This window comes from Lactuca saligna, chromosome 4 (assembly GCF_052625555.1).
Source record: "Lactuca saligna cultivar CGN05327 chromosome 4, ASM5262555v1, whole genome shotgun sequence".
NCBI classification, from domain to species: Eukaryota; Viridiplantae; Streptophyta; class Magnoliopsida; order Asterales; family Asteraceae; genus Lactuca; species Lactuca saligna.
In genome coordinates this window covers 29,907,019-29,979,107 of record NC_136420.1, presented here as the reverse complement: position 1 = coordinate 29,979,107, position 72,089 = coordinate 29,907,019, and the positions used below count along the sequence as shown (strand labels likewise).

General features: G+C 37.5%; 1 protein-coding gene and 1 long non-coding RNA gene across 8 annotated transcripts; both read right to left on the bottom strand.

Moving 5' to 3' along the window:
• Nucleotides 1–39,486: 39,486 nt before the first annotated feature.
• LOC145041467 (importin beta-like SAD2 homolog) lies at nucleotides 39,487–45,633 on the bottom strand. 6 transcript variants are annotated; one of them, XM_078989554.1, is made up of 8 exons: nucleotides 44,738–45,633; nucleotides 44,384–44,655; nucleotides 44,043–44,143; nucleotides 43,753–43,926; nucleotides 43,548–43,639; nucleotides 40,780–42,758; nucleotides 40,352–40,683; nucleotides 39,487–39,730 (listed from the first exon to the last, which is right to left on the bottom strand). In XM_078989554.1, exons 3-6 carry the CDS (start codon nucleotides 44,072–44,074, stop codon nucleotides 42,748–42,750), a joined length of 309 nt encoding a protein of 102 aa, XP_078845680.1. In that variant the 5' UTR covers nucleotides 44,075–44,143; nucleotides 44,384–44,655; nucleotides 44,738–45,633; the 3' UTR covers nucleotides 39,487–39,730; nucleotides 40,352–40,683; nucleotides 40,780–42,747. The 6 variants fall into 6 exon arrangements, with proteins under 6 accessions (XP_078845680.1, XP_078845681.1, XP_078845682.1 ...); XM_078989555.1 differs by having other exon boundaries at nucleotides 40,780–42,755; nucleotides 44,738–45,632; XM_078989556.1 differs by having other exon boundaries at nucleotides 40,780–42,190; nucleotides 44,738–45,632.
• A 966-nt stretch (nucleotides 45,634–46,599) lies between these two features.
• LOC145038391 (uncharacterized) lies at nucleotides 46,600–54,621 on the bottom strand. Of its 2 annotated transcripts, XR_013679343.1 has the most exons (4): nucleotides 54,390–54,621; nucleotides 53,820–53,884; nucleotides 53,561–53,678; nucleotides 46,600–46,733 (listed from the first exon to the last, which is right to left on the bottom strand). It is a non-coding gene; the product is annotated as an uncharacterized LOC145038391 (long non-coding RNA). The 2 variants fall into 2 exon arrangements; XR_013679344.1 differs by lacking the exon at nucleotides 46,600–46,733 and having other exon boundaries at nucleotides 53,301–53,678.
• Nucleotides 54,622–72,089: the final 17,468 nt, after the last annotated feature.

The following is a 72,089-nucleotide window of genomic DNA, read 5'->3' as shown; positions in this document are numbered from 1 at the left end:
TCACGTCGTAGCTCATCATATAGTACTCTCTTACGAACTTACTATATGAGTTGGGGAGTGACTGAAGAACCCAATCAACAGCCATTTCCTCACAGACAACGGATCCCAACATTCTTAACCTATCAATGTGTGACTTCATCTCTAAGACGTGTGCACACACCGACTTGCCCTCTTTATGTTTACTTGCCAAAATGGCTTGAGTGATATTGAACCTTTCAATTTTACAATCTTGTGGGTTAGGTAGAATAATTGGAGGAGGAGGAGGGTGTGAAGCATGATTTCTTGTTCCTCGATCGAATCGTGGAATATCATCTTCATGTGGAATGCTTGTTCCACGGGATTTGAGAAGACCATAGTTGTCGAACTTTGACATCGGGAGAAAAACGAATTCAAGTTAGTTGATTGATTGAGTCCTTGGTAAATCACCCAAATGAAATTCCAAGGCTAGGACCCAACACAATATCCTACAACTCGGGAGAGGGATGCCGTAACCCAAATTGCAGAACATTTGAAGGTAAGTGAATGACGATTCACTAATTTCCACCATGAAAAAAACGAAAAAGAATTTAAGTTTTAAATCTATGAAAACTCCTAGATCCTTTGAGATTCATTGAACATTTCAATGGCATGTTTAAATCTCGATATGCCCCTCTTGTTTGTGACTGGGATGCCAAGGATCACAAAGCGGGTGTGAATAACCATGCAAAGTTACATGGTGCCCTCACATGTTACAATCACCTATTCGATGTGCCGGTAAACCACACACGCTCCACCGAACTATGACAAACATTGAGTCACCCTTTGCAACCTTTTCTTAGAACCATTTAGTGTGCCGGTAAACCACACACGCTCCACTAACGTCTTCGCAAGGGCACAAAGTGTAATTTCATGGAATTGCATCAATTCACTTTTGCCAAAGTAACTAAGATTGGGAATTTGAAAAACATTTAGTTACTTGGTATTTCATTATACTTATAATGGAAGGTTTCGTCCTATCCTACCCGTTCGGCTAACGACCCTCCACTAGTCAAGAGTGCGGTGGGTAAGAGTGGATACCCATTCAATCACCATTTTATAGGCAATTTCCTTAAACACCCCTTATAGACCAGCTTCGTGAATGAGGCCTACTAATGGTAAGACTGACTTTTACTCATACATATATATAATGTTAGACTTTTAATGTTATATATAGTATAGGGTGTATTTTATACTTTTAAAATACTATATGGTTAACTTTAACAATTACACTTTTAATCCAATTAAAAGGTTAACCTAAACTTTTATGGATTTATTAAACCTCTTTTAACTATACTCCTTAATTAATTAATAAAACCATAAGGGTGTGATTTGAACTTTTCAAAACATTACTAGGGTTTTAGAATTTAACATTTCTAATTAAACCTTTAATAAACTTTTAAATTCCAAAACTTGAGGGAAGGTTTTGAAACCTTTTTTCAAAACATTAGGGTTTTAACTATTTAAATTTTCAAAACTTCAAAACTTTTGGGTTCAAATTTAAACTATAAAACCTAAAGGGGAAAATATGAAACTTTTCATAACAACAAGGATCAAATAACAAATAATTTTAAATTAACATTTAATCACACAATTATCCATATTTGATTTATTTAATGATTTCTTGCAAAACAATTTATCAATTTACTCAAAATAATTAATCAATTATCTTATAAGGAAACAATTATCTTGTTAATTGATAATTATCTTTAATTAGATCAAGAATATAGTCATATATATCATAAAATCGGATTTATATTGATCTAACATGATAAGGTAACTATCCAAATGCAAAAACAGCAAGAAATCCCGAGATAAGCATTATCTGATGCTCGAACTCGCCGAGTACTACACTGTACTCGCCGAGTTGAGGGGTACTCGCCGAGTTCCTCAGCCATAAAGCCCAAAAAACGATTTTCCAGTTATACAATGCATCAATACAATTGAAACCATCCTAGGCTCTGATACCACTGATGGGTTTTAGTCATAAGACATCCTATGTGCTCATACAAACCCTAATGCTTGGATCTAGGTTTCTCTATTGTACATTCTTTGAATCCAAGACTATAAACCCTAATTCTAGCATACAAGTAATCATATTAATATGTAATTAGGTTTAAGATGTTACCTTGATTGTTATGTAGCAATAACAATCCCAATTCCTTCTTGAATTGACTTTGGAAGGCTTAGAGTCACAAGTGTCACTCCTCTAATGGTTCACAAACACCATAAGCAAGAGGATGAAGAGGAGAGAGGATGGAGGCTGCCAAAAACGTGTGTAAACCCTTACAAGAAGCTTAGCCATGTTTTTGAGCCTTAAGGGGTCTTTATATAGTTGGGCTATTAGGGTTATCTAACAAGGAAACCCTAATTTGGATGCTTAAGCCCTAAGCAACCCATAGACTCCTTTTATTAAGCCCATGGACGATTTCCTTATGGGTTTCCCATTAGAATTCGTCCATCCCTTAATACAAGGCAATCCATGGCCCAAATTGCAATTATCTTATAATTATAATTGCAGTCCCTTAAGTTTAATTAATCTCTTTTAGTCACAAAACTAATTACCAATTAATTATTGACTAATATTAATTAAACAATATGATTTCTCCTTTAATATATTATTCCCATAATATATTAATAAATCATATTTAATCCTTTCTCTCCATAATTCATCCTATCAAGTTGCTTTGGTGAAGGCAACCCAAAAGGACCATGCACCATCGGGTCAAGTACATACCAAAATAGTTATGGACTTAGACACTAATCCAACAACATGCCCCTCCCACACCCCACTAACTTTGAGATACGAGCCCCACGCACACTCGACTACCATGAGATACGGGCCTCGCCCACACTCAACTACTAAACATACATACAAGTATCACACAGACCACAAGTATCACTAATATATAAATATGTACCATATCAGCTATTTATGAGATATGGGCCTCGCCGACACTCACATTCCAAACAACACATACAAGTATCACACAGACAACAAGTATAGCAATCCAATAATCTGATTGATGTCTATATTCAGATAATAATAAGATACGGGCCCCGTCCACACTCAGCTACTAAGGTATGACAGATAAGGATCGGCCTTCGTGCCTTAGACCCATTCCTACTGGAAGAGGACTCACCTCACACTATTGAAGTCCAGTTGAAAAAACCGTAGCTTTTGGATGACAGATTTCCGAATCTGTCAACATCAAAATGATACCCAATTAATAATTAGGTTCCAACACATAACCATATGTACAAACTTGTGGAAAATACTACGTTACCCCAAGCTTAGCTATATTCAAGCCTGAGGCCTAATCCAAAGGCCCAAAAGTCAACTATGGGTCAAAACCTAACACATAGCCTAATTTTCCAAATTGGGCCCAAAACTTTATAAGATCTTACCATAAGGCCCGACCATTTAGTCCAGTCCAACATTCAACATTCTAATGGCCCAATATCACATAATTATAAAGGCCCAAACTATGGCCCAATTTTCCAAATTGGGCCCAACTCCTCATATGGGACTTACCTCAAAGCCAATTAATTATTCTAGTCCATTTGCTTGATCTTGGATGGCCCATTAATAACCCAATCATCAAGGACCAAAAGAAAGGTCCAACAATAAACCCAAGTGAAATTAGGGTTATTACATATAATGATGATTAGGGTTATGTTTTCCTACTTAACCCATTAAGGACATAATTCATTAAGTCCCATATGGCCTTAGGTTGATTTGCAATGATTATTAATTAATATTTTAAGTTTATTAAATAATTCTAATGCGGTCCCGGTAAGTCCCAAATTAAGGTTTCATGGTATTAAGGTTTTCCAAACCATAATTAGGGTTTTCCAAACCCTAATTAGGGTTTCCTACCCATCTTAGCCCAATAAGACCAATAGCTAGGTCATTTGACCAATTAGGGTTCATTAGGCCCATTAGGGTTTTAATCCCTTTGTCCAAATATTCCAAACGAGTCACAATCCAAACAAGACACACAGCCACCTGACATAGTAGCCGGTGGCAGCAGCCACCACCTCACGGTGGTGGTTTTGAGTTTCTTTCATTATTCTTTTAACTTTTACAATTTTTACAATGAATTCCCAAAATAAACGCACACACACACACATTACACTAAAATAAACACACACACGCAACCACCCTTGTGGTGGCCGGCAGTGGCACGTGGTGGTAGTGGTTTTTTCCTAGTTTTTCGGCCAAATGAAATCACCCACCACACACACACAAATTTCTGCTTGCAAAACGAATCCAACACCCATCTGTGGTGGGCTACGACGGCAGCAGCACACTAGCGGCAATCAACGGCGGATTGTGGTATCAGCCACCACCTCATGGTGGTGGCGACAACTTCTCTTGGTCTTATCCCATCAACAAGTCAACCCACATGAGACCCGATGCAAAACAACAACCCCGAGCCACCGACTTGGCGGTTGGCAGCGTGAAATCAGTGGAAGCGGTGGTCGGTCGCCGGCGGCAGCAATCGCTTTGAGGATAGTAGCGGCGGAACAACAGCGCTACATCGATGCTTACGGCGACTAACGGAGATGCGAAGGAGGATGGTTGCGGAACAGAAGAAGACACGAGAGGTTGGCGACCTCCATCGGGAATGATAATAGCAACGCCACAGATGAGTTCCTTCCGATCCCTCGCTGCTATGACGTCTAAGGGAGGTTTCCGCCTTTAATGGGATGGCACAACGGCGACTCAGTGGTCGAAGAAGCAAAAAGGGTGGTGGTCGGTCATAGAGGAAGGAAGAGTGGCGATTGTTCATTCATTAGGGTTAGGGTTCCAAAAAAGGGGATAGGTTTATATACCCGGTCACCTTAAGCTAGTTTCCATAATGGCGATTTTAGTCCCTCCTTCCCTTTTCTTTAAAGTTCAGTCCATATTTTTCCCTTTAACCCCATCCATCTAAAAACCCTTCAACTTAAGTCCTAATAATTACCATGCAGCCCCTCCCTCAACAAAACCTTTTCAACTTAAGTCCAAAATTTAATCTTAACCCCCTAAGCCTTCATTTTTTTTTTTTTTTTGCAATTGAAGTCCATTATTTACCAAACGCACACTGACTTCTGAAATCCTTTTCAAATTAAATCCCAAACTTACACTTTTAACCCCGAATTTCTAGAATTGTGACAATTAAGTCCTCGAGACCAATACCTTCCTCTTTAATTATTGATTTTAGGGCTATTATAAAATCATTAATTAATTTATTTATTTATTAAATAAACACGGTGTTACAACTCTCCCCCACTTAAATTAGATTTTTTCCTCAAAATCATTCCTTACCATCCTTACGCACCTAACCACTCTAGAAACATGGTCACCATCCTGGGCACACCCTAGCCTTCCCAGGGTAGCCATGACCAATCTTCGTAAAGCCCTAAAATATGCAGGTGAACAAATTCCTCGCAACAAGTTCACATCTACTCTGTCTGAATTCTACTATCTTGAGACAGTCTAATTCCCTAATAGACCACTCATACTGAATCATTATCGATGAAACCAACCTGCTCATCCTTTAATCGACTACTCAACTTCTGATAGCTCTAGGTTCCCACTATGTAACAGGGTGACCGACCCAATTATCCATGCAGATCACTTATACTTGGCCAAGAATCAGATACTCCTACTGTGAGTGACTTGTTACTTTCCGGTCAACCACCTATTCCGTTCGTGTGTGTATATATATATATATATATATATATATATATATATATATATATATATATATATATATATATCCTAAAACACAATTACTAACACTACCGAATCGTTGAAACTACCTGAAACAACATGCTGCTACATAACTGTTTTTCCAAAATCTACCGAGACCTTCCTGGTCCCAATTCATTCGTCAGTCATCTGAAATACCGGGTTCCGGCCCGGCTGTGGAGCCAGAGGACTCCCACTTAGTCGTCTAACACGACTTCCGAATGAAATCCTTCTATGGAACTAGTTTCCACTAGTTTTCATGTCACTGAGGTTCTAATAACTTTTTGATCTAACTGATCGGATCTATGCGTCAAATCCTGACATCACCAAATACGAGGCTAAAACTGATTGCTACGTGACCAATGGTAGCCTTATATCACAAACGACCTTCAGAACTCCCTTGCTTCCTTGATCTCATAGTTGTGGTGGTGTTCCTACAATCTTATCACTGGCTCAACTGGATCTTATCCCTCCGGGGAATTTCGTAAACCAATTCGTGGATTTTCCACGCTCTCACTGCTACACACGACTGGTGGGCACTGTTGTTCCTTCCGCGTCCTAACAATGCAATCGTGCTATTTATCAACCTAGTGAATGCTACAGCTACCCCCACAGACTTACAACACTCTATCACTATCTGTTAACCTTGTGAATGCTACGGCGCCACTCGCAGACTTACAACACCTCTCACACTATGTGCTGCTAGTGAATGCTACGACTACCCCCACAATCTTACAACACTTTCCATACTACCTGATCGCTAGTGAATGCTACGAATACGCCCATAGTCTTACAACACTTTCCATTCTGGTCGAACACGCACTCAACCTAACATACAACTGAACTCGAGTCCCAACTGGAGCTCTAACCTAGTTGCCAAAACCTGCTGTCTGAGAGTCTCGAAGGTTGTCTACTGCTCAGGCTAGTGAAAGGCCATTGACTTCTTGGTCAGTCGGGTCAAAGGAGTCGCAATCTTAGAGAAGTCCCATATAAGTCTCAGGTAATAACCTGCTAGACCCAGGAAACTCCAAATCTTAGTTAGAGACCTCAGAATCTCCCACTATATCACAGCCTCTATCTTGGGCGGATCGACCAGAATACCCTTTGGTTGACAAGGTGCCCAAGAGATTGCACGTCGTGCAACCAGAACTCAGATTTGGAGAACTTGTCAAAAAGTCTCTCCCCCACTTAGATTCGACTAAGTCTTCACGGAACGCAAGAATTGAAGGATTCCCAATCTTTCTCGCTTTCTAATATCCAACTGATGACAACTTGTGCCTACCAATGCTAGCATTTAATCACCGCTTAAACCTTGATATCACCCATCCTCGGAAATCTTGATGAGTACTCTTGAAATGTGGTCCAGTATGACACCTCAATCCACCTCCCATGTTGACAACTAGAGGCCTTAATCTTCACTTTGGTTGATGATTCCTCGTTCCCACTTCCATTCTCGCAGCACCACTGGACTCTAACCGAACACAGCCCATGCAGAAATACAGTTCTCTTGAACATCCAACGACTAACCACTTATGCATCTAACACCCGCAACTGAAACTACCATCTTCATACTACCAGCCCTGTCTTAGCAATGGTAATGCATTGAACTCCAAGGTTCATCCATAGATAATTGTTAACCATACCTGAACCATGATAGAACCACTGAAAGCTGGCTTCACTGGAGAACTATGACTTTCACTCTGACTGGGTATCCTCTAATAAGACTCCTGCTTAGATCCCGACAAAGATCCGGAATGATACTTGTCCACACGGGACCCACTCCACAAGATGCATCCCTATGTGTGTTCATCAAGGACTCTTCGGCATGCAGGATGGCATATATGATCCTTGATAACCCAAACAATAGTAGAAAACTGTTTCGAGATCTGACTTATCCAAACTCACTCACAAATTCAAAGTGATACGTATTCCCAATATCCCTCTAGTAGTAGTAGAAGATGACATACCCACAATATCTGGAGGAGTACTAATCACATTCAGCTGACATGATCTACCTTGCCACACTTGTAGCAGCCTAAACCCTTGGAGCGACAAACTCCCTTGTGCACTTTCCCATACGCGTTGCACTTACTCCGGCCCTACTAGGCTTTCACCTGATGATCAGAAGTCATGGGTCTCCACTTAGGACCCTCTACTATATGCACCTGGCATGAACCTCTCTTCCCAGGGATCTGAATCGATCTCGCATCTGCAACCTCCTGGAAATCATATCCTTCAGGGTCTAACACCCTGTCATGCTCACTTAGGTCACTTGCAAATGGCTAAGCTGCAACAACTAGAACATCCTCTGTCCCCAAACCGGGTCACAAACTCCTCCTTGAAGCTTCACGGATTCTCCAAGACTCTCACCAATTCGAGTATGGATCTTGTGATTTCAGTAGTACGGGCCCAATACTACATTCCACACTTATCCATACCTTCGTCAGCAATCCTCCTAAATCCTCCAAGTCACTTCCTCAAACCGGTACACCCAAGTCTCACTGAACCTTACTACTAACTCACTGGAACATATCCTAGGTTTTCCTTGGTTTCCGAACCCGCCTAGTCCTCGGCTGCTGAAGGACTTCTCACTAATGTCAACTAGCTACCTCATGAATATAGCCACATGTAGCAGAGATTAGACAATCCTTCGAGTAAAAGACCCATCCCTAAAACGGTTGGACTCAATAAAGAGATGCGTAATAAGGTCAAATATATAACTCTGAGATTATCCAGCCCATGCCACATGTGACTTAGCATATTCACTTAATAACTAGCTCCCATTACTAAGAGTCCCACAAAGCACAAAGCAAGTAGCATTCAGACAATGGGAATCTAACCAACATATTCCAAATAAATCATTCTATCCTCTTATCATGAATCTACACTAGCATGGAATTTTAAAGGCTCATACAATCAAGCATAACCTAAGCTAACTATCTTATCATTGACTGATCAGTACTAACATGCAAGTCTACAAGCACATACAATAGGCATATAAGGTATTCTCCTAGATCCTTAGTCCTAATCTAGCATGCAGTTCTCAAAATCATATCATCACATATCATATCATAACATGCATGGGTATCTTGGGGAAAACTTACTTGAGCTCGGCTGACTGCACGCATCACATACCTTGTTCTTTTCAAAGTTCTTTTCTCTTGTCAAATTCTTTTCAAACTCCTTTTAATAAAATGGTTTTACTTTTGAAAAATTTCATACGAAGTCCTTAGTTTGAGTTCAGACACACCTGAGAGTATGCCTGAATCCCTCAAACCAAGGATTTGATACCAACTTGTAACATTCCAAAATTCAAGACCAAAAATTTCATTTTTAATTAAGCTATCATAAAACCAATTATTATGGAAGCTTCCATAATAACATTCTATGTCAAAACGAAAGTGTCAATAATCAAAACATGTTAAGATAAAACAATATCAGAGTGTAATCCCAAAGATCCCATGTACGGAAAACATAGTGTGATGCGTTGCGACCAAGCCCGCTCTTTTCCTTTGAAACGAAGTACGTGAAACTAAAAATGTAAACCATAAGCACGAAGCATAGTGAGTCTCCCCAAACTACCACACACCATTAACATATAACATACAACTAAGAGATATGGGCCCCGTCCACACTCATGGAGATAAGGGCCCCGCCCACATTCTGCTAACTGTGAGATACAGGCCCCGCCCACACTCTACTTACTGGGGGATATGGGCCTTGCCCACACCCTGCTAACTCTGAGATGCGGGCCCCACCCACACTCGACTACTATGAGATACGGGCCTCGCCCACACTCAGCTACCAAACATACATACAAGTATAAGACATACCACAAGTATCACTAACATATAAATATGTACCATATCAGCTATTGATGAGATATGGGCCCTGCCCACACTTACATTCGTAACAACACATACAAGTATCACACAGACAACAAGTATATCAATCTAATAATATGGCTGATGTTTATACTTAGATAATAATGAGATACAGGCCCCACCCACACTGAGCTACTAAGGTATGACATATAAGGGCCAGCCTTGGTGCCTTAGACCCATTCCTACTGGAAGAGGACTCACCTCACACTGTTGAAGTCCCGCTGACAAAACCCTAGCTTTTAGATGATAGATTCCCGAATCTGTCAACATCAAAGTGACACCCAATTAATTATTAGGTTCCAACACATAACCATATGTACATACTTTGGGTAGGTACTACTTTAACCCAAGCTTAGCTTTATTCAAGTCCAAGGCCCAAAAGTTAACTATGGGTCAAAGCCCAACACATTGCCCAATTTTCCAAATTAGGCCCAAAAATTTATTAGTTCTTACCATAAGGCCCAACCATTTAGTCCTGTCCAACGTTCAACATTCTAATGGCCCAATATCACATAATCATAAAGGCCCAAACTATGGCCCAATTTTCCAAATTGTGCCCAACTCCTTATATGAGCGTTACCTCAAAGCCCATTAATTATTCTAGTCCATTTGCTTGATCTTGGATATCCCATTAATAACCCAATCATCAAGGCACAAAAGAATGGCCCAACAATAAACCCAAGTGAAATTAGGGTTTTCACATAAAATGATGATTAGGGTTAAGTTTTCCTACTTAACCCATTAAGGACTTAATCCATTAAGTCCCACATGGCCTTATGTTGATTTGAAATGATTATTAATTAATATTTTAAGTTCATTAAATAATTCTGATGCGGTCCTAATAAGTCCCAAATTAAGGTTTCATGGCATTAGGGTTTCCAACCCAATAGATAGGTCATTTGACCAATTAAGGTTGATTAGGCCCATTAGGGTTTTAGTCCCTTTGTCCAAACATTCTAAACGAGTCACAATCCAAACAAGACACACCGCCACCCGAGAGGGCAACCGGTGGCGGAAGCCACCACCTCACAGTGGTGGTTTTGAGTTTCATTCATTATTCTTTTAGCTTTTACAAAATTTACAATGAATTACCAAAATAAACACAAACACACATTACACTAAAATAAACACACACACAACCACCCTTGTGGTGGCCGGTGGTGGCACGTGGTGGCAGTGGCTTTTTCCCAGTTTTCCGGCCAAATGAAATCACCCACCACACACACACACATTTCTGCTTGCAAAACGAATCCAACACCCACTTGTGGTGGGCGGCGACGGCAGCAACACACAAGCGACAATCAACGGCGGATTACGGTGTCAGCCACCACCTCACAGTGGTGGCAACGGCTTCTCTTGGTCTTCTGCCCATCGACAAGTCAACCCACATGAGACCCGATGCAAAACAGAAACCCCCAGCAACCGAATTGGCGGCTGGTAGGGTTGAAATTAGCGGAAGCGATGGTCGGTCGCTGGCTGCAGTAATAGCTTGGAGGATAGCAGCAGCAAAACAACAACGCTACAACGGCGCTTACGGCGGCTAACGGAGAGGTGAAGGAGGATGGTGGCAGAACAGAAGAAGACGCGAGGGGGTGGCGGCCTCCACCGGGAATGATAATAGTGATGCCACAGATGAGTTCCCTTCCGATCCCTCGCTGCTACGACATCTAAGGGAGGTTTCTGCCTTCAATCGGATGACACAACGACAACTCAGTGGTCGGAGAAGAAAAAAGGGTGGCGGCCGGTCATGTTGGAAGGGAGAGTGGCGGATGTTCATTCATTAGGGTTAGGGTTCCAAAAAGGGTGACAGGTTTATATACCCGGTCACCTTAAGCTAGTTTCCATAATGATGATTTTAGTCCCTCCCCCCCCCCCCCTCCCTTTCTTTATAGTTCAGTCCATATTTTTCCTTTTTAACCCCAACCATCCAAAAACCTTCAAGTTAAGTCCCAATAATTACCATGCAGCCCCTCCCTCAACAAAACCATTTCAACTTAGCTCCAGAATTTAGACTTAGCCCCCTAAGCCTTCATTTTTTTTTTTTTGCAATTTAAGTCCATTATTTACCAAACACACCCTAACTTCTGAAATCCTTTTCAAATTAAATCCTGAACTTACACTTTTAACCTCGAACTTCTAGAATTGTGACAATTAAGTCATCGAGACCAATACCTTGCTCTATAATTATTGATTTTAGGGCTATTATAAAATCATATTTAATTATTTATTTATTAAATAAACAGGGTGTTACACAATGAGTGATAGCGCGTGGGGTCCTCATAAAGGGGACCATCACTAACAAGAGAGGCATTGGTGGCAAGGGGAGTCTTCATGGGCTTAGCATCAAGTTGACCTACACGAGAAACAGTGTGATGAGCATATTTGGCTTGGCTGAGGAAGAGACCGTGTGGAAGTGACGTCGCCTCGAGGCCAAGGAAATAGCTTAAGCGCCCAAGATCTTTAATATGAAACTCATCATGAAGCTTGGCAATAAAGCTAGACATAACTGAGGTGTTAGATCCAGTGAGGATAAGGTCATCCACATACGCCAACAAGTAAAGAATGCAGCGATCCCAACAAAAAACAAATAAAGATGGGTCACCCCGACTATAAGTGTATCCATTAGTAACCAGAACAGAGCTCAACCGATGAAACCACGCATATATATCTTTGTTGAGCTTGAAAACTTGATTATCTTTAAAAGCTTGGAATGTAGGTCTTGCTTCACCCCATATATATCTTTGTTGAGCTTGAAAACTTGATTAGGAAACCGACTATCAACGAATCCCGGGGATTGTTGCATATAAACTGTATCACCCAACTTGCCATGTAAAAAGGCATTCTTAACATCAAGTTGATGCAGCTGCCACCCATTAACACTGTCGAGAGAAAGAACAACACAGATCATGGCAACTTTGACAATAGGACTAAAAGTATGCAAAAAATCAAGACCCAAAACCTGACTAAAACCTTGGGCAATAAGACGAGCGTTGTGCTGCTCAATAGAACCATCCGCCCGATACTTAGTATGAAAAATCCACGTGCAACCAACAATATTACAGTGAGGTGAACGAGGAACCAATGTCCAAGTATTATTGTGGTGAAAACCATGCATTTTGGAGTGCATAACATTACACCATTTAGTGTCACGCAAGGAAGTAACATGAGAAACCCGATCCGGAGAAGAGAGCACAGCCGATAACAGACCACGGGACCGAAGGTGCGCAAGATCAACCCTATGACTATCACAACTAGCATTGTAGCTAGGAAATTCTGTACTCATGTAAATATCATTTATTGTGATATATATAATCCTTGTTTGATATCATGCACTATGCTCAATCAATGACAATTAAATTAATCAAGATTCACAAAAAAAAGTTCAAAACTCTACAAAACGGTTCAATAGTCAACTAAGGGTTGAAAACCCTAAGAATCCCGGTTCAAGTTTATGATGGTCAAGGATTTTTTATGGGGCCTAATGGACCAATAAGACTTCAATTCGACTATTTTGGGCTTAAACCCTTAAATGGGCTCTAAATGGACCTACATTTATAAAACTTAATATTTTAGGCCATGTGGGTCTAAAATGGTTTAGTTTATCCCTAATGGGCCTTATTGGGCCATAAAAACTCCAATCACCCTAAAGGGCCATAAAACTCCATTTCTTTTACTCAATTGGGCCGTGAACCATCCTAAGGGCCTAATGGGCTGACAAATTATTATTTGGCCTATAAGATTTAAATAAGCCAAGAATTTGGGCCCAAAACCATTTCATCCTCATTTTATTAAACTTCTTCTCGGCCCAATCAAACAAAAAAAAGGATTAATGAAGGATTATTTAGCAATGATACCTAAGTATTATTTAGAACTAATCTATGCATTACCCCCTTAGACTTCCATGTTAAACCCTACATGTAATAACCAAACATCTCATTCATCCCTCCCTTCTTATCTTCTCGGCCGAAGAAACACCTACACACATACTTCCACTTTCAAACTCTGTCAAATATACTCTTAAGAACTCTCACATCCTCTTCAAATTTTTGTGAGTTTATGTGGTGTTTCAAGAAGACTTCATCAAGAACTTATCCAATTTGGTAAGATATTACAAACCTAAGTGTATTACTTTATCTTTAACTCATTCACTCCTCTTACCACCATGTTCACATGAATCATGCCTTTTAGAACCTCACAAACTCGAGATCTACTCAAGGAAAGCTTGCTAAGACCGAAACCTCTCCCTTTTCTTCACCAAACCCGAATTCAAACCTAAAGGTGAGTTCATACCGCCTTTTTTTTCGGTTTTTATATGTTTTTGGGGGGAGAAAACAAGTATATATGTGAAGATCTATGTATCTATGCATGTTATGTGTGATTTTCTTTGTTTATGTTGTGAATATGTGATAAAACTTGATGAATCTTGAAAACACTAACAAAAATAGTTGAGATTCATAAACTAAATACTCTAGTTGTCATACTACAAGGAATAAAAGAGATATACATGCTTAAGATGTGAAAAACAAAACAAAAATCTTGTATAAGGATCATTCTTGACAAATAAACAAAAGTTGAGACAATTGTATCAATTTCGGTTTTATAAGGATTTAAAGGGTCACATTTGTATAAAAATGAGTTTCTTTAATAATCATACATTCCAAAGGGCGAAAAGTGTAAAATTTTGTCTTATGGGCCTTACGGCTTTTTGGGCCCAAATTGCAAAAATGACAATTTTTATGGATTAAAATGTTAAAAAAAATTGGGCTGAAAATGACATTTTATTTAAATACAGGCTGAAAATGTAATTTTCTGCAAAGATGGGTTAAAATGTCAATATATGTATTTTTGAGCCAAATCCGTCAATTATTAAACATTTGTGCTGAAAATATAAATTTTTATAAATTAATGGGTTTAAATGTTATTTAAAATTAAAATAGACCAAAAAAGATATTTTATGTAAAAATAAACCTTTAAATGTTCAAATTAGTTCTTAAGGGACCTAAAGTGAAATTTTTATTTAAAATGAGTTCAAGTTATAGAATTTTGAAGTAAAAATATCATTATAACAAAACATTGGACTTTTTATAACATTATGAATCAATGTTTAGACTAAAAGAACTATACTTTAACAAACAAACGAAATACAACAACGGTACGACTATTGGACCTAGTACTCTCTGTACATGCTTATTTGGGCATTCATGATCCACTTGCATGTTTATTGGGCCCAATATAATTGTTTCATGTCTATTGGGCCTTCGTGATCCAATTACATGCTTAATGGGCCTAAATTAGCCTTCACATGTTATTGGGCCTTAGTGGCCCATTTACATGTTAATTTAACCTGGAATAATTCACCATATGCTTAATGGGCTTTAACGTGTCCATTTGCATACTATCAAGCCTGGAAATAACTTACATGTCTAATGGGCCACAATTGTCCTTTTTCATGTTTGTTGGGCCGTATCTTTTCATATTCAAGTATCATCTGGTGTTTGTAATCTAAATACATATAACGTTATACATATTCATGTGACAATAATTGGGATCTCATGAGACTTGTCGGTTGACACCATTGAGTGTATAGCCGTAGCCTATAATTATAATCAGAGTCTGCTGGAGGGAGAACGAGATTTTGTGTATAAATCTATACGGGGGTGACTCCCCTACACCTGAGCTGTTCGCTACAGTTAGACTAGGCCAGTCTAGGGTGACAAAACCTTGATCAAAACCGGTGTTTGGAAAAATGCCAAGATAAACACATTAGTCACTATCATGCGTGGTTATAACGACTCATATAGAGATCCATTACTATCAATACATTATGGGAATCCAATTGCTTAAATCATAATTATGCGAAACAATTCATACGATAATGCAAGGACTACATCACTTTTATAAATCAGAAAATATCAGATTTTTTGGGGGAATGACTATTAATCATTACCTTCTACTTACAACAAATATAACACAAGGAAATTTTGGATCGTTTACTTATATGTGTTTTTACAAATGGAAATCACACATACGTTTATACTTGATCATTACATCATTTTCAGAGAATTTACAAAAAATATCAGATTTTCTGGCTTTCACAAACGATACAAATTCTTTCAATCAAACATGCTTATGAACTCACCAACATTATATATGTTGACCATTTTCAAAATAACTTGTATTCTCAGGTAATCGATAAGCTGAAGAATCATCAAGAGTGTTTTGGAATTTCTTTTATACAATGTCAACCATTGTACAATTTATGTTTTGGAATATGTAATGTAAAAAAAACGTACTTGATGTGAACAATACTAGTTGTACAATATAATGTTTGGTGATAACTGTGTTATGTTTCATGTATATTCATTGCGATGATATTTCAATTTATAGTCACATGAGCCCTCAGATGTTTCCGCTGTCTGGTTCGAGGGTGTGACAATAATGTGGCTTAAAAATCCCTGCCTTAGCGTGAGTGGTCATGGGGTGTGATGACCGGGGGGGGGGGGGGGGGGGGGAAGCATACTTGTTAGTGGGATCGGTGTCCGAGTTAGGATCAAAAGAGTTGTTGGAAGAAGAAGAACTTGACCCGGTGAGGGTCGGTTCAGCATCGGCATCAGGGGTGAGATTGATGGTTGCTGAGGGAGGCTCGGTGACCTCAGATGCGAGAGAAACGGGCTCCGGGCAAACTACACATGGATCGGTGGGCGGAGATGGAGCAGCCGGCCTTGGAGGAGTCATAAGTGGGGATGAGGGTATCAGGATACTTGAAAGATCTCCAAACAACTCATGTAAAGGAAAAGAGGCCATGGAAGCTGCGTCGAAAGACCTTGTAAAGGGAAAATAAGTCTCATCAAACCGGGCATGTCGAGTAATAAAGATACATGAGGAAACCGGGTCAAGACATTGATAGCCTTATATTGTGGATGATAACCAATGAAGACGCATGGTATACTCCAAGGAGAGAGTTTATGAGCTGCGTAATCACTCATATAAGGATACACGTGACATCCAAAAGGACAGAAAGTGTCATATGAGTGCACCCGATGAAACAACACCTCAAATGGCGACTTCATATCAAGAACCTTGGTGGGTAACCGATTAATAATAAACACGGCGGAGCTAAAATCATGCACCCAATAAGACGCAGGAATGTGCCCGTGAAGCATCGTAGTAAGCCCGGTTTCCACAATATGATAATGTTTCCGTTCAACCCGCCCATTTTGTTGTGGGGTATACGGGCATGATATTTGGTGAAAAATCCCATGTTTTTGCAAAATAATTTTAACATTTTTGTTCAAAAATTCGGTACCTCCATCACTGTGAAAGGTTTTAAATTTAGTGGAAAATTGCATTTCAACAAATGTAACAAACATCTCAAACACCATATAAGTTCGATTTGGACTTAAGCGGATAAAGCCATGTGAACCAGGAAAAATTATCAACAAATGTCACATAATAGCGATAAGAATTAACCGAAGTAACTAGAGATGGGCCCCAAAGGTCACAATGCACCAAATCTAAAACACAAGCGACACGTTTATCTTTATTATAAAAGGGTAAGCGATGTGATTTCACTAGTTGGCACGACGAACATACAACCGGTTTAGGTAAAAATGAAGACACCAAAACAAGTCCAAGTTTATTTAACAAAGAAATTGTGTCAAACGACACATGTCCCAAACGGGAATGCTATAACGCAAAAGAGGCCTTCGATCCATTCCGAGCAAAGAAAGCACACACCACCGGTTTATTAGGAAAAATGTAGATCCCATGATCACGTCGTCCGCGAGCTAGAGCCTGCTTCCTTTCCTGATGCTGAATTTCACAATAATATTTGGAGAAAAGAACATACACGTCATTATCATAAGTTAACCGGCTAATGGAGAGTAAAATTTTCAAGAGACAGGGAACCACTAACACATCCCGTAACCAAAGTCCATTAGCAAGAGAAGAATGCCAACAGATAAAATATGAAGAGTATTACCATTACCAAATTCAACCGAGCCATCACCATTGAACAATACGGGTTGAGAAACCGATCCTGAGGAAGACACCATATGATCCAAGGCACCAGAATCAACATATGAATCCGGGTCATTGAGTATTATTGACACTACATTTGGCTACAATGGCTTTCACCAACTCAGTGTCATTCACGTGGGGCGAAGAGGCAAACAAGCACAGTTGTGGGCACTAATTTGCATAATGGCCATTTGTACAACATAGCTGGAAATAAGGGGAACGATCACCACGACCACAACCACCGTGAGAGGCACCACCACAAGGATCCCCACGACCTCGCCCAACAACCGATGAGGTGCACCCGAGAGGAGTCTCAGCAGTGAAAGCAACGAGAGGCGGCGACGAACCATGAAGCGAGGTATGAAACATTTCATGCCCCTTAGATTGGGCAAGTTAATCACAAAAAAGGTGAGCATGACAGGATGCACAAATTTCCACAGAAGAAGCTTTAAAAGAGCCACAACCACATGGCCAATGGCTGCTAGTTGATCACAAATAGACTTAAAATGATGACCATAATCTGAAACAGAAGCGATACCTTTAGAAAGGAGATAGAGTTGATCACGAAGATTTTGAACCCGCTCCATAGAAGAGTTTATGTAGGCGGACTCGAGAGCCATCCAAACAGCACGAGCATCGGAGAGAACAACCACCTCAGAAAATGCCTATTCGGTGAGAGATGCGTGAAGAAAAATGAGGGCGCATTGGTCGGCGGATTGCCACTCCGCAAACTCCAGGTTCATGGTGGTCTTGTTATCAACCACAATAGATAATGATGGGAATTAGAAGAGCCGTCAACACGGAATAGAAGTTGTTGATAAGAGAGGAGTGGGGTCATTTGATTCACCCATAGATGGTAATTAGTGGAGGAGAGGCGGATTGTGGTGAGGTGAAGGATGGTGTTTATGGGAATGGTGGTATCATCGGGGTTGGATGTCGACATGATGAGGCGATGGTGTGATGGAATTCCGTTGAGAGGGGAAGAAGAAAATAGAAAAGAAGAGAAGGGGAGAGGAGGAATCAAAGGTTTAATGAGGGAGAGGAAGGGAGGGGTTGGCTCTTGATACCATGTGTAAATGAATCTCCATATCAAAAGACATGGGGTTATGCTTATTATATAGTGGTGATAATTACATATAACCCCCACAAAGAATACAAAGAGACATACAAATAAATGTAGTCTAATAATTACAACTACTACAAATTTTTAATGGGGTTTACATAAAACTAAAATGGTCTTTTTATATTCTCTTTTATTAGCAGGTGATTCGTCCCTCAAAGGGTAATAACGGTTATGTGTAGACCCAAACTTGCATCTTCAACCATTATGTACTAATAACTTTCATATCAATCCGCTTGTACTAATTCTTGTGACTGAGTTGTAACTCTAGGCACCATTTTATAAGATCTCAACTTGCACAAGTCACCAAAACTATATGGTCTAACATATAATAGTAATGAGTAGAGAGGGTATAGTCAAATGTATATGTGATATTCACAACATAGAATTGTGATATATCCCTTAGATAAGTGATCAAATGTTTCTTCGTTCCTCAAGATATGTATATGAACATGAGACATTGATATATTCAATCTAAAATGTTCAAGATTTTGTTTCCCGATACTAACTTGTATCAATCAAAAGAAAAATGCATAATTAATCCATCAATTTAGTTTGAGCATGCTCATGCATTTTAATGTCAACACCAAATAATCGAGAGGAACAATGATATCTATTTTTATTTTTTTGGAGGAGAAGTGAACAAACAAACTTCTACTACAAAGTTTCCATGTATTCCTCATATCATATCTAGTCAAACCCTTTATGATTGCCATTTGCAAACAATGTTTGGGGGAAACCAACGCAAAAAATATTGTAATACAAAATCTCATGCATCTCCATTTGAAGAATATATGATATTACCATCTTAGAATTACTTGTAATTGAATCCATGGAGTAATATCTAAGTGTGGGTTACTCCAATACCTTGAAAGCTCCATTTAGAGTACTCATGAGCATCGGTTCCAAATTTTTCTTTATGCATCACCATGGATAATCTACCAATGCTCCATGAAAATTTTAAATCACTACTTACTTCCAAAAGTATGACCATGAATTTTGAATAACTTAATATTGTAAAAGTGGTTCTAAAAATGCAAATTTGGAACACAATAATAACCGAAAGAAATTAATGATTTACATCAAATACTAAGTTCTCCACTTAATTCTAACTACCTAAAAACCATAATAAAATTTTTCATTGAAAAACTATAAATTTCGTTCATTAATTGATTTAAAACGACCACTAGATATAATATCCAAAATATCATAGTACAATTATTGAAAATGCGGAAAACATGAAGGGGGGATGCTTTGTTATCACAACGGACCCTTCCCTTTCGAACCAGAAGTACATGAAAACATAAACATAAATTGTTAGTACAGAGCTTAGTGAGTTCTCCAAAGTACCATCAATATGGGCCCCGCCCTAGGGTATATTTCAATCCATTAAACAATTATAGCCCCCGCCCTGGGCCTCATCCTGGGGGATATTTCAACCTGAACATGTCATAGTGGGCCCCGCCCTGGGGTATGTTTCAACATGGAAAAACATAATGGGCCTCGCCTTAGGATATATTTCAACCTGATCAATCAAGCAATACAAATCACATAGCAGCTAATATTTTATATAACTGAAATATGGGTCGGTATTGGTGCCTTCAACCCATGTATACATTGAAAAACTTACTTTAGAGATAGATGAGAAAACGAAAATAGAACGCTGCTCCGAAATTGACTATACCAGCCACCTTTACAAATACAGTGACCAATACTCAGCAAATAAGTGAAAATACCTAAAATACCCCTTGGTCAAACCCTGGTCAGAATACAAGTCAACGTCAACCGAGTCATACAATTTAACTCGGTAAGTACGTTGGGTGTTCCTAACTTGAATGTGGGGTGTAATGCTTGCTTGATCAAATGTCGAAGGGCTAACCCTGAACGCGCAACGTACCCTTTGGTACTCCCAATGTTTGTGGCTGCCACCCACTTAATCCATTAAGTGTTAAATCCTTAAGCACTTACATCCAAAATCTAGATCTAGACCCTAACAAGTGTTCTTAACCAAAAAGTTTCCAACTTTATGGTTTTTCATGGCTAATAAGACCTTATTACCAAAAACCCTAGTCTCTTGACCCATTAAGAAAATCTAGATCATGCATGAGAAGGAACTAATGGCAAGATCATATTTTTATGACTTAACACACTCTATATCATTTGAAAGGACAACTCAAACATCTTAGAGTACTCCATACTCACAAGGATCAAGATTTGGGACAAAAAGGTTCTAACTTTAAACAAAACTAGATCGTAATGAAATATTCATAAAGTTGGAGCTTTATACCCGTGAAGATGCACAAGACAGAGTAGCTGTAGGATCCAAAGCCTTGAGTAAAACACCACAACTTCTAGGTTCCTCTTTCACCCCTAAGAGCACTAGAATGGCGCCAAAAGGGTCTTCATGCTTCAAAACACACTCAGGTGCGGGTTTTTTTTTTTTTTTTTGAAGCAAAAGTCGATAAAGTCTACAAACCACCTCTGCAACCCTCTGTAATAGAAAATGTGGAGTAAATGGCTCCAAACTGTAATAAGAAGCGTGTTTGTTTTTTTAACATCTGCATGATGCTACAAATATAAAAAAAAAATTAAAATAAACTGATTTTATAATCCGAAAATAGTTTTTTAATACTGAAACCCTTTCGATGCTTCCACTAGACCTTGACCAGAGATACTCCTTTATTACGTAGAGCGTTCGTCTTTCGATCCAAGATTGCCACCGGTATCTCCATATAATTCAGACAATCATGAACCTGAATTTCATTCAAAGGAACAACTACGAGCTCATCGGCCACACACTTTCGAAGCTGAGACACCTGGAAGGTTTTGTGGATCCGGATGAGCTCATCTGACAAATCAAGATAGTATGCAACCTTGCCAACCGGTCGGAAATCCTGAAGGGACCAATGAATATGGGGCCAAATTTTCATCGCTTCCGAAATCGAATGACACCTTCAGAAACTCCAAATCTCCCTCATGAAATACGAGGTCCAAACGTCCTCGATTATATGTAAATCTTATGTTGGTTTTGCACGACTCTCAAGCTGTTGCGCACCTACTGAATCAACTCAGTGGTCTTATGTACCACCTTAGTACAATCATGACCCGATGCCCGACCTCCCCCGAACAAATTGGGTCCTGCACCTCCTTCCATATAACATCTTAAACGACGATCGGTCAATACTAGCATGATAACTATTGTTGTAGGGGAACTCCATTAGTGGAAGGTAAGTATTTCAACTCCCTCAAAAATCTAATACACAAGCGCGAAACATATCCTCGAGTGTCTGAATCGTCCGCTCACTCTTGCCGTTAGTCTCGGGTGGTAATCCAACACATATAACCCCTAATTGGAAACACAGGGTTCATAATTATGCTTTTCACCCAAACACACCAAATCTATCAAGTGGGTGATAGATCGGAGCTTGCAAACACATCAATTATATGGATATGGTTAAAAACAAAACCCTGACCCTCAAATGAAATCGAAATGGATTTTGATTTCCACTACAAGCTTCAAACCTAAGTTCAATATAAATGGAAATAACTCATAACTTAGAACATTGGATTCCTCTACTCTCCAGTTGAATTAAATTAGCTTAAAATCGAATCTAAGAAGTGTTAGTAGATGGAAATCGCCATCTCCTATCTTTACCTCCCTCTCAATCGATCTATCTAGCTGTAACATGGAGGATGGTGTCCTTATCATTTGAATTTCTCTTGGAATTTATTTTATTCATACGTACCCTGAACATGAACATGAGAAATTACTCAGGGATGATTATGTTTCAATGATCCTTCCCGATGTTGCTTCGAATTCACTATATTTTGGCGTACCCTAAACCAACCCTCATCATCCATCCATCTTGACTTAACGAGCTCGTCCTCACGGAAACCAATCGGAAATAGACACCCCCACCCACCTACCCCGACGATGACGTTAATCAAAATTGCTTACTGTGGGATGGGCTATGCAAGTTCGACACTGATTTAAAATTTTATTTTTTTAACGAATTTGGTTCGGATTTGTTATTTACAAATTTGCACCATGTTTTTGCAAATCTAGTTTTACCTTATATATAAAAAAAATTATTTTTATTATAATTTTGTTTAAGAAAGTGTTTTTTAATTCTTTTTCTAATTGTTCTATATAGTGGCTATTTTTTGTAATTTTTTTTTACATTTAAATCGGCTTATTGCCGGTTTATATTTTAAACCTAAAATAAATCGTTAACTAGTTTATATTTATTCAACTTACGTAAACAAAAACCGTTCCTTCAACACAATCGGAAAACCTCTCCATGATCAAAAGGTTGCTGCTTCCTTTCCCGTATCATTCAAAGTCTACTCCATCGTCAATGCTCTTCATTATCACCAACAGTAACTATAGTAATCAATTGGAAAGAAAAGAGGGGGATTGATAAATCAATTTTTTTTTCTACTGGATCCTTATTTACTTAATAAGTTGCTCTTCTTTCTCTCTACAACTTTTTTCTAGAACCGCAGATCGATTTATAAAAACAAAAAGATTGGAAGCTAGCTGGTAAAATATAGGGTACAGAATACATACGAAAGAAAATCAGAAGAAAAGAAAATTACAAGCAGGTTTATATAGTAGATGTGAGAATCCTTCAACGCCTTTTAAGGTTTATATACATTTGAACATATATAATTGGAGGGTAATGGTTGAAACTTGAAAATCATAGTGGGGTTACAGTCGAGGGAGCTTATGAGAGTAATAAGAGAATCAAACTAGTGGACCTGCAATAGGAAATCTTTCACAAAAAGTTCAATTAGAGCATAATTTTGCATGTCCTGCCTCTTGCCGTGTCTGTAACGTTATATATAAATCAGCATGCATCCTTTCTTTACATGATATTGCAGTCATGGTATATTCGATTCAATTCTAGTTTTGAATGAATAATCAATATACATCTCTTTCCCATTATCAAATCTTATGCTGATATGTTATATATGGTAGGTCAGAGATTGAATTAATGTGGTCGTGTTTATGGGATAGATGATCAAATGAGAATATGATACCCATGTTCACCTGGTCCTCAGCATAACTCATATATTTCCCTTTATGTGAAAATTGTGATTATGGGAAAATATATCTCCTAATAGAGACACGATGGCAGCCATGTTCATGCTTCTGATGTATCCATGTTCATCGATCAGAAAATACCCTCTACTCCCTCTCGCTATATATCTGGCATGTTTATTTTCAAAACAAAGCAATTAACTTCAAGCAAATACAGATGAAGGAAAAGCCAAGTGTCCCTCAGAGATCCTCCGAACACTTCATTGGGATGCTTTATTAATGATTTCCTACTGAAGTGTTTGGGGGAACTCCAAGGGCTACTGGGCACCAAAATGGTAGAGTCTCTCACACATTGCTATTGGTGGTAAACGTTTCATCATGTGATCTTTTACGTACATTAGCATATGCAGTTGCAGTTGGTTAGCAATCTTTCTCAATGATTTATGCTTCATGCATACTATTGGCTTTAACACAACCTGTTTCTTAGAAGGTGATTGGGTTTAATGAAAATTTCTAAATGCATTACTGGAGCAGCAATTACTTAGATCCATGAGTATTAAACGACAAATCATAGCTATGAAGTAAGGATTTTGAAGGTTTGTCGTTTATTATAGAATCCAGTTATCATTATTTCTTGTTGTTCCCTCCACCCCGAATTGAATGTGACTGTGTGCATGTGAGTCTCTATGTGCATGTGCGATGTTTTGCAATCATATGGTTGCAAAATAAAATAAATGGCTAATACCAACACTAAATGGGTTACCAAATATTTTAAATATATAAAAATTACATGTTAACATTTTATTATTTGTAGAAGTAAGTGAAGTCAATGTTTGATTTCTTCTTTGTCACAATGTCTAGTTATTGCAGGTTTGTTTACAAATTTGCCACAACTTGTTTTTATAAGTTTGTTTTTACATTTTTAAGAAACTGTTTTCTTTTTTTTTTTTAGAAATTTGTCTAAGAAATTGACTGTTTTTACTAATTAATTTTATTTTTTTATATATTCTTTTTATGCGTTTTTTAAGATAAATTACAAGTACTATATATTTATTACAACTTTTTAATGGGTTTTACATAAAACTAAACTTATCTTTTTATTATATTCTCTTTTATTATCAGATGATTCATCCCTCAAAGGGTAATAACGGTTATGTGTATACCGAAACTTACATCTTATACCATTATGTACTAATAACTTACACATCAATCCACTTGTACTAATTGTTATGACTGTGTTGTAACTATAGGCATCATTTTTTAAGACCTCAACTTGCACAAGTCACCAAGACTATATGATCTAATATTTAATAGTAATGAGTAGGGAGGATCAGTCAAATGTACATGCCATACCCATAACATAGAATTTTGATATATCAATTAGATAAGTGTTCAAATGTTTCTTTGTTCTTCAAGATATGTATATGAACATGAGACATGGATATATTCAATCTCAAATGTTCAAGATTTTGTTTCCTGATACTAACTTGTATCAATCAAAGGAAAACTGCATAATTGATACATCAATTCCGTCTAAGCAGGACCATGCCTTTTAATGTCAACACCAAATTATCGAGGGGAAAAATGATATCTATTTTTATATTTTAGAGGAGAAGCTAACAAATAAACTTCGACTACAAAGATTCCACATATTCCTCATGTCATATCTAGTCAAACCCTTTATGATTACCATTTATGATCAACGTTTGGGGAAAACCATACTAAAAATATTGTAGGAGAGAATCTCATGCATCTCCATTTGAAGAATATATGATATACCATCTTAGAATTACTTGTAATAGAATCCATGGAATAATCTCTAAGTGTGGGTTACTCCGATACCTTAAAATCTCCATTTAAAGTACTCATGGGCATCGGTTCCAAAATTTTCTTTTGTGCATTGCCATGGACAATCTACCAATTCTCCATGACAATCTTATATCACTACTTACTTCCAAAGTACGACCGGGAATTTTGAATACTTGAATGTGGGGCGTACTGCTTGATTGACAAAATGTCGAAGGGCTGACCCTGAACGCGCAGCATACCATTTGTTTTCCAACTTTCATGGTTGCCACCCACTCAATCCATTAAGTGGTAAATCCTTAAGCCCTTATGTCGAAAATCTAGATCTAGACCCTAACAAGTGTTCTTAACCATAAAGTTTCCAACTTTATGGTTTTTCATGGCTAATAAGACCTTATTACCAAAAGCCCTAGTCTCTTGATGTAACTCTCTATAATTTCAAATAAAATTTTCAGTTTTAAATCCCATAAAATCAATCACATTTTCTCAAAATCGCATGTATCAAATGTCAAAAATACAATTCAACAAAACAACAGATAATATCCCAGAATCCTGATCATAGTCTCGAACAGGTGTGTACAGTCAAGCTGACACCTTCCTGCGATCCTGAGAAGTACGTGAAACACATAACACCCAACACGGTAAGTATGATGCTTAGGGATTTACCCAAAACACCACATATACAAATAATAAGCCTCTCATGGCTATAACTCGACATGGACCCTCCGGTCTCATCCGTCTCGCTGACGACCTTCCGGTCTCACGGTTTAGTGTGGACCCTCTGGTCATGTGTCTTAGTGAGGACTCTCCAGTCTCACAGCTCGGGTTGGACCCTCCAGTCATATATTTCAGTGAAGACTCTCTGGTCTCACAACTCGGTTTGGACCCTCTGGTCCTAACTCAGTAAAGCACAAAATAATATATCATATATATCACAAAGACAAAATGCATAATATCACATAACTCAGTATAAGCACATAAGACCTTCCGGTCGATAACTCAAATAAGATCTTCGGTCACATAGTATTACTGCTCAGGTAAGTATAGTGAGAAGTCTCACCTCGAAAGTAAGCAAGTAGATCTAGTACCCCACAAACAGTCTAGACTCCACCTACATAATATAATTATCTCTAATAAGCAATTTGTAATAACCACTCTGAGATGCTAAGCTAACTCCTCCACTAAATCTCAAAACTGGTGAAAAGACCATTTTACCCTTCCATGGTAGTAAGCTCAAAACACTCTAGAACTCAAACAAGGATGGAAAAGGCCCTAAACTCCCTAGAAACGAGATGTAACCAAAAAATGAGCAAGGTGGTGACTTTTTACCTTCAAACAGAAGCTATGAGTGAATGAACACCGGATCCAAAAGCTCCCTCTTGTCTTAAGCCTTTTGCTCCTCAACTTTCCTCCAAAGATGCACTAGAACACACTTCAAATAGAAGCTATGAATGAATGAACACCGGATCCAAAAGCTCCCACTTCCATTCAGAACCCTTCCGATGCTGGCACTAGACCAGAGATACTCCTTTGTTGCGTAGAGCGTTTGTCTTCTGGTCCAAGTTCGCCATCGGTATCTCTACATAATTCCGACAACCATCAACCTGAATGTCATCCAAAGGAACAACTACGGGCTCATCGACCACATACTTTCAAATCTGAGACACATCGAAGGTTTTGTTGGTCTGGCTGAGCTCATCAGGAAAATCCAGACGGAATGCAACCCTGCCCACCCGGGCAGAAATCCTGATGGGAGCAATGAATCTGGTGCCCAACTTTCCCCGCTTCCGAAATTGGATGACACCTTTACAAGGTGAGACCTTCAGAAACACCAAATCTCCCGCCTGAAAAACGAGGTTCAGACGTCCCCGATCTGTGTAACTCTTCTGTTGGATTTGCACGACTCGTAACTTTTCGACCACCTACTAAATCAATTTAGTGGTCTTGAGTACTACCTCAGCACACCCATAACCTGATGCCCGACCTCTGCCACCTCATTTCATATAACATCTTAAACGACGATCGGTCAATACTGACATGATAACTATTGTTGTAGCAGAACTCGGTCAGTGCAAGGTAAGTATTCCAATTCCCTCCAAAATCTAATACATAAGCTCGAAGCATATCTTCGAGCATCTGAATCATCCGCTCGCTCTCGCCATCAGTCTCGGGTGGTAATCCAACACACATAACCCCCAAATGGAAACATGGGGTTCATAATTATGTTTTTCTCCCAAAAACATCAAATCTATCTAGTAGGTGATAGATCGGATCTTGCAACCACATCAATTATATGGAAATGGTTAAAAACAAAACCTGGCCCTCTACTGAATATAAAATGGATTTTGATTTCCACTACAAGCTTCAAACCTAAATTCAATTTAAAGTGGAATAACTCAGACCTTAGAACATTAGATTCTTCCACACACCAATTGAATCAATTTAGCTTAAAATCAAATTAAAAAGGTGTTCGTAGATGGAAATCGCCATCTCCTATCTTCACTTCCATCTCAATCGATCTATCTAGTTGTAACGAGGAGGATGGTGTCCTTATCATATGAATTTCTCTTGGAATTTATTTTATTCATTCATACCTTGAACATGTACATGAGAAATTACTTGGCGATGATTACATTTCAATGATCCTACCCGATGTTGCTTCGAATTCACTGTATTTTAGCATACCCTAAAGCAAACGTGAGCATCCATCCATCTTGACTTCATGAGCTCGTCATCACAGAAACTTATCGGAAATAGACACCCCCTCCCCCCCCCCCACACACACATACACACCCACCCACCTACCCCGACGATAACTATAATCGAAATTGCTTACTGTGAGACGGTTTATAGCAAGTTCGACACTAGATTTAATTTTTTTTAAATAAATTTGGTTCAATTTTTTTTTTACAAATTTGCACCATGTTTTTGGAAATGTAGTTTTACATTATTTAAAAAAATGATTTTAATTAAAACTAGAAATGAGGCTCGTGCGTTGCACGGGTTGGATTTATTTCGTTGATGTTTGGCGGGTCACGGAAGTAGGATGCTATAATGTCACTCAAATACAATACAATTGTATTGTTGCTTCGAATTCACTGTATTTTAGCGTACCCTAAAGCAAACGCGAGCATCCATCCATCTTGACTTCATGAGCTCATCATCACAGAAACCTATCGAAAATAGACACCCCCCCCCCACACACACACCCACCCACCCACCTACCCCGACGATGACTATAATTGAAATTGCTTACTGTGAGACGGTTTATAGCAAGTTTGGCACTAGATTTAATTTTTTTTAAATAAATTTGGTTCAAAATTTTTTTTACAAATTTACACCATGTTTTTGGAAATGTAGTTTTACATTATTTAAAAAAATGATTTTAATTAAAACTAGAAATGAGGCTCGTGCATTGCACGGGTTGGATTTATTTCGTTGATGTTTGGCGGGTCACAAAAGTAGGATGCTATAATGTCACTCAAATACAATACAACTGGATAGATTGAATAGAGTATAATGTCCTGATGTAAGAAATGAGAGTAAACAAATAAATTAGTGTATGTTGTTATTTTTTGTATTTAACGTTACAGTAAAAACATTGTGAGTCGAAATCCCATTCCTCATAACTTGAATAAAGCCATCTGAAGAAAAAAAAAATTATTATTATCGTATTTACATTTTTGTTGGATGTAATTGTGCATACTAATAAAAATGTTACAATATCTACCCTTGTCCATCAAGAATAATTTTTCCCAATTGCTATTTTTTTAAATTAAAGCTAAATGAAATGTGTTTGTTGACCCCAATTAAACCCTAAATGAAACGTGTTTTTTGACCACAATTAGAATCTACCTCACAACATTAAATATTAGAAATGTTGTTGGTTTTCTCAGCTTGACGCCACATGAGTCATTTTATACACATGTCACATCCAGGAAAAAGAAAACATGAAGCCGTAATTTGCATACCTGTTCTCTACTATTGTGGATGTTCTTGTGTATAAGAAAAAGAATAAAAAAGCAATATGTTTAGTCACTTTAGGATTTCTTTTGCACATTTGACTTGGCATAAATTTTTGAAGTTATGATTAGGAATCTAAAAATAGACCTTTTACTAAGATAAATTTTGACAGCTAACAATCCTAGCAATATCTAGTAGTGAATGCTAAAGGATAAATTGGTAATTTCAACAAAAAAACAACAAACAATGGGAAATAGTACTTGGCCAGATTTATTAAGCAGAAGAGTGCATAATCTAGGCATATGAACTAAGATGGAATTGTAGCTGGCTTAATTGCAAATCTTCTCCAAGAATCTTTATCGTACTTTCTAATCTGTTTTTGAGGCAAATTGGCTGCAACTTCGATTTCCTGTTTCACCACTTACACCTCATTATAATATGTATATTTCTTTCTCTAATTTATTATAAAAGTAACTTTCATTATATATCAATCGTTAATAGTAATAATCTATTGCACATCTTGCATAAGGTTGCTTTTTCTTCCTTTTATGGCCCATGTATATGATAATGTAAAACAGTTAAAACATATAAAATCCAATTTTAAGTGAGAAAAACATTCATATGTCAATTGTCATACGTAATGTGGATTTGAAAGGTTTAATCTTGTTGCAGTTAGATTGGACTTAAACTACAAAGTGAAGCTGCAATTTTTCTTGAAGCTGGATTCTTCTATTTGATTTACAGGTGCTTGTCATCTGTAGTGTGAAATTGAAATAATTAAATTTCTAAAACCTAATTCAATATTATTCTATCTAAATGTTTAGATTCTTGGATTTTCCATTACTGGTTAAGTTATTATTTCAATTTTTTACTTAATTTCCCAAATTTTAATGGCAAAAATGAGTGTTTTTTTTCTCATAAAAATGATATCATTATTTTTTTTTTAATATCATATTCTTTAATAAATTACTAAACTATCTAAAAAACATTATTATCGTTATTGATAATAAGAGGTTTGACACTTTTTATTGAGTTGCACGGTGAAAAAAAAAGCTTAAGAGAATAATAAAATTTCATCCCTAGTAGAATTAAGATATACAACTCCAATTAAATTAAAATTACAATACCATACAAAGAAACTACCACAAAAAGGAAATTACATATCAAAAAGAGTATACGGTGGAGTAGTGTTTATAGTGGCCACATATAGGTTTTCTGCAAATACCGGAAACCGAGAAAGCAACAAAAATAAACAAATGAACATGAATGGTTTACCTCAAAGCTAGATGTAAGTTTCTAAGCAGAGAGATTACAATTTTCACCCGACCATGACAAATTATAGATGGAAATAAGGTTTCTTCTCTCCTTGCCATTTAAGTTCATCAATATCTCCCAAATAGTTGATTTGATTGAACGGGAAGACGACAACATTGGTGGTAAGGTAACCGTATCCTAGGAAAACCACCACCATCATGTTGGGGAATTTCGAAATTGGGTTATAGGAAATCTGGATCACAAACAGGAATCGTGTGATACACTTTCCTTGTTTGATATTTCGACCCTAATTGCCTTGGGTATCACGAAATCCAAACTAGGATAATTCCTGAAGAAACGATTCTGATTTTAGGCACAAAAAACAGAATCAATTTTGAGAGAGAATCAAGAAGAAAGCGTGCTTTCAGTTTTCTGTGTTTCAACGAAATCATACGTTTCCCGGACTTATCCACACAACGGATAAAATGAGAACAATTTTCAACTTTCAGAAAATACATTTTCTGAACCCCGACTTAACACAGTAGATCAGGGTTCGGTACTAACAATGTTTAGTAAATACAAGTGTGCACTCTCACACATCCTAACTTGTATTATAACTAAAACACTATTCTTGAAACACTTGTTAAATCCATTACACTAAAATATATTTGGTGATTAAATCACCAACAATCCTCCCCTATTTTAGTGTAACCTTGAATTAACAACCTTAAAACAAAAAAAACAAAAAAAAACAAAAAAAAACAAAAAAAAAAAAAAAAAAAAAAAAAAAAGATACTAATGCATAAATGAAAAATATCGATACGATTGAATATTCATGTTAGTATATTACACATTTCAAACATTCGAGAAATCAAGGTATCTTAAAGATTGAACCCAACAACTCTTTTGAATATCTGAAGATAATATACACATTAGTTTTACAATCATCTCAACAATATAACTTGACACTAATTATAAAGTCGTGTGTCCCAATCCATTCATGATCATATAAAAGCCAAGCCCCCAAGCTCTTTGAAGTGCGGCTACACTTCACGATCATATAGGTGATTCTTTTATTGATGTACCTGTATACATTGATTAAGAAATCAAATTCATCCTGGTCTCTACAGGTTCAAACACACGTACCTTGGGATAGTTATAATGTGTGTTCCAATTCATATAAATAAGCTTTCCTCATTGAATTCAACCTCTAACATTGTATTAGAGGGGAATTGTGTGTCTCATTCATAAGAATTTATAAGGACTTTAAGCCCATCCCTATAACAGACTTGAGCACTAAGTCTCGCGCCAAACTCTTAGTGAGATGGTCCGCCAAATTTTGTTGTGATTTGACAAACTCAATCGAAATCACACCATCCATGATTAGATTTCTAATCATCCCATGTCTAACATCAATATGCCTCGATTTACCATTATAAACTTGACTATAAGCTTTAATCATAGTAGAAACACTATCACAGCGAATAGATAATGGTGAAATCGGTTTACTCCACAATGGAATCTCATAAATCCAATTCTTTACCCATTCTGCTTGCTTACTTGCAGCAGCCAAAGCAATAAACTCAGATTCCATTGTTGAACTAGTTATGCAAGATTGCTTCTTAGATGCCATGAGATAGCACCTCCACCAAGCAAAAATACCCAACCAGTTGTAGAAGAATGATCTTCTCTATTGGATATCTAACTCGCATCAGAATCTCCTTCTAATACCGAAGGAAATCTTGAATAACACAAACAATAATCCTTGGTTCCTTTCAAATATTTAAAAACACGATGAACGGCTTGCCAATGTTGAGTACTAGGATTATGAGTAAATCTACTCAATCTTCCCACTGCGAAAGCTATATCAGGACGAGTGCTAGTCATAGCATACATCAAAGAACCAATAGCTTGCGAGTACTCCAGTTGAGAAACTGATCTACCTCTATTAGGCATCAACTTCATGCTTGAATCCATAGGGGTGCTAACAGGTGTACAATCACTGTAATTGAACCGTTTGAGAATTTTCTCAATGTAATGTGACTGTGTAATAGCAAGTCCCTTGTTCATCCGTTTAATCCTTATTCCAAGGATTACATCCGTCTCCCCCATGTCCTTCATAGAAAATTTTGAAGACAATAAATTCTTTGTTCTATTAACTTGATCTGATCAGTGCCAAAAATCAACATATCAGCTACATACAAGCAAATTATCATACCAGATCCAGATGAATCAAAACGGCTGTAAACACATTTGTCAGATTGGTTTAAAGAAAAACCATTAGACAAAATAACTTCATCAAACTTCAAATACCATTGTTTTGGACCTTGTTTAAGTCCATACAATGATTTTACAAGTCTACACACTTTTTGCTCATTTCCAGGCAGAACAAAACCTTCTGGTTGTTTCATATAAACTTCCTCATCCAGATCACCATTCAAAAAGGCTATTTTAACATCCATTTGATGTATCACTAGATTGTGAATAGCTGTCAAAGCAAGCAACAATCTAATAGTAGAAATACGTGCTACCGGTGCATACGTATCAAAATAATCGATACCGACTTTTTGTCTAAAACCTTGTATGACCAGACGAGCCTTGAACTTATCAATGGTTCCATCTACCTTCATTTTCTTCTTGAAATCCATTTACATCCTAAAGGTTTAGAACTAGGAGGTAAATCAGATATCACCCAAACATTATTCTCCATAATGGATGACATCTCTTCATCAACCGCTTCTTTCCAAAACGCAACATCTCGAGACTCCATAGCTTCCTTAAAAGTCTTTGGATCAGTCTCAAGATGAGAGGAATATGAATATTTTTTTCTTTACTTTATCCCTCGAATCTTCAACTAAAAATAGTTGAAATTCATCGCCAAAATTTTTCGCGACTCGACCTCGTTTTCTTTTACGAAGTTGCTGTGTTTCTGGAATTGAAACAACTTCCTTACCATCTGATTTAGGCACCTCACTTGAGCTTGGAATTAGATCTTTTGGTCTTTGAATTGAAGAATACCGCAGCTCATCAAAGATCGCATCCCGCGACCCTATAATGGTATGAATGGAATATGCCTCATTAGGTTCTATAACATAAAACCTATAAGATTTGGAATGTTCTGCATATCCAATAAATATGCAGTCAATTCCTCTTTCACCTAAATTTTTCTTTTTAGGTTCGGGTAATTTTACAACTGCTCGATATCCCTAAATCCGAAAATAATTCAAATTTGGTGTTTTCTTGTGCCAAAGTTCATAAGGAGTAACTTTGTTCCGTTTATTAGGAACCCGATTTAGCACATAATTGGCTGTGAGCATAGCTTCACCCCAAAAGCCTTCACTTAAACCCGAAAAAGAAAAATCGAATTTACCATTTCTTTTAAAACTCGATTTTTCGTTCATCAACACCATTTTGTTGTGGATTGTAAGGAGCTGTGGTTTCATGAATAATTCCAACCGATTGAAAGTATTCGGAATCCATGTACTCTCCTCCCCTATTTATCCGAAGACATTTTACCCAACTGTAATTCGACTTCGGTTTTATATACTTTAAACTTTTCCAAAGCTTCATTTTTGGAATGTAACAAGTATACATAACAAAACTGACTTCAATCATCAATAAAGGTAACAATGTACTCTTTATTTCCCAAGGAAGGTGTAGCATGGAAATCACATAGATCACTATGAATCAATTCCAACAATTTGGATTTTCTATTAACATTTGGAAACGGTTGTTTCGTGATTTTAGTTAACATACAAGTTTTGCATTTTTCAGAATTAATGTTAAAAGCTGGAATCAATCTGGATTTTAACATTTCAATCATTCTTTTAATATGAACATGTCCTAATCTATTATGCCATAACATAGAGTTATCAAGATTAGATGCAGAAGTCATACAAGTATATTTGACATGTGATGCAAAACAACTTATAACATTTAACTTAAAAACACGATCACAATAATAACCAAATCCCACAAATATTCCACATTTAGACAACACATACTTGTTCGACTCGATCACTTGTTTATAACCCATACAATTCAACAAACAACTAGACACAAGGTTCTTTCGAACCTTTGGAACATACAATACATCAAACAAATTAATTGTTTTTCCAGAAGTAAACGTGATACTAACAACACCAGATCCTAAAATTGGCTTTGATCCTTCATCCGCAATGTGGAAGATAGAACCTTTATTTACTATGTTCAACTTCATGAACCACCGTTCATCATTACACACGTGATGTGTAGAACAGGTATCAAGCCACCATGAATCTGTATCAACCCCCTGTACAAAAGAAACTTCTGGAGTTAGTAGCATAACATTGAATACTGAACTTACAAGATCAATAGAAATTTGACCTTTGGTTGCAGATTGATCATGAGATCCACTGCCACCACCAGCACCATCTTTTCCACTATCACTTGCACCTTTATTTCCAAGTTTCACCTGACAGTCACTTTTCATATGCCCTTTCAGATGGCATCTCCAAGACACAAGTTCCTTGGAATCCTTGTATTTTTTGTTGGACTTCTTGTTGTGACCCTCATATTTACGTTTTTTACCGTTTCCCTTGTGATTAGAATTGTCTTCTTTATCACATTCAACCATATGATCTTGGGGCTGTCCAAAATCAGATTTGCCCTTTCCAGTTCCTTTGTCATTCTCTTGATCACGAAGTCCTTCTTCGATTTTCAAATGACTCCCAAGTTGAATCAAACTTATTTATTCCTTTCTATGTTTCAGATGGTGTTTGAAATCCTTCCATGAGGTATATTCGATTCACTTCTAATTTTGAATGAATAATCAATATACATCTCTTTCCCATTATTAAATCTTATGCTCATATGTTACATATGGTAGGTCAGAGATTGAATGTGGTCGTGTTTATGGGATAGATGATCAAATGAGAATATGATACCCATGTTCACCTGGTCCTCAGCATAACTCGTCACTCTCACATTTTACTCTCTACTCCCTCTCTCTATATATAGCAAGTAATTCTGGCATGTTTATTTTCAAAACAAAGCAATTAACTTCAAGCAAATACAGATGAAGGAAAAGCCAAGCATCCCTCAGAGATCCTCCGAACACTTCATTGGGATGCTTTTTATTAATGATTTCCTACTGAAGTGTTTGGGGGAACTTTAAAGGCTACTTGACACCAAAATAATAGAGTCTCACACATTGCTATTGCTGGTAAACGTTTCATCATGTGATCTTTTATGTAAATTAGCATATGCAGTTGCAATTGGTTAGCAATCTTTCTTAATGATTAATGCTTCACGCATATTATTAGCTTTAACACAACATGTTTCTTAGTAGGTGATTGGGTTTAAAGAAATTTTCTAAATTCATTACTTGAACAGCAATTACTTAAATCCATGAGTATTAAACGATAAATCATAGCTATTGTTGGTATTATGCAGGGGTAATAAGGACTTTTATTACCAAGATGGGAAACAAACGCAACAAAGGAATCTGCTCATGGACAAAACTTTGGCAGGTGACAGGAAACGGGTAAAACTGGAAATTACCAGTTTAACGAAACTGCATAATGAACAGGGAGACACAGGGGACAAGAAAGAGTAATAGAGATAAGAGTATGAGGCAACGTTTACTTTATTCACTGAAAACTCAACTGGGATACATCCAAAACATACACTTGCCTTTGCTTTTAAACTAGGATTCTGCTAAAAAACAGGAAACAACCTTGACTACAAACTAAAGACTAGGGACCACTCACTAGGTCACTTTGATTTATTCAAAACTAAAATTAAAACGTGCATGAAAAACATAAACAATTCAGAATTAGACTCAACATCTATGAATTAAGGATTTTGAAGCTTTGTCGTTTGTTATAGAATCCAGTTATCATTATTTCTTGTTGTTCCCTCCATCCCGTATTGAATGTGACTGTGTGCATGTGAGCCTTTATGTGCGTGTGTGATGTTTTCAATCATATGGTTGCAAAACAAAATAAATGGCTAATACCAACACTAAATGGGTTACCAAATATTTTAAATATATAAAAATTACATGTTAATATTTTATTATTTGTAGAAGCAAGAGAAGTCAATGTTTATTTCTTCTTTGTCACAATGACTCGTTATTGCAGGTTTGTAGGTTTAGAGGTTGCCTTTTCTTTTCAAGATTGTCAATGTTTTTATTTTCATTATTACCTTGGCCATAACTTTGTTTACAAATTTTCCACAACTTGTTTTAACATTTTTAAGAAACTGTTTTTGATTTTTTTTTCGAAATTTGTTTAAGAAATTGATTGTTTTTACTAATTAATTTTTTTTATATACTCTTTTTATGCATATTTTTTAAGATATATTACAACTACTACATGTTTATTACAACTTTTTAATGAACTTTACATAAAACTAAACATGTCTTTTTTATACTCTTTTTTTTTATCAGGTGATTCATCCCTCAATGGGTAATAATGGTTATATGTATACCCAAACTTACATCTTATAACATTATGTACTAATAACTTACATATCAATCCGTTTGTACTAATTGTTGTGACTATGTTGTAACTCTAGGCACCATTTTCTAAGACCTCAACTTGCACAAGTCACCAAGACTATATGGTCTAATATTTAATAGTAATGAGTAAGCAGGATCTAGTCAAATGTATATGCCATACTCACAACATAGAATTGTGATATATCACTTAGATAAGTGGTCAAATGTATATGAACATGATACATGGATATATTGAATCTCAAATGTTCAAGATTTTGTTTCCTCATACTAACTTGTATCAATCAAAAGAAAACTGCATAATTGATCCATCAATTCACTCCGAGCACGGCCATGCATTTTAATGTCAATACCAAATCATCGAGGGGAACAATGATATCTATTTTTATATTTTATTGGAGAAGCGAACAAATAAACTTCGACTAGAAAGATTCCGCCTCTTCCTCATGTCATATCTTGTCAAACCCTTTATGATTGCCATTTATGAACAACGTTTGGGGGAAACCAACGCAAAAAATGTTGTAAGAGAGAATCTCATGCATCTTGATTTGAAGGATATATGATATTACCATCTTAGAATTACTTGTAATCGAATCCATGGAGTAATCTGTAAGTGTGGGTAACTCCAATACCTTAAAATCTCCATTTAAGTACTCATGAGCATCGGTTCCAAAAAATTTTTGTGCATCGCCATGCACAATCTACCAATGCTCCATGACAATCTTAAAACACTACTTAGTTCCAAAATCAAGACCATGAATTTTGAATAACTTAATAGTCTATAAGTGGTTCTAAACATGCAAAAGTGGAACATAGTAATGACGGAAAGAAATGATTGATTTACAAGAGCTCTCAATTGGACAACCGATGATTGCGGTTCATGTTGCCTTGACACCAAGCACTGCAGCACCCGGTAGTCGATATGCTGGAACCCTCCTAGAATGTAATAAGTGCAACCTCCGTCATACCGAATAGTGCCGAACACTACTAGAAAAACAGCCTTTTAGGACGCTCATTGTGCGTCGTAAAACGCTCAGACAGCGTGCAACAGTGCGTCAAGAAAGGCCCTGTCATAAAGAGAGACGACGCGCATTTACGACGTGCGGTTCTGACACGCAATGCGTATCAAGGAAGGCCCAGTCATAAAGAAAGACGACACGCATTTGCGTGTTGTAACCTTACGACATCCGTGTTTATGACACACAATGCGTATCAAGGAAACCCCTGTCAAGAAAGGCCATGTCATAAATGAAGATGACACACATTTTTGCGTATCATAATTTTAAATGTTCAAAAAAATATATTTATATATTTATTAATTTTTAAATTAAATTTGCATTAAATATCTCATAATAGAAATAAAATATCATATACAAAAAATACAATCTATTGCATAAAATTTAATGTCATACAATTCTATTTTTTACAATATCTAAATTTGCATCTAATCTACTCTATACATCAAATTCCAACTAAGTAAAGTTGTATCTTACCTTTCATAATTTAAGACTAATACTCCAAGCAGCTGATTATATGGATAAGCAGTTGTACATTGGCCCATCTCACTCAAGAATGACTTAGCCAAATTCAACTCCAAGTCTTTACTGCATCTTGCTGATAATGCTGCAAGAACCATTTGTTAGCTCTACAACACTTTTTGAATATGAACCTTGTCTTTCATCACTAACACCAACACCTTTTGTAGCCCCTGGGACTATACATAAAAGTTAGAAAAAACAAATATTTCAAAAATACCCCTAGGACTCTTTTTGTCACAGAATCTGAATTAGACCACAAGTGATGCTTCGATTTCTTTGTTTCTTGCAACTTCAACATGAAGTGTTCTGATGTTGTATGTGTAAAGTTTCACACTTTACAGGAGATTCTTGGGGAAGGAAAGAAGGTTAAGCTTGAACAGAGGGTAATTTCATATCATATTCTTTTGTGTTTTAAGGGTTAAACAAATCATTTCAAGATTTGAAAATTATTAAAAAAACGTTATAATTGTAGAAAACAAATTGATAACCTCCTAAAATCTTGGGAGCTAAAATATATCCAACTAAAACAATGAAAATGTGATTTTGTTTTTGTTTTCAATGTTGTAGCAGTAGGAAGAGATGAAAGTTTGATATACTAAACAAATCACTAAAAGTAGGTTGCTATTGATACACTTCCAAAATGCAGCAACCTAAATTCACATCAATATTTGTTAAAGTTATAATGGGGTGGAGCAACTTCATATTTCAAATTGGAAAAACACATCACCAGACTCTGGCACAAGCCAATAGCATAGGGTGCCATCTCCTCTCCAAACTTGTCAACAATTGTCTCAAGTGTAAACACCAGACTTGCATTTTCAACTTCATCCATTAGCTTGAAAAAAAATCTGAAAACAAACCATGTGTTGTAATGTAAGCCATGAATCAGTACAACTTCTTTTTCTGCATATATACAACTGACTATGTAGCCACATGCTTCCATTTATATATTTATTTATTATAACATCATATATTCGTAGCTACTTTCATATCTTTTTAGTACATACAAGATTCTACTTCCAATCTTTCTGTTATGAGCATCTCCAATGGAAGGTTATTTTATAGCTTATTGCTATTTCAACAAGTCTTTGTTGACAATCGGAGTGGAAAACGTTTTTTGGTATTTTATCCAACCATTTCAGTAATTTTTTAAACTTAGTTATATTTGACTAATAAATCTATTTTGTTAAATATGCAAAATAAAATTGAACATTTTTTATATTAGAACTACATACATGATCAATATCAAATGGCATGTGCTCAAAAACAACAAATTAGATAAGGGATCTTTAAACAATATTTCAAATAGATGCGGATACACATGTAATTGTTAAAAAAAAAAAAAAAAAAGGTTTTGCATTGGAGATGATATGTAAAGATAGTTTTTTTTAAATAAATTGTATATGCGTGAAAGAAAGAAAGAAAGCACAATATAAAAGAAGATCAGTTAAACTAGTTGTGCATTTTACCTTCGCAGGATTCAACAAAAGAACGCAATGCAAAAACAGAATCAACACGAACATGTTGTCCTGCAATCTTCTGGATCCATGGTGCTGCCCTGAGATGCACTGTCAGATTCCAGTTCATGATGGGTCCCACCGTTTTCTTCTTCCATACCATTTGCAACAACAACCTGACCATTGACAGTGGAGGAGCTGCCCGACATGCTTCTTGGCTTTTCCTGCTCTGTGTGGTGCTTCTCACCTGACCGTTCATGTTCCTCCAGGTGAACCAGAGCAGTATCATCTTCTTCAATGGTGGAATAACGAGTCATGTTTGGACGTAAATCACGAAACAAATCCTACACGTACATTCCTCTTCAATTATTAATACAACAATCTCTAAATAAGAAATAAAAGAAAGTGAGTTTAATTAAAAGACCAAACAACCAACTAACCTGCAAGTCAAATTCGATATCTAGAGGAAGTGGACCTTTGCAGAGTATGTAACGTTGATCACATTCAACAGCCCATATCATACATCCGGGTCGACGACGAGTTTGCCAAGATTAGACAGTTTTTTCATTGGATCCTTATATGAATTATGATGAGCAAACACGAAATCAAAATCAACAGGATGAGAATTAGAGCTCCTTATTGTGTTATCTCTCTTCTCTGAGCTTCTTTTGTTCGACGAAGGGAGGTCAGGGTCAGTGTTATCAATAGCGAGCATGGCGCTCGCTATAGCGTTTTGCGAGGCGAGGCGATCCATTGTCGCTATGGGATCCATAGCGATTGCATAGCGACGTAGCGAGCTGTTTGATTTTTTTTTTTTTTTTTTTTTTAAAATATGGTATAAATAGACCCGTATTAGGGTTTTTAGTTGGCTAAGTCAAAGAAGCATCAAATACTCCAATAGTCTTTGGCATAGTTTAAAAAAACAGGAGAAACTTACACCTTAAGAGAGAAGACTGTTGAATCACGTAGTTGTTGAATGTGTTGTATTCGTGAGAGAGAAGACTTGAAGTCTTGGAAGTGTTTAATCTAACGAGAGAGAAGACTTGAAGACTTGAGGCAGGATAGGGATTGGGCGATAGGGTTTTTAATTTAATACTTGAAGACCTGAAGTCTTTAATCCAACGTGAGTTTGGTTTATCTAAGAGGAGACAACAAAAGCAGTAAAAGTATGGCCTAGTGTGGGCTACTAAACCAAAAGTATGGGCAGTAAAAATATGGTCTAGTGGGCTACTAAACCAGAAGCAGTAGAAAGTATGGGCTGTTAAACAAAAACCACACCTTTATAGCTGTTAAAAGATTTTCTATTAAAGAAATAAATATTCCTTAAAGAGTCAAAAGCATGGGTGTGTATATTATGTTTTTTTTAATATTCCTAAAAAGACTCTTTTGGGGTTTTTAGCTTATTTACTAGTTGTAATTGCTAATGGTTTTTAGCTTATTTATTAGTTATAATTGCTAATTAGGTGAAGGTAAAAGTAGTATTAATTTTTTAATAGGTATTCTCAGAAAATGAAATAGTTGTCGCTATTTCATCGCTATCGCTATATAGCATGTAAATAGGTTGTCGCTATGACCTCGCTATCGCCATCGATAACACTGGTCAGGGTGGTTCAGGCAGATCTACATAGGGTGGTTCAAACCTAAATACAATATGATGTATCTGTTTTTATTTTCCTTGTTATATTTTGTGTAAAGTCCTTTTATATATTTGGTTGTTTTTATAACTAAAAACTAATTGTATCATTCAGGCAACGGTTGCGTATTATCTGCTCTTTGATAACCAGTCTCGTGTTGCTGGTGGGTATCTTGGAGCTGAACTTGCAGAGAATCTGGTGCGTCATTTTCATTTTCCTGCTTACAGATTTGTAATATATTTTATGTTTATATAAAAAAAAAAGGAGCTTTGCGTCTGCATTGATGACAATGGCAAAAGGGTAATTTTAAAGATTAAATGCAAGAAATAAATAACATGGCAAAAAGGTAGATGGTTAGTGTCATAATTCTTTAAGCTAGATTTTTTTTTATTATTATGTCCAGATTAACTAAAAAAAGAAACAACCCCTAAGAAGAGTCTTGAAAGTGTAATGTTCTATTAAGAAACAAAGTTAAAGTAGAATGCTATAATCTGGTGCAAGAGGGTGATCTTGCTACCATGCATCTAGACAACATACCAGAAAGAGCTACAATGAACAGGTTTACTAGAAATAACTCTGTCAGGCCTACCTTACCTGGTGAAAGAAAATGGCAAGTTGGAATGCAGGTGTGCATAACGAAACTATGTATTTTACATTATATATATTAATATAGTCAATAGATAGTGTCATCCACAAGTTTTTTTTGGTTGATTTTTGAAGATTCCAGCAAATCCACGTGAGATAATGACACGAGTTCTTGAAGTCCTGAGAGATTTAAACGTCTGCTGGAAAAAAGATTGGGCTTTATTTAATATTTTTTAAATGATAGATTTGATCATAGGGTATAATTGTCATTTTACCAATATAAACATCATTTTAGCCTGAAAATTTCTCCATTTTTTCCTTTTCTTGACCATTACAACAGAGGAGCCTACTTGTTTCTACCATCCTATATAATGTACACACATAGCACTAAACAACAATGTGATGTAGTTAAAAGAACACCAAAGAAACAATTGTAACTTGTCTTTTGGGGTTTGTAGTAAATTTATAAAATTCCCTTTTCTTTTCTAAATTCATTTTCTGATTTTCATTCGTATATACATTTTAGGTACTTACTACACTTGATGCCAAAATATGGAGGGTAGTTTTTGGTGTTATAGACAAAATTTGGGCTAGTGGAGGTGTCTAGCTGACTTAGCTGATCGTCATCATGTAAGTTTTTTTATAAATATATATTTTTCATTAAAGATACTAATAGTTTAATAAATTTTATGATTTAGGTTTATTTAGGGTGAATGTTTGAAAGGTAATATTATCACTTTTTTGTCCTAAAAGAGTCAGTATTTGATATTTAAGAGTCAAATGTGTAACTTCATAAAAATTTACTAAACTTGCTCCATATAGATGTTGCTAAGCATGGAGATGTTTTTGAACCAGCTCTTTTCGCACTATTGATTAAATTGTAAAACAAGTATATGTCAGGTATGTACTAAAATATCCATATGTATATATATATATATATATATATATATATATAGATGTTGCTAAGCATGGAGAAGTTTTTGAACCACCTGCTGCTTCGTTTTCAATTTCAAGCTCGAGATTGAAAGAAGAAGAATAGGGAGAAGTAAGAAGGACACTGTTCATTGTCCCCATCGAGAACCTGCAACAGAACAAAAAAAATCTCGTTTTTTTTATTAAAACCGAGAACCAGCATTACATGTCACTACTTCTGATATATAAATTAACCATGGATTACTAAAAAATTAAACAGACCTGTTGCTCAAGTATTGCAAAATAAGGTTGGAAACTCTGTCAGGTAAATAGTCACCCATACGAAGCGCATTCAACAAGTTGAGATGACATTCCAAAAATTTTCCCGCGTAGTTCTTCAGGAAGTGTTGTGCAAAAGCTTTGTTCTCTAGGTTTTTCAATTTTAAATCTCCAAAGCTGAGAAAATAGTAAAAAGTAAAAACTTGAGCAAGAAGACAATAAATACATGTCTGAAAGCCAGCCAAAAACAATTACATTAAAGAAACATCTAAATGATGTGACTGACTACTCACCGGGTATAGAGGCGATTTAATATATGGCCCATCCACTTCTTTACCTTCCACCATCCCCATGAATTGCTACATTTGTGTTGGATTCTTTCTAAGGCTACAGCCTAGTTACAGGACATTCAATGTCAATACATCATCATAAACGATTAATTTAACCATCCAATCTGTACTAATGAAAAATTCACATTTTGAGTATTTTAGGTCAAAATCATGGTTTTGCATTCCACCTCTTGTCAATCTATAACTCAAAATTGAACTTATAACACATGTATAATCATATTATCATTTCATTTATTGTACTTATCATACATATACCTCGAATTTATCAATGAGAATCGGCTTACCTTAATACCACACCATGAATACCACAACTCTTTTCTTCCAATTCAAAGCTTGGTCAAGTGAAAACTGCACAAATGCTGGAAAACAAAACGAAAATTCCTCTGCAATGATGATAGGCTAGGGTTTTAGAAAGAAGAAGAGAGGAAATGTTTTGAGAGAGAGAGAGAGAGAGAGAGAGAGAAATTCAAAATAAGGTATGTATGATTGTGATCTTCAGAGATGAATGTAAACTTCTCTAAACCCATATATCTGGGTGAACCCATATCATCTAGAACTGCAAAACAGAGGAAACGATCATTTTTTCTTCAAGCCCATAATAAGGTTAGTGTATTTTGAAAATACGTTAAGAACAGTACCACAGCTCCGATGCATCCTCCCCTCAGCCTTAAACTCTCTTCTCTCTCTTTCTGCTCGTTTTTTCTTTTCTTTCCCATTTTCTGTTCAGTCTTGCCGCGCACACACACAGACCATCTGGGAAGTAGGACGACAACAACGATGGTGGAGGTGGTAGCCGGCGGTGGCTGGTTTAGGGCTTTTAGAGAATATGGGATATTTTTGTTCAGAGAGAGAAAGTGGAATTGATGAGAATGTAAGCTTCGGTTACTGGATACCAAAATAACCAATGTAAGCTTGAATGAAAGTAGAATTGATGAGAATGTAGAGAGCCCCAAATTGAAACCTTGTCTAGTAGAATCGATTTGAGAGTGAGTGTTAGATTTATTGCTTCCCTTTCCTGGTTCGCTTACCCTTTAGTTACCATAGTCGATCGATTCAAGCTTTCACGAAAAACCCTAGGTAGCAACTCATAGAGACAAGAAGGATGGGGAGAAGGTAGGATTGGATCCGATTTCAAAGAGTAACAATAGATTTCACTGAAAACCCTTTCCCGGTTCGCTTGACCTTTGGTTACCTCAGTCGATCGATTCAAGCTTTCAATAAAAACCCTAGGTAGCGACTGAGAGAGACAAGATGGAAACGAAGGAGCGTCGATAATTAGGGCAAGAGGGAAAGGAAGGAGCGTCGATAACTAGGGCAAGCCGACAGTCACTCTCTGGAGGGGGAAAGAAGGAGAATCGTAATTAGGGCAAGAGGGAAACTGAGAACAAAAGTGGAGGATAAAAAAGAAGCGGGTTCTCAAAAAAATTTGGATTTCATTTTCCTCTAATCTACTAAACGCGCCTTTCATTAAATTTATAAAGCGACACTTCTAGAGGATGCCCACTTAAGATACAGCGCCTACGTGTTTTTAATTTGTTTCTTGATGCTAATTTAAGGGCACGCAATAATACGTGTCCCCTATCATTAAATTTTTTGAAGAGATGACATTTTTCTAATGTCACTCTCTTTTGCGTAACATAAATCAACGAGTGTCATGGTTTACGCATCGTAAAAGAGTGTTTTTCTTGTAGTGGAAAGATGTATTGCAAGAACTGCCTCAGGAGGAGAGACACTATCTGTTTCTGCAGGGCACCAGCACGACCAATCTCTCAGGTCCCATACGATGGAGTAAGCCAGGCCTGTTACGAGTGTGGCGAAACGGGACAATACAAGAGAGATTGACAATGATAAGGAACTCCGATGAAGATTGAAGAGTGATGATGATCACCGTAGGAAAGACTATCCTGGAACCACCTCAGAACAACAAAAGGTTTTCCAAATAAACATATTTTTAAAACTTAAATTTTTGTGAAAACCATAACCAACTAAATCCTAACCATAAATTACTTCCTTGTCCAAACAAAGCACATCATCTATATTATAACTAAATTCCCGTACAGGTATGCTATAATGGCTTAGTGTAAACATTAGGGTCACATATAATTAAGAATCTATAGACTTAGAGTGCGTGATTCCGCCTTATTTCCTGTTCCTTGTAAGGTTGTGGATTTACGACAGAGTCACTGAGTCTATTGCCTTCTCAACCTTACTTATATATGACTTGTAGACAACAAGCGATTATAGATGGACCTGGTGGGGATCATAATATTAAGTGCTAATACCATCCATCAGAACACTTCTACTGTTAGTACTCGCATAATGTGGTACAAAATGCTCGCAGTAGTAATAACAGGGATAAAAAAAGCACTAGAAACATACACATAGGATGCACTATCGTTCTAACAAACACTCCTTCCGAACCAACTTAACACGTGTGTCAACAAGAAGTTGTAACACCGTAAATTGCAAAACAAATTTTTCAAATTTTTATAAAACATAATTCATTTAATATTCATAAAACAACCATTTTCAATCGTTCAATCCAAGTAATACAAAATCCCAAGATCTCAAAATCATAAATCTCGTGCGTGTGTACTGATCAAGTCGGCGCCTTCCCGCGGTCGTCACTAGTACCTGAAACAATTAACATCAAACACTGTAAGCACAAAGCTTAGTGAGTTCCCCAAAATACCGCATATAACACATATTAGCCACTCGAGGCTATAACTCTATGGGTTCGTGCACCCAACTCTGTGAACCCTCAGGTTCTAACTCTGTGAACCTTACGGTTCTAACTCTGTAAACATGCACAGCATAAATCACATAGAAATAATGCAGTACAACACATAACATACGTAGCATACAAATACTCTGTCACATAACTCTGGTTACCTACTCAAGGTAAAGTATAGTGAGAAGACTCACCTCGCGTATCTCAGAATCACTAGCGCTCGATCTCCCGAGCTATCGTCCTCCTACAACACAAGCATATCTCTACTTAATACCACCTTGATCCTGGTTGACTAACACTACAGAGTCAAACTAGTCAACTCTGGACAACGGTCAAAGTCAACCCCTGACTGACTATACTCGCGGAGTCAACCCGATGACTCGCCGAGTCCCCAAGCTCAGAATTTCCCTCAATCCACGACCTGACTCGCCGAGTCACCCCGAGACTCGCCGAGTCCAACAACTCTGAGTCCACTCGCACCCAACTCACCGAGTCATCCCTTGACTCACCGATTCTCGACTCAACCAGAAAATATTGGGATTCTTCGACAAGACTCGCCGAGTCCGAGAACAGACTCGCCGAGTCTAAGGCTATCTTCAACCTACCCGCCGAGTTGTTCATCTAACTCGTCGAGTTCCAGCTCATCTTTAAGCAACTCGTCGAGTCCACCCTTGTGACTCGCCGAGTACCACTGGTCTGAATCCATACAGAAGCATTCCAGGCCATGCAATTGATCCAAAACATAGATCTAGCCTCCTACAACCCATCCATCACGTAAAGTGGCAAACTTTACGTGAATCCAAAGAGATCTAGGCCTTATACACTTTAGAGCTAGGGTTTGGGACATGATGGCTTCACTAAGCACTCAAACACAGAGACTTTAATGTACTCTAGACCTCCCCTATTCCAGATCTGAGGTAGCAACCTCAGATCTAACCTCCAAACTCCAAAACATACCAAGATAAGCTCCCATAAACCCCAAAATGATGAATCCATATGAGTAACAGCCCAAGAACAAGATATTACATCAAAAGAACGCCCCAACTGCAATGAAACTCGAATCCAAGCAAAGTCCCTTGCTCCAAGCCTCCAAACTCCCAAGATTTCTTCAACAAATACCCTTCAAGCTCCCAAATGCACTTTGATCCACACACACACGAATACTAAGGGTTTCTGAACTTGAGGATGAGTAAAGAGGCTAGGGGAATGGATGTTAAGTTCTTTATATAAGGCTCAACCCCGAGAATTAGGGTTTTCTCCACTCAGCACCTACTCGCTGAGTCCATCTTTGGACTCGCCGAGTAGGCCACTTGACACGAGACCAAAGTCACGACCCTACTCGCCGAGTCCATCCATGGACTCGCCGAGTTGCCCTTCAAGATTTACATTTTTAGCCCTTCAACTCTACTCTTGATATTTCGGGGTGTTACAATTCTCCCCCACTTAAATTAGGCTTCGTCCTCGAAGCCTACGACAACTCATCTCCAAAAATACTCCCACAACACGCCACCTGGCCTCAACCGAACCAGGTCCCTCAAGGCATACCCATCGAAACTCGAACTCACTTTCTCTTTCCTTGCGGTGTCCTGACCACCGACTCAACCTGGGCACCGGCTTTACCCTCCGATATCCACACACAACAACTGAGTACTTCCAATGATGCATCACTTCTCCAAATCTCAACAATCACCCGACCCATAAGAGCTAGAAAACCATGAACCACCGGATCCCTGATCCGAATCTCACTCTATCCATTCCATGCTGACCGAAAGACCCATTCTTCAATCTCAGAGTAACTCCCACGAATCCTCTTCTTGCAATCACACACACATGTTGCACCAGTCCTCGCACTCTCATGTTAGGAAAACCCATCACACTGACGACATCTCCAACATCCCCAGGGGGAACCACCACTACACACACGACTCCCTGATCAGAAACAAGCTGGGAGTCCCAAACTCCATCCCTGCATCCATCCTGAGACTCTTGGCTCTACACCCGCGAAATCCCTTCCGCGTCCTCAACAGTCACCCCAACATGATGTCATTCCATACCACCACTGCAATCACGCTGCTCAATGACTACCGATCTAACGACACCTCCTCCGATACAACAAATCAAAGGGTGGCACACTGGTGCTCAACTGATGGCTGTTGTTGCAAGAAAGCTCTACCAAGGGCAAATACGTGTCACAACTCTCTCCGAAATCTATTTTAGATATATATATATATATATATATATATATATATATATATATATATATATATATATATATATATATATATATATGCCCGAAGTATGTCCTCGAGCGTCTGAATCGTTCGCTTGCTCTGCAGTGTCCTCAGACATCACCAAGGTAAACTCTACCTCATTTCTCATATCCCTCTTCGATACTGAACACCAGATCAGCTTTTTGGCCCCACAACTAAACCTCCAAAGGTCACACATATCATGACCCAAGATATCACACCAACTTCCTCCCTTTGACAAATATTCCGGCCCAGTGACACGCAAGTCACTAAATTCTCTTATCCTCATACGAAAAATACAATCCGATCGAAGATCGAATCAACTCTGACCTCTGGAGTCTGCTGCGCATATCTCCTGCGCACCTTGCTGAATCTCTCGACAGAGGCGGAGGCCCCAGCCTCGCCCCGGTTTAACCACTAGGCTCCAAAACTCAATATTAAGGCTACTCAAGCCTAAAACTCCTCTGCATCGTACACTGATTAGAGAACACTCCATCATCACACTCTATCACGACAGACTCTGACTAGTGAGTACTACGATTCCTCGTAGCACCACAACGCCAACCGACTAGTGAGTACTACGGCTCCCCGCAGTACCACGACTCCCACTCTCTGACTTGTGAGTACTACAGCTCCCTGTAGCATCACAACACCCTCTGACTAGCGAATACTATGGCTCCCCGTAGTATCACGACTCTCTCTCTCTCTCTTTGGCTTGCGAGTACTACGGCTCCTCGTAGCATCACAACACCCTCTGACTGGCGAATACTATGCCCCCCCGGTAGTATCACCCTATACCCTCATTCTCATTACAACGCCACACTATGCTCACCAACTCATGCATCGAAGAACATCATAGGTAGTTACACACTTGCCCCAATATGCATTACAGACTCTAGCGGCAACCACTATACGCAGAACCCATCTCTGCGGAGATCCACTTCCTTTAGCTTTACGTGTTTATCAGGCTTGGGAAGGTCAGATCTATGGATCAAAGGAACAGATCTGACCTCAGGAGGTCAATTGAGTTTGTGCATGGCATGAACTCGCCGAGTCCAAGGGCAAACTCGGTGAATAGGGTTAGGGTTTCCCGTAAATCACTCAGTGAATAGACTTGCCGAGTTGGAGGAATAACTCGGTGAGTCAGAGAGGGATTAGAGGACTGGAGTTCAAGGTGGAACTCGCCGAGTTGATCTTGAGACTCGGCGAGTTGAGTCGGGGTGACCCCGCGATTCATGCCAGGTGTGACTCATCGAGCAAGGGGAGGGAATCGATGTGCCAAGCGAGACTAGAGAGTTAGTGGACACATGTAGACTCACCGAGTCGCCTAAGTGCACTCGACAAGTCGAGTTAAAGTTTGACCGTTAACTTTTGTTGACTTTTAGGGTTTGGTCAACAATGGGGCCTTTGAGCCGAGAGAGGGGTAAAATGGTCTTTTACCCTTCTGAGGATGCCAAGAGAGATTTGAGTCTAGTCTCAAGAGTTATATTTATGAGAGTATTTACCTTATGTGATCAAGCGGAGGCTAAACCATATTTCTACCGAGTCAGAGATTTACCGAGATATCTGAGGTGAGTCTTCTCACTATACTTTACCTTGAGTGGTAATTAGAGTTATGTGACAGAGTTATTGTTTGCTATTTATGTGATGTGTTGCACTGCATTATTTCTATGTGATTTATGCCATGTGTATATTAGAGTATATCAGAGTTAGAACCGGAAGGTTCACAGAGCTAGGACCAGAGGGTCCACAGAGTTAAGGCCCAAGGGCCCACAGAGTTATAGCCTCGAGTGGCTAGTATGTGTTACATGTGGTATTTTGGGGAACTCACTAAGCTTCGTGCTTACAGTGTTTTGTGCTTTGTGTTTCAGGTTTTCTCAGGATCACAGGATGGCACCGGCTCGATTGTACACACCAGAGAAAGAATTATGTTTTAGAGGATCCAGGATTACTATTTATTTGATTATGGAGTTATGTTTTTTTGTAATTTAAACAAAAAGGGGATTTTTATGAAAAGTTTAAAAGAGATAAACTATTTTAAATGAAAATTTTGTTTTGAAAATTTCGGTGTTATAAGTTGGTATCAGAACCTTGGTTTGAGGGATTCGAATGCACCTTCAGGTAATCTGGACTCAAACTGAGGAAGTAAGGAGAGTTTTCAAAGAAATGATTTTCTAAAAGTGAATAAGAGTTCAAAGAGAAAGCAAGAAAGAACAGTGTGTACAATCAGCTAGACCCCGAACGGTGATTTCCTAAAATACCCTTACTTTTGTATTATGAGATATATATGATACATTTTATGAGATATTATGCATGCTAGAGACAGGCTAGGTATTTCATATCTTAGGACTAGAGTGGCCTGATTTATGATGCCTTAGCCTAGGAGATTGATGTTATATGTGATGTGCTTTTGAGAACGTGATGAGTGAGAGTATTCAGTTGGAATCCTTTTAGGGGATTTGAGTAGAGGGGTAATCTAGGAGAGATACCTAGATAAGTGTTGTGGTGCTTATCTGAAGAATAGTTAGAACCTGCGAGGCGTTGAGTACAGAGTTTGGTGGTACTTTTGAGAATGAGCAGAGCAAGCGGAGTTATCACCCAGAGTGAGTTTTATGTATTCTTCGATGCCCGAATGCTGCTTGCTTCTTGCTTTATAGAACTCTCGATGATGGGAGTCAGCTACCAAGTGAATATGATGATATTCAGGAGGTAGATGGCTGGCATCATTAGGAGCTCTTCAACAGCTGATGGCGGAGAAGTGGGAGGACCAAGGAAGAGCCAAGGGAATAAACTTAGGTAGATGAGTACGCTAGCGGAGTAGAGCATTTCGCTGAGGAGCGAGCACACATGGCGGAATTAGTGAACGAGAAAGTTGAGCAACTACTTAGCAGCTCCTGGGATGGTCCATGTGGAAAGTTTGGGTATATGTGGCAGGTAGTATGGGCCCGTACTACCGAAAGCAGAGGACCCATACTCGATACAGGGAGTATTCTGAAGGTTCTAAGGAGCAGATTAAGGAGTGATGTTATGGTTCGAGTACCATACATCGGAGCAGATTGAGGAGTAATGTTATGGTTCGTATACCATGCATCGGAGCAGATTGAGGAAGTGATGTTATGGTTCGAGTACCATGCATCTGAGCAGATTGAGAAAGTGATGTTATGGTTCAAGCACCATGCATCGGAACAAATTGAGGAGTGATGTTATGGTTCGAGTACCATGCATCGGAGCAGATTGAGGTGTGATGTTATGGTTCGAGTACCATATATTGTAGCAGATTGAGAAGAGATGTCAAGGGCTGAGTACCATGGTTCTTAGCAAATGATGTTTGTGATTCTCTGGTTGTCTGATCAGGATTGATTGGTGGAGTGTGGGTGCGATGGGGTTTTAGGCCTAAGGGCCATGATTGAGTCCGAAGAGGCATCCCTTGAGAGGGAGGTCGAGAGCATTTTAGAGTATTATTGGTAAGATGTCAGATGTAGCCGCAAGACTCAGGGATTAGTAGAGAAGGAATTTATGGGGGATTGCGGCATGAGTGAGTGATCAGTCGATGGAGGAAATGTCACCTTCTATGACCTGATGGGTGCTACTTATGTTTCCTGTGGGAAATAGGAGAAATGTGAAATTTTAGTTCTGGGTTTAGGAGTAAACCCTACGGGTTGACATTGATGGCGATTTTCCACCAGAGTATCAGGCAGCATGTATGCCGCAAGGAAATGATCTATCATGAGCAGGTAGTCAGTGGGGACTGAGATAGTCAACGACCACACTACACCCTAATTAAGTATAGTAGGGCGTGTGATAGCGGTATCAGCGGGTAATCCAGTTGAGTATATCAGCACAATGGCTCTTCAGTCTGTGATGGGTACTAAGTGTGGTAGTGGAGTCCCTATTCTTGTGATGATTCACGTGTTGGACCGGGGGTTGAGAAGTCGAGGATGAGGAGTATGATGATTTATTGTTTCATTCTAAGGGTAAAAATGGAAACACAACAAATCCCAAAATTCATCTATCATATTCTAAATTAAGATCTTCAAGTACTTCCAAATGAACCAAGAATGGAACATAAAAAGGATTATAAAATCTACTAAAAAAACTCAATTTTAATAGTAAAATCCCAAAAGTGACCGAAATGCCCCTGGTCTCTTTGATAACGATTTTGGTTTTGTGAGATCACAAGCCTCAATTCAATCCAACATTCAGTGCATATGAAACATCAAATTAAATCCCAACAACACCAAGTAAAACCAATAGAAAAGATAAACACGGAATTCCCAAATACATTTTAATCAAGAGCATATAAATCAAATTTTCTGACCAAAATACTAAAAAAACAGATTTCAAAATAATCATAATTTAACTAGCAACTTTCTATCAGACCATAACAGCCTATTATTATCAAAAATTGCCTAAAATGCCCCTTAAGCAGCTTCAGTAATAATCGATCCTTTTTAATAATTAACCAAAATTTTCGAAAATACCTCTTTTTGTTTGGCCCATGAGGATACTTTTACTATACTTGCTCTTCTTGCTTGGTCCTCTGTCTTCCAATCACAAACCATCTTCTCCTTCTCACAATATGGCATGAAATTAATTCCTCTTGGCAAAAAAGAAAGCAAATGGTGGTTAGTAACAGAAGAAATCATTTTGGTGGCTGATATGTCTGATGATAGAAAATAGAATGGCAAGGAGAAGACTAAAATCAAAACTCAAAAGTCAACATTAATTAAAAAAACTCACCTGCAAGAGTGGTGCTTCAATGGCAGTGGAGAAGCTAAGATTCTGAAAACTCAACCAAGCAAAAACTGAATTCAAAAATTAAAGAATCAGAAAGTGAAATTCAAAATTAACGAAGGAAAGCCTATCGGAAGATAAGGCAGGAATACCAAAAAAACAAAATTAAAAGCAATAAACCTGGAAGAGGAATGATTCAGATGAAGGGAAACAAATACACAGCTCCGGAGCAGAGGAGACAGCCAGAAGCATCGACGTAAAAACTAAAACCCTAAAAAGAATTAAAAAAACGGAGATGCAGGGCTGTGAAGACTATTTGCGCGACCAGAAACCAAATTATGTGATGGGATTAAAGCGTTTTAGGGAGTAAAAGAGATCAAGTAAGAATTATGAGTTTTTTTTTGGTGATGAAGAAGGTTTTCAGCAAGGAGGGTGAAAGATTGAAGGTGAGTTTCAAGTGAGACGAACGATACATGTGAAACCCAAAATTGGGGAAGACCCAAAAAGGAGAAATTGAATGGTTATTTTAGAGAACAAAATCGAACGATAACAAAGATAAAAGCAAAACTTATTTACCTGGTAATTCTTACTTGTCGATGGATGTTGTGGTGGATGATGGTTAACAGGGCGTCTAACTATTTTTGGTGAACGAAGGGGGAACTGTTCATGTTCACGAGCCGTATGATCACCAAGTGGCCAACCTCCTGACGGTGAGATTATTTGAGGTGGAGGCAGAGGCAGTGGTGCTTTTCTGGAAGAAGTCGAAGCAAAACAGTAACAATGGAGAACCGGGGGAGAGAATGAAGAATGACATGTGTATAATTTAGACCAGATATAAAAGAAGACGGTGGAAAAATCTCGAAGTAAAAGGGTTAACCTGTGGTAACCCTAGGAACACGTGTACACACAATAAAATTATTTCCATAAAATACCCTCAAACCAAAACTAATCCAAAATTAAGGACAGAGAATGGCAGAAATAAGTAATGTAATATGGGGACCAAAATAGAAAAAAAAAAGGGATGTTAACTGTTCCTAAGCTTCACTTCTTTAATATATATATATATATATATATATATATATATATATATATATATATATATATATATATATATATATATACTAGTTTCTAACCCGTGGGAACCATGGTTATAAAATTTGTAACATCCCGGAATAGCAAGAGTAGAGTTGAAGGGCGACTCGACGAGTCCATGGATGGACTCGGCGAGTAGAGTCGCGACTTTGGTCGCGTGTCAAGTGACCTACTCGGCGCGTCCAAAGATGGACTCGATGAGTAGGTGCTGGGCGAAGAAAACCCTAGATCCGGGGAATGAGCCCTATATAATGACCATTATGTTTCCTCCACAGCCTCCTTGATCCCCCTTGAGTCCCAGAAACCCTAATTTCGTGGAGGAACCCCATTGTTGAGCAAATTGGAGCTTGGAGAGGTTCTTGTTGAAGAAATCTTGAAGGAGAAGAGGCTTGGATCAAAGGGCTTTGCTTGGATTCGAGTTTCATTGTTGTTGGGGCATTCTTTGGAGGTAATATTTCGTTCTTGGGCTGTGTTCTCTTAGATTCTTATTTTTGGGGTTGTGTGGGAAGCTTAGTTGTGTGGCATCTTGAGTTTGAAGGATGGATCTGAGGTTGCTACCTCAGATCTGGAGTGGAGAAGATCTTAAGAGCATTAAAGCCCCTGTTCTTGTGTTGTTAATGGAGCTATCATGTCCCAAACCTTAGTTCTAAGGTGAATAAGGCCTAGATCTCTTTAGATTCACGTAAAGTTTGCCACTTTACGTGATGGATGGATTGTAGGAGGTTGGATCTATGTTTTGGATCAATTGCATGGCCTGAAGTGCTTCTGAATTGATTCAAATCGGTGATACTCGGCGAGTCACATGGGTGGACTCGACGAGTTGCTTGAAGATGGCCTGGAACTCGGCGAGTTGGAAGAACAACTCGGCGAGTAGGTTGAAGATAGCCTTAGACTCGGCGAGTCTGTTCTTGGACTCGGCGAGTCTTGTCGAAGAGTCCCAATATTTCATGGTTGAGTCGAGAATCGGTGAGTCAAGGGATGACTCGGTGAGTTGGGTGCGAGTGGACTCAGAGTTGTTGGACTCGACGAGTCTTGGGGTGACTCGGCGAGTTGGGTCGCTGATTGAGGGAAGTTCTGAGCATAGGGACTCGGCGAGTCATCGGGTTGACTCAGCGAGTAGGGTCAGTCAGGGGTTGACTTTGACTTTGTCCATGGTTGACCAGTTGTCTTCCAGGGGTATTTTGGTAATTAAGGGTATTTATTGAATTGAATGTTTTGGTGTTCAGTGGAAGAGTTCGTGTCAGAGTTGGAGCAGCGGGATCTTATCCTTTCAGCCGGCAGTTTCGAGGTGAGTTATCCTCACTATATCAACAGGGTCTAAGGCACCAAGGCCGGCCCTTATCGGATTGAGATCCGGGTAGTTGTTATTATTTTGTTGTTGTGATATGCTTGCATCCTGAGAGTTAGGATGGTATATGTTAGAGACCTGATTGAGATCGGTATCCTGAGAGATAGGGAGATGCTATGTTAATGACTTGTTAGGTCGGTATCCTGCTTAGAGTATGTTATGCTATGTGATCTACTAGATCGGCTTGTTTGAATGTGAATTGTTATATGATTATATGTTTATGTGTACATGGTTGTTTGGACCGGAGATGAGTTGAGGCGGTCCTGCTTTGTGCTGTAGGCCAAGATTCTCAGGGCGGACCGGTTGTTCCGAAGGCCCAGCGAGCGGTCCGGATATGCTGTAGGCCCCACGCGGGCGGACCAGACGTGCCGAGGCTCGGAGAGTGGACCAGGCCGACTGAAGGCCCGATGCGGGCGGACCAGTCATACTGTAGACTCAGAGAGTGGATCAGGTGAGTTGAAGGCCCAATGCGGGCGGACCAACCACACTGTAGACTCGAGGGACATGACTAGACCTGGAGGATGAATTCGGTGGACTGAAGGCCCGATACGGCGGACCAGTCACACAGTAGACCCGATATGCATGGCTGTTCTATGTTCTGTTATGTTATGTATGTTTTATATGTTATGGACCGAAAGGCAATATGTTTTGGACCGGAAGGTCGTAGCCTGGAAGGGCATATATGTGGTTGGTATTTTGGGGGTAACTCACTAAGCTTTCGGGCTTACAGTTGTGGTTTAATGTTTTTCAGGTTCTTCAGGAGACTGTGGCAAGGCGAAGGCGTGATCGTACCGCTCCTCATGATTTTGTAGCAATGTGATTATGGGAATACTCTAAATGATTTGTATTGAAAACCTTTTTGTAAACAAATTAATGAAATCGGGTTGTTTTTGAAAAATTTAAATTGGTTGTATTTTTCGGTCGTTACAAAATTAGTTAAACTTTAATAGTTAAAATTTAAAATTATTAATAACTTATTTTAAATAAATGATTAATTAAGAGGTTTTTTAATTATATAAAATTATAATCATCGATTTAAATAAATATGTAAAATTATATCATTATATAAATTGTATTAATTTTATTTTAATTTTTATCCTAATGTTGTTAATTTAATGTAATTAGAGTGGGAAATTTAAAATTTGAAATTATGAAATGGAGAATCGATATGTTGACAAATAGTATGCATTAATTATGAGACATAATAAGGTGACACATGGCAAAAGAAAAATAAAATATGCATTAATTATGAGGTTTAATATGTTGACACATGTCAAAAGGAGAATAAAACTATTCTTTTATTATATATATAATAAATATAATATATATATATATATATATATATATATATATATATATATATATATATATATATATATATATATATATATATATATTTTAAGAAGCTATTTTTTTTAATTATTTTTCTAATTGTTCTTTATAGTCGCTATTTTTTGTAAATTTTTTACATTTAAATCGGCTTATTACTTGTTTGTGTTTTAAACCTAAAATAAATCGTTAACTAGTTTATTTTTATTCAACTTATATAAACAAAAACCGTTCCTTCAACGCAATCGGAAAACCTCTCCATGATCAAAAGGTTGCTGCTTCCTTTCCGGTATCATTCAAAGTCTACTCCATCATCAATGCTCTTCATTATCACCAACAATAACTATAGTTTTCAATTGGAAAGAAAAGAGGGGGATTGATAAACCAATTTTTTTCTACTGGATCTTTATTTACATGGTAATTTGCTCTTCATTCTCTCTACAACTTTTTTCTAGAACCGTAGATTTAAAAAAAAAAAAAAAAAAAAAAAAAAAAAAAAAAAAAAAAAGATTGGAAGCTTGCTGGTAAATTACAGGATACAAAATACATACCATAAGAAAATCAGAAGAAAAGAAAATTACAAGCAGGTGCACAATCAGATGTAGTCTTCCAAATATATGGTGATAGGTGTAGGGTGAATATGTAGATGTGATATCTTTCAACGCCTTTTAAGGTTTATACACATTTGAACATAATTGGAGGGTAATGGTTGAAACTTGAAAATGATAGTGGGATTACACTCGAGTAGGGGTGTCAATTATTGACACGACACGACAAAAATACACGAAACGAAACGAAATTGGGACAAAATCAAAATTCGAATTCGTGTTCGTGTCGTTTTCGTGTCAAGATTAAAAAACACGACGTCGTGTCATGTCGTGTTCGTGTTCATAAATTGACACGAAATTGACACGATTAAGCATGTGGTTGTCGTATTTTTCGTGTTTGTCGTTCTTATCGTGTTATATATCTTTACGTATGAACGAAATATACTAATAGTTATGTAATATTATATTTGTCATGTCGTGTCGTGTTGTCGTGTTTTAATTGGTTCGTTTTCGTGTTAATGAAAAAAAAAACAACATCGTGTCGTGTCGTGTTCGTGTTATACAAAACCTTGTCGTGTCGTGTCGTATCAGACAAAAACACGACACGACTGCCCGATTTGACAGCCCTACACTCGAGGTAGCTTATGAGAGTAATAAGACTAGTGGACCTGCAATAGGAAATCTTTCACAAAAAGTTCAATTAGAGCATAATTTTGCATGTCCTGCCTCTTGCCGTGTCTGTAAAGTTATATATAAATCAGCATGCATCCTTTCTTTACATGATATTGCAGTCATGGTATATTCGATTCAATTCTAATTTTGAATGAATAATCAAGATACATCTCTTTCCCGATATCAAATCTTATGCGCATATGTTACATATGGTAAGTCATAGATTGAATGTGGTGTTTATGGGATAGATGATCAAATGAGAATATGATACCCATGTTCACCTGGTCCTCAGCATAACTCGTCACTCTCATATATTTCCCTTTATGTGAAAATTGGAAATATGGGAAAATATATCTCCTAATAGAGACACGATGGCAACCATGCATGTTCATGGTGCTAATGTATCCATGTTCATCGATAAGAAAATACCCTCTATTCCCTCTCTCTAGCTACTATATATACCAAGTAATTTTGCGTGTTTATTTTCAAAACAAAGCAATTAACTTCAAGCAAATACAGATGAAGGAAAAGCCAAGTGTCCCTCAGAGATCCTCCGAACACTTCATTGGGATGCTTTATTAATGGTTTCCTACTGAAGTGTTTGGGGGAACTCCAAGGGCTACTTGGCACCAAAATGGTATGGTCTCTCACACATTGCTATTGGTGGTAAACGTTTCATCATGTGATCTTTTACGTACATTAGCATATGCAGTTGCTGTTGGTTAGCAATCTTTCTCAATGATTTATGCTTCATGCATATTATTGGCTTTAACACAACCTGTTTCTTAGAAGGTGATTGGGTTTAATGAAATTTTCTAAATGCATTACAGGAGCAGCAATTACTTAAATCCATGAGTATTAAACGACAAATCATAACTATGAATTAATGATTTTGAAGGTTTGTCGTTTGTTATAGAATCCAGTTATCATTATTTCTTGTTGTTCCCTCCATCCCGAATTGAATGTGACTGTGTATGTGAGCCTCTATGTGCGTGTGCGATATTTTGCAATCATATGGTTGCAAAATAAAATAAATGGCTAATACCAACACTAAATGGGGTACCAAATATTTTAAATATATAAAAATTACATGTTAACATTTTATTATTTGTAGACGTAAGTGAAGTCAATGTTTGATTTCTTTTTTGTCACAATGTCTCGTTATTGCATGTTTGTATGTTTAGAGGTTGCCTTTTCTTTAAAAGATTGCCAATGTTTTTATTTCCATTATTACTTTGGCGGTAACTTTGTTTACAAATTTGCTACAACTTGTTTTTACAAGTTTGTTTTTACATTTTAAAGAATATGTTTTTTTTTTATTTATTAGAAATTTGTTTAAGAAATTGATTGTTTTTACTAATTAGATTTCTTTTTTTATATATTCTTTTTATGTGTTTTTTAAGATAAATTACAACTACTACATGTTTATTACAACCTTTTTAATGGGTTTTACATAAAACTAAACTTGTCTTTTAATTATATTCTCTTTTATTGTCAGATGATTAATCCCTCAAAGGGTAATAACGGTTATGTGTATACCTAAACTTACATCTTATACCATTATGTACTAATAACTTACATATCAATCCACTTGTACTAATTGTTGTGACTATGTTGTAACTCTAGGCACCAATTTTTGTAAGAACTCAACTTGCACAAGTCACCATGACTATATGATCTAATATTTAATAGTAATGAGTAGGGAGGATCTAGTCAAATGTACATGCCATACTCATAACATAGAATTGTGATATATCAATTAGATAAGTGGTCAAATGTTTCTTTGTTCTTCAACATATGTATATGAACATGAGACATGGATATATTTAATCTCAAATCTTCAAGATTTTGTTTCCCGATACTAACTTGTATCAATCAAAAGAAAACTGCATAATCAATACATCAATTCAATCTGAGCATGACCATGCATTTTAATGTCAACACCAAATCATCGAGGGGAACAATGATATCTATTTTTATATATTAGAGGAGAAGCTAACAAATAAACTTCGACTACAAAGACTCCACCTATTCTTGATGTCATATCTAGTCAAACCCTTTATGAATACCATTTACGATCAACGTTTGGGGGAAACCAACACTAAAAATATTGTAGGAGAGAATCTCATGCATCTCCATTTGAAGAATATATGATATTACCATCTTAGAATTACTTGTAATAGAATCCATGGAGTAATCTCTAAGTGTGGGTTACTCCGATACCTTAAAATCTCCATTTAAAGTACTCATGAGCATCGGTTCCAAATTTTTCTTTGTGCATCGTCATGGACAATCTACCAATTCTCCATGACAATCTTAAATCACTACTTACTTCCAAAGTACGACAAAGAATTTTGAATAACTTGAATGTGGTGCGTACTGCTTGATTGACCAAATGTCGAAGGGTTGACCCTGAACGCGCATCGTACCATTTGGTTTCCAACTTTCATGGCTGCCACCCACTCAATCCATTAAGTGGTAAATCCTTAAGCACTTACATCCAAAATCTAGATCTAGACCCTAACAAGTGTTCTTAACTATAAAGTTTCCAACTTTATGGTTTTTCATGGCTAATAAGATCTTATTACTAAAAGCCCTAGTCTCTTGATATAACACTCTACAATTTCAAACAAAATTTTCATTATTAAATCCCATAAAATCAATATCACATTTTCTCAAAACCGCATGTATCAAATGTCAAAAATATAATTCAACAAAACAGTAGATAATATCCCATAGTCTTGATCATAGTCTCGAACAGGTTTGTACAATCAAGCTGGCGCCTTCCCGCGATCCTGAGAAGTACCTCAAATACATAACACACAACACGGTAAGCACGATGCTTAGTGATTTCCCCAAAATACCACATATACAAATAATAAGCCTCTCATGGCTATAACTCGGCATGGACCCTCCGGTCTCATCCGCCTCACTGACGACCTTCCGGTCTCACGGCTTAGTGTGGACCCTCTGGTCATGTGTCTCAGTGAGGACTCTCCGGTCTCACAGCTCGGGTTGGACCCTCCAGTCCTATATCTCAGTGAAGACCCTCTAGTGTCACAACTCGCTTTGGACCCTCCGGTCCTAACTCAGTAAAGCACAAAATAATATAGCATACATATCACAATGACAAAATGCATAATATCACATAACTCAGTATAAGCACATAAGACCCTCCGGTCGATAACTCAAATAAGACCCTCCGGTCACACAATATTTCTGCTCAGGAAAGTATAGTGAGAAGACTTACCTCGGAAGTAAGCAATAGATCTAGTACCCCACGAACAGTCTAGACTCCACCTATATAATATAATGATCTCTAATAAGCAATTTGTAATAACCACTCCGAGATGCCAAGCTAACTCCTCCACTAAATCTTAAAAGGGTGAAAAATACCATTTTACCCCTCCATGGTCTCTAAAGTCCATAGTTGACCAAAACTTAAAAGTCAATGAAAGCGAACGCTCAAGTTAACATTCCATGTTGACTAAACTCATCAAGTGCATCTACAGGACTCGTCGAGTTCTTTCATTTTACTTAGAAGTATCGGGAAAGTCCAACTCTACTCGTCGAAGTGTCTAATCAACTCACCGAGTTGTAACACGTCCAGTCTATTGGGGATAACCCTATTTGACTCATCGAGATGTCTCATGCACTCGTCGAGTCCCTATAGACCAATTCTCGTTCAAACAATTTTAAGCAGAAATAATCTCCCAAACTCTGGATATAGCCTCCCAAGTCTGAAATACCATGTAAAGCTGCAAGCTTTATGTCTATGCATGTCACCAAGGGCTCGAAATGCCAAAACAAGCTCTATATAGGGTTTAATGCATAAAAATAGGTCACCAGCTTGATAAAGCTTGGATCTTTGCGTTCAAAGGACTACATATGGTCCAGATCTGAAATCTCAAGATGGTGGCAAGCTCAAAACACTCTAGAACTCAAACAAGGATGGAAAAAGGCCCTAAAATCCCTAGAAACAATATCTAAACAAACAATGAGCAAGGTGTTGACTTTTTACCTTCAAATAGAAGCTACGAATGAATGAACACCGGATCCAAAAGCTCCCTCTCGTATTAAGCCTTTTGCTCCTCAACTTTTCTCCAAAGGCACTAAAACACACAATATTAGCCTATATTTCTCTCCTACAGGGTTACAACTCGATTTTCACAGAGTGTTAGGGTGATAAAGGAGGCATAAATGAAGGATTAAGGTCCTTTAAATAGGGCACAAACCCTGAAAATTAACGTTTTCTGTCTCGGCACCTACTCATCAAGTTGGGGTCCTCCAACTCGTGGATAAGACTCTAAAAATTGCACGACCAATTAACTCCTCTACTCGACGAGTTGGGGCATCCAACTCGTCGAGTTGTTATGAAATTATGAAAATTAATTAATTAAATATTATACTTGGGAGTCGGGATGTTATACTTGACCCATTAAGAAAATGTAGATCATGCATGAGAAGGAACTAATGTCCAAGATCATATTTTTTTTTGAATTAACACACCCTATAGCATCTAAGAGGACAACTTAAACATCTTGGAGTACTCCATACTCACAAGGATCAAGATTTGGGACAAAAGGTGCTAACTTTAAGCTAAACCAGATCTTGATGAAATATTCATCAAGTTGGAGCTTTATATCTCTAGAAGATGCACAAGATGGAGTAGTTGCTGGATCCAAAGCCTTGAGTGAAACACCACAACTTCTAGGTTCCTTCTTCACCACCAAGATCACTAGAATGGCGCCAGAAAGTCTCTTCAACCTTCAAAACTCACTCACTCACTTTAGGGTTTCGAGATAGGGATGGAAGCTGAAGATAAAAGAGGGTATGAGGCTATAATGAAGCTTAAATAGGGTCCAAAGCATAAAATTTAGGGTTTGCACCCTGGCCACATACTCCCAACGTATGAGAGTCCTACCTAAAAATTATGAAAATACCCCTTAGGACTAAATTTGAAAACCAAACTCAAATCAAGGATCAAATTTCAAAATACATGGAAATCAAGATGTTACAACTCTCACCCACATAAACTAGACTTCGTCCTCGAAGTCAATTGCCTCGAATAAATCATGGTAGTGCTCTCGCATCTCCGCCTCAGGCTCCTACTTCCATTCGGAACCCTTCCGATGTTGGTACTAGACCAAAGATACTCCTTTGTTGTGTAGAGCGTTCGTCTTCCGATCCAAGATCGCCACCGGTCTCTCTATATAATTCTGACGATCATTAACCTGAATGCCATCCAAAGGAACAACTACGGGCTCATCGGTCACATACTTTCAAAGCTGAGACACATGAAAGGATTTGTGGATCTGGCTGAGCTCATCAAGAAAATCCAGACAGAATGCAACCTTGCCCACCTGGTCAGAAATATTGAAGGGAGCAATGAATCTGGGGCCCAACTGTCCCCGCTTCCAAAATTGGATGACACCTTTCCAAGGTGACAGCTTCAGAAACACCAAATCTCCCGCCTAAAAAACGAGGTCTGAACGTCCCCGATCTGTGTAACTCTTCTGTTGGTTTTGCACGACTCACAACCTGTCGCCCACCTACTGAATCAATTCAGCAGTCTTGAGTACCACCTCAGCACACCCATGACCCGATGCGCGACCTCCACCAAACAAACAGGGGTCATGCACCTCTTTTCATATAACATCTTAAATGACGATCGGTCAATACTGACATGATAACTATTGTTGTAGCAGAACTCGATTAGTGCAAAGTAAGTATTCCAACTCCCTCCAAAATCTAATACATAAGCTCGAAGCATATCTTCGAGCATCTGAATTATCCGCTCGCTCTCACCATCAGTCTCGGGTGGTAATCGAACACACATAATCCCCAAATGGAAACATAGGGTTCATAATTGTGTTTTTCACCTAAGAACACCAAATCTATCTAGTGGGCGATAGATCGGATCTTGCAACCACATCAATTATATGGAAATGGTTAAAAACAAAACCCTGGCCCTCAAATGAATACTAAACGGATTTTGATATCCATACAAGCTTCAAACCTAAGTTCAATTTAAACTGGAATAACTCAAACCTTAGAACATTAGATTCCTCCACACTCCAATTGGATCAAATTAGCTTAAAATCGGATCAAATAGGTGTTCGTAGATGCAAATTGCCATCTCCTATATTCACCTCCATCTCAATCGATATATCTAGTTGTAACGAGGAGGATGGTGTCCTTATCATCTGAATTTCTCTTGGAATTTATTTTATTCATGCGTACCGTGAACATGAACATGAAAAATTACTTGGCGATGATTACATTTCAATGATCCTTCCCGATGTTGCTTCAAATTCACTGTATTTTAATGTATCCTAAAGCAAACGTCATCATCCATCCATCTTGACTTCATGAGCTCGTCATCACAGAAACTGATCAAAAATAGTCACCCCTTCCCTCCCCCCTCCCACACACACACACCCACCTACCCCGACGATGACTGTAAACGAAATTGCTTATTGTGAGACGGTTTATAGCAAGTTCGGCACTAGATTTAATTTTTTTTAAATGAATTTGGTTCGGAATTGTTTTTTACAAATTTCCATCATGTTTTTGGAAATGTAGTTTTACATTATTTAAAAAAATGGTTTAATTAAAACTGAACGCACGGGTCGGATTTTTTTCGTTGATGTTTGGCGGGTCACGAAAGTAGGATGCTATAATGTCATTCAAATACAATACAACTGGATAGATTGAATAGAGTATAATGTCCTAATGTAAGAAATGAGAGTAAACAAATAAATTAGTGTATGTTGCTATTTTTTGCATTTAACGTTTTTAGCTGATAATAAAAACATTTCAAATCGAAATCCCATTCCGCATAACTTGAATAAAGCCACCTGAAGAAAAAAAAAATTATATTATTATCGTATTGACATTTTTGTTGGATGCAATTGTGCATACTAATAAAAAGGTTACAATATCTACCCTTATCCATCAAGAATAATTTTTCCTAATTGCCATTTTTTAAAATTAAAGCTAAATGAAATGTGTTTGTTGACCCCAATTAAACCCTAAATGAAACGTGTTTGTTGACCATAATTAGAATCTACCTCACAACATTGAATATTAGAAATGTTGTTGGTTTTCTCAGCTTGAAGCCCACATGAGTGATTTGGAGTGGTTTTCATGCCAAATGTCAAGGCAAAAATTCGTTTTCTAAAAATAGAAAATCATTTTATACACATGTCACATCCAGGAAAAAGAAAACATGAAGCCGTAATTTGCATACATGTTCTCTACTATTGTGGATGTTCTTGTGTATAAGAAAAAGAATAAAAAAGAAATATGTTTAGTCACTTTAGGATTTCTTTTGCACATTTGACTTGGCATAGAAATTTTGAAGTAATGATTAGGAATCGAAAAATAGACCTTTTACTAAGATAAAATTTGACAGCTAACAATCCTAGCAATATCTAGTAGTGAATGCTAAAGGATAAATTGGTAATTTCAACAAAAAAACAACAAACGATGGGAAATAGTACTTGGCCAGATTTATGAAGCAGGAGAAGAGTGTAAAATCTAGGCATATGAACTAAGATGGAATTGCAGCTGGCTTAATTGCAAAGCTTCTCCAAGAATCTTTGCGTACTTTCCAATCTATTTTTAGGCAAATTGGCTGCAACTTAGATTTCCTGTTTCACCACTTACACCTCATTAAAATCTGTATATTTCTTTCTGTAATTTATTATAAAAGTAACTCTCATTATATATCAATCGTTAATAGTAATAATCTATTACACATCTTGCATAAGGTTGCTTGTTCTTCCTTTTATGGACCAAGTATATGATAATATAAAGCAGTTAAAACATATAAAACCTAATTTTAAGTGAGAAAAAACATTCATATGTCAATTCACTACTAGAAAACTACATCACAATCTGTAGCTATAAGTAAATAGCTACGGAAAAATGTTTGTAGCATAATAGTCCGTGGGAAATTTATAGCTACGGAATCGCTACGGAATAGCTACAGAATTTTCCGTAGCTACGATAGCTACAGAAATAAATAACTACAGTTTTTTTACATAATAGCTACGGAAATGGATACCTACGGAATAGCTACGGAATAGCTATGGAATTGCTACGGAAATATATAACTACGGAATTGGTACGGCTCACATAAACATGTATATCTTGCATTTAACTAGCTCAAAAATAAACACATTTCCTTTTACTAATCGACTCCTTCATCATGTAGTTGAATCAATACAATAATTGACTAATTCATCATTTTGTCAATTCAGAATATTAATATTACAATTATCTGAATGTATTAAATAATATTATTGTAATATATTAACAATTGAATTAATAGGAACAGAAAAGTCGATAGACTAAAATTACCTTATATCTCCCTCATGTTAGGTCAAAATGTCACATTCTTTATGTTCCTCATTTACAATCTGTAAACCATAAAAAGTTCGGATGAAAAAACACAAGAATGTAAATTTGTTTCCATTTAGTTTCGTTTATGACAAGAACCCATTTGTTATAAGCAAGAATCATCAAGGCTTCTTACACGACCACATGACCCCAATTAGATAACCAAAAAAATCTAACAGTCTAATTGTACAACAAATAAATTAAACATAAAGACAATTAAAAAAATTGTTTCCTTTTACTTATAATTATGAAACTGTGCACCAGGCAAAGATACTAGGGTTTACCTTAGTTGGAGAAGAAATCGAGCAAAAGAGGTGACGGAGAAGGGATGAACGCGCCTAGATCAAAACAAAACCTAAATCGAAATGAATGAAAAAATCAAAATAAACAGTAAATCAAAACAAAGCTAAATCGAAATGAATCCTAACCCAAAACAAAAACCTAAGTGGAATTAAACCAAAAAGAAACTTACTTGAAACGGTGTAGATGACGGGGATGGCAAGCAGATGACAGCGACGACGAATCAGTGATGACGATAGCGGGAAAGAAGGAACTCCGGCGTTGGCGGAAAGAAGTAAACTCGGCAAGCAGACAACAACAAACTCGATGTACACATTGCAGCGGCAGTGGAAAGAAGTAACTTCGGCGGAGTAAGCTTCAACGGCTGGAAAATGAAGAAGAGAGGATCGAAGGAGATGGTATGAGTGGAAGGATTGAGTAGGAAACTGTGAAAGAGAAAGACGGAAAACGAATGAAGAAAGGAGATAGAGGAAAACGAATGAAGAAAGGAGATAGAGGGAAGCGAGATTAAAAATTTCATTTGCCTGCTAAAATGGAGACGGACAAATTTTATATGAAACCTGAAATCCTAAATTAAATAAAAATGGCCAAAAAGAAAAAATGAAAAAACGACGGGAACAGTAAGAATCAAACTCAGAGAACCTGCAGGAATAAACAACAACACTACCAACTGGCTGGGAATGCCACATCGATAGAACTTTCATCTTCTATTACTATTAACCACTTCCATTTCGGTTTTTTTAATATTATTCTTATTATTATTATAATTATTATTATTATTATTATTATTATTATTATTATTATTATTATTATCATACGGTGGCGGTGGCGGTGGTGGTGGTGGTGGTGGTGGTGGTGATAATGGTGGTGATGATGATGATGATCATGACGACGATGATGACGACGATGATAATGATGGTGATGATGATGATGACGATGGTAATGATGACGATGATAATGATGATGATGATGATAGTGCTGGTGGTGATGGTAGTGGTGGTGGTGGTGATGATGGTGATGGTGATGATGATAATGATGATGGTCGTGGTCGTAGTGATGATGATGATGATGATGATGATGATGAAGATGATGATGATGGTGATTGTGATGGTGGTGATGGTGATGACGATGGTGATGGTGGTGATGGTGGTGATGGTGATGATGGTGATGATAATGATGATGATGATGATGATGATGATGATGATGGTGATGGTGGTGGTGGTGGTGATGGTGGCGACGGTGATTATGATGATGATGATGATGACGATGATAATGATGATGATGGTGATGGTGATTGTGGTGATGGTGATGATGGTGATAGTGATGATGGTGATGATGATGATGATGATCGTGGTGGTGGTGGTGATGGTGGTGACGGTGATGACGGTGATGATGATGATGATGATGTATATGAGTTCGTGAGATGCATGTAAACGAGCAATGTACCTCGTATATATACACGACTTTATAAATGATATTAATAACCGTAAATTGGTGAAAATATAGATAATCATGTGTAATAAAGGTGTGAAAAAAACGGAACGAAAAAACGACAATTGGTGCCCGAAAAATAAAAAATAAGAAAAAATCCGTAGCTAATTAGCTACAGAATTCTATCGGAAAGCATATTCCGTAGCTAATTACCTACGGATTAGCTACGGAATATGCTTTCCGTTAGAATTTCGTAGCTATTCCGTAGCTAATTAGCTACAAAATTTTCTTATTTTTGATTTTCCAGGCACCAAACGTCGTTTTTTTTCGTTCAGTTTTTTTGCACACCTGTATTATATATGATTATATATATTTTCACCAATTTATAGTTATTAATATCATTTATAAAATCGTGTGCACATACATGATCCACTGCTCATTTAGTGGTTTAACACTATAATGCTTATAAATACGTTCACATACATCTCACAAACACATTTACATACACATATACACATACACATATACCACAACTCATTCATGTATATAAATATACATATACAAACATAATCCATCAGAAGTTGGTGAAAAGTATAGACATTACAATGTTAAACTGTGAAACGAGTACTTGATCCCGAAGGGGCACACGACTTTATGAATGATATTAATAGCTATAGGTTGGTGAAAAAATAGATAATCATGTATAGTAGAAGTGTGAAAAAAACAAAGCGAAAAAAACGACGATTGGTGCCCAAAAAATCAAAAATAAGAAAAATCTGTAGCTAATCTGTAGCTACTTAGCTACGGATTAGCTACATAATTCTAACGGAAAGCATACTTCGTAGCTAATCCGTAGGTAAATAGTATCTGTAGGTATCCCGTAGCGATTCCGTAGCTAATTAGCTATGGAATAGCTACGGATTAGCATCTGTAGCTATTACGTAGATATTCCGTATCTAATTCATTACGGAATAGCTAGCTATTCCGTTACTAAATTAGGGCATCTCATTCTATAGCTGATCCGTAGCAATTCCCTAGCTAATTAGCTACGGAAATTTTCTGTAGCTATTTTCCGTAAGAAAACCACATGTTTTCTAGTAGTGATTGTCATACCACTACAAGAAATGTTGGTATTACCGGCGATGCGGAGCAATAGCGGCGACATGTAATTGACGCGTTACACGTCGCCGCTATTGCTACACGTCGCCGCTAAAGACGTCGCCGCTAATGCTCAAAATCGGCGATCCGTGTCAAATTACCCTTATCCATCCGATTTGATTTCAATCCAACGGTTGTAGTGGAAAGCAAAAACGCGCTGACTTTTCCCTCCAAAGGTGTCGCCGCTATTGCCCTGATGTCGCCGCTATTACCCTTTTGTCGCCGCTAATACCCATTACAGATTACCCTTTCCAGTTTCCTTTTCGGTGACATTTTTTCCTCTGCTTGTATCCTTTCCTTCTCTCGTTTCTGTTGTTGCTTCTTGGTTTGATCACTTCAACTAAGTGGAGGACGAAGGTAAATTACCGGTGCTAGCCCCTCCTACCGCCACAAGACCGCCATAGCTTCCCTCAAAACCTCTAAAACCAGCGACCCTTGAGCTCAATACCGAAATTGCCCACATTCAAGGTCAAATTTCTCCAATTTTCTATTATTTTCCTGTTTTGTTGCTATGTTGTATGATAAATTGTTAGTAATTTTGAGATTAAAAGTGTTTGTATAATTTGTTGGATTGTACGCATTTTATATTGTTTATAGCACCTGTGTTGTAGCTTCCTTCTTCCTAAGTCCACTGGATTCATCCCCTTTTAATCTCTTGATTAGTTGGTCCTTTTAATCTCTAAATTTGTTGGTAGATAATAAACACAAGGCCATTAATTTGTATTTTTTTTTCTTGCTTCTCATTTGGGATGAACGATGATGAGGATACAGGAGGTATCAAACCTCCTGATTTAACCAAACTCCATTACAAAATATATGTATCAACCCTCAACTTCTGATTTGTACGGTTTTGGTCCATTGCTCTAAAAAATAATTAAAAATCTAGTCGTAAACAAAGAAACTTCAAATTAAATTTTCAAAATTTACCCTATTATAGAAAAATCCTTTCAATTGAATCCAAAGTTTTAATGTAAAATTTCAGAAACCTATTTATATTTTTTATAATATTGATTTATTTTAGATTAAGTAAGACTTAGATTAATTAATTTTTTAGAAATTATTAATTTCTTACCATTTTGTTAGTGACTTAAAGGATATTTTTTATAAAGGTTATATTTGTATAATGAATTAGTGCATTGAAAAATTGAACAAAAAAGTAGGATGCAATAATGGAAAAAAAAATATGGTGTTATATTGTGTATGTATTTGTATGCAATTTGGAAACTACTACAATGTTATAATAGAAACTGTATTATTTTTGTATATGTAATATGTGTAAATTCTATTCATATTGTAATTTTGCAGGCTATATATGGGGTTTAGTTGGGCGATACTCTTCTACGTGATGGCGGATGTTATGGGCTTAGGACATGGAGGTGATGGAGCCAGGGATCCACCACCTCCCGGAGGCTTTGGTTGTGGTCAACACGAACATGATGGTAAGTCTTATTATGATATATTTGTTAGATATTTTTATTCATTTATTATAAGCTATCGTGACTAATATTTTTAATTATATTTTTCAGCTGAGCTCCCTAAGAGAAGAAGAGGCCTAGCAAAAAACATTCAACTATCAAAGATAATACGGGCAAACAAGGGAAAGCCTGTAGATTTGGATTTCGATAGGGAGCTAACATATTCCCCTGTCGGGAACCATGGTAATTGGTTTACCCGTGAGATTGGGAAGTATATGTAGATGAACATCCCTTTGAACGTATCTGGTTGGGACAATGTTTCCCCTGCTTTAAGGAATGCCACAGTGGTTCATTTAAAGGTAACTTGGACAATATTTTAAATTTAGTTCTAATTGGTATTTAACTAACTAATTTTTTTTGTATTTGTAGAATAAGTTTGATTTAGATAAGGTTAACTTGGATCCCGAGCGTGCTCAGTTGTTGCAAAGCATTGATGCAACCTTGCAAAGAATTTATAGAGGCCGAAAAAATAAAGCACATACTTATTTTGAGAATGCCGGGGGGGCTTACAGATATC

Excerpts from the sequence above, each read along its gene's own strand:
- LOC145041467 (XM_078989551.1), bottom strand. The coding sequence starts at position 40,860 with ATGATATGGGCTGTTGAATGTGATCAACGTTACATACTCTGCAAAGGT. Across the intron at positions 40,684-40,779 it reads ATATCGAATTTGACTTGCAG|GATTTGTTTCGTGATTTACG; the intron begins GTTAGTTGGTTG and ends ATGTACGTGTAG.